At 42.8% G+C, this 65,886-nt stretch overlaps 2 protein-coding genes across 5 annotated transcripts in view; one reads left to right on the forward strand and one right to left on the reverse strand.

Annotated features, from left to right (window-relative positions):
- Positions 1 to 2,622, forward strand: part of LOC115784824 (retinoic acid-induced protein 3) — a 3,805-nt gene extending 1,183 nt beyond the window's left edge. Inside the window, exons 2-4 of the mRNA XM_030736175.1 lie at positions 1 to 1,002; positions 1,620 to 1,675; positions 1,819 to 2,622. The exon at positions 1 to 1,002 is cut by the window's left edge and continues 175 nt beyond it. Coding sequence (XP_030592035.1) covers positions 1 to 1,002; positions 1,620 to 1,675; positions 1,819 to 1,908 — 1,148 coding nt within the window. The 3' untranslated portion in view covers positions 1,909 to 2,622. The remainder of the gene's footprint in view (positions 1,003 to 1,619; positions 1,676 to 1,818) is intronic.
- A 5,667-nt stretch (positions 2,623 to 8,289) lies between these two features.
- LOC115784507 (RNA binding protein fox-1 homolog 2-like) lies at positions 8,290 to 57,896 on the reverse strand. Of its 4 annotated transcripts, none has more exons than XM_030735750.1 (13): positions 56,888 to 57,894; positions 45,819 to 45,869; positions 32,366 to 32,569; positions 30,128 to 30,301; positions 29,641 to 29,694; positions 29,326 to 29,418; positions 17,526 to 17,613; positions 16,848 to 16,904; positions 16,377 to 16,524; positions 14,682 to 14,724; positions 10,618 to 10,721; positions 9,626 to 9,701; positions 8,290 to 8,600 (listed from the first exon to the last, which is right to left on the reverse strand). In XM_030735750.1, exons 1-13 carry the CDS (start codon positions 57,143 to 57,145, stop codon positions 8,556 to 8,558), a joined length of 1,395 nt encoding a protein of 464 aa, XP_030591610.1. In that variant the 5' UTR covers positions 57,146 to 57,894; the 3' UTR covers positions 8,290 to 8,555. The 4 variants fall into 4 exon arrangements, with proteins under 4 accessions (XP_030591610.1, XP_030591609.1, XP_030591611.1 ...); XM_030735749.1 differs by lacking the exon at positions 14,682 to 14,724 and adding an exon at positions 15,194 to 15,236; XM_030735751.1 differs by lacking the exons at positions 14,682 to 14,724; positions 45,819 to 45,869; positions 56,888 to 57,894 and adding exons at positions 15,194 to 15,236; positions 42,082 to 42,436.
- Between the last annotated feature and the right edge of the window lie 7,990 nt (positions 57,897 to 65,886).

Consider the following 65,886-nt stretch of genomic DNA (forward strand, 5'->3'; position numbering starts at 1 on the left):
CCAGTTCCTCAAATGATACATCCTTGAGTGGAGTGCCAGGCTGCGGCAACGGGCTGAATCCAGTGTACCGCTATCTATGTGACCGCCGGGCAGCATGGGGGATTGTGCTGGAGACCCTGGCCTCTGCGGGCTTCCTGTTAACTATAGTTCTCCTCTTAGCCCTGCTGCTCTGGTCCCTGTGTATCTGCATCTCATCTCGGCACCATCGCAACACCAACATTGGCAGCATAGTGACCTCCATGTCCCTGTTCTTATTGGCCACAGCTGGGATCTTTGCCATCACCTTCTCCTTCATCATCCGTCTCACCCCTCAGACATGCCCCACCAGGCTGTTCCTCTTTGGCGTGCTCTTCTCGCTGGCCTTCTCCTGCCTGCTGGCTCGCTGCCTCGCCCTGTTGGGCGTCGCAGCAGCCCGAGGCTGGGGGGAGCCCGCTGTGGCTTTGGGGCTGTTCACCGTGCAAGTCATCATCGCCACAGAGTGGCTGATCATTGTGTTGGTCCGGGATACGAATCCCTGCGAGTACAGCCAGGAGGAATTTGTCATGTTGCTGATCTACGTCCTGTGCCTACTGGCTATCACCTTGATCCTTTCCCTGCACCTCCTGTGTCGCAACTGCTGCACATCCAGCTATAGCTATACAGGACCCATCAACCAGCAAGGGAGGGTACACGCCGGGCTGCTCTTCCTCACGGTGCTGCTCTCTGCCTGCATCTGGGTGGTGTGGATCACCATGCTGACCAGGGGGAACCCCAGGCTGGGTCGTCGGCCAAATTGGGATGACCCAGTGATTAGCATTGCCTTGGTGGTAAATGGCTGGGTATTACTGATGGGGCATGGGTTGTCCCAGGTCGCCTTCTATTGCAGTGTGAAGGCAAAGTCCAAGAATGCCCCTTTAGACTTTGCGGGATGGACCCACCCGAGTGCTGATATCCCAGGACTGGCCAGCCAGAAGGAGGGGAGAGAGAACGGAAGCTTTGAGAATGACTTGGAGAACAAGAGAGGTGAGATGCTTTTTCTTACTTATGATTAGGAGCAACGAGGCACATTAAGGTTTTTTTTACTATTTAAGACTTTATACTAAAGAATGTGTACGGAACAATTCAGGATGTACCTGATAGTTTAAGACAAGCTCGTGAGCACTTCTCTGACCACTCCTGACCCAGGACTTTATAGCATTAAATTATTTAATAAGGAACCACCTGGGAGCTCCTCTAATCAGTGATTACTTAATATTTACCTGCAAATCAATTTTCATGAGCCCCTGTTCATGAGGCTGCCTCTGATCCAAACACTAAGGGCCACAAAGGAGGAGCTACTTATTCAATATTGATTACACCAGTTAGCCACATATTACTTAGTAGTTACTCAGTATTTCCTCATTACCTAAGCATTACTTTAACCTTGCTCTCATTTTAAAGTGGTAAAATCCATAAATCCTATCGGACTCCGCCAGCAAAACAGAAAAGGCTAACCATGATCAACAATGACATCATGCTGAAATATTAACCCAACCTTACAAAAATGACTTGTGCTATTAGTCAGCTCCGCTCTCACTGTGGGCCTTTATGATGAAGCGCGTATAATGACCCTATAATTAGCTGACTGTGTCTCCCTTCAGGCCGGAGAACTGAGCAATCGCTGCGCTCACCCTACGAGTCGGGCTTCTCCATGACGGTGAGTATTAAAGGATAAAACATCTGTACGACCTTTTACAACAGGACTAAACTGTGGCTGTGCTGTAGTGTAGGATTAATTGGAGTTTATTGGGGGGTATTAATTGCAATGAATGAGCAATTATGTTTCATCATGTGTTACAGGAAATCGACCCCAACAAAGATTACACCATCCCTCGCCCTCAGACCACAAACTACAATGAACCCTATGATGAATATTATGGACGTGAATAAAATCATATCTGACTAATGCCTTACGCACATGCGCGCACCAAAGTCAGAAGCTGAAGGCAGCTCAGCTCATGCCCTAATCTGCACTTAAATGTGCAAATGTAAATATTATTTTTTTTTAGTATTATAAGAAATGGTTTTTCAAATGTGCCAAATGGATCCCCAAAACCAAAAACAAGAAAAGCAGGCTCAGCAGCATGACTCATCTGCTTGAGTCTCATCACCAGAGGCTTGACGGGTTCAGATAGTCCAGCTTTCTTCTGGCAAACCCACTGGACAAACACTCCGCGGGGCGGCGTCTGGGTGTGCTACCCGGAGATGGCTTATAACAGCCCTGAGGTGATGGGAGGAGTGAAACTGTCGCTCTGAAGGTGCCAAACTGCCGAGCAGAGCAGGGACGTCCATGAATGAAAGAGAGGACCACCGAGAGGAATGAGAAGAGAGAAGAGGTGAGATAGGAAAAGGAAGGGGCATCAGACGGAATGAGACAAGACAGGAGGAGATTGGACAGGAGACCTGTCAGCACCGTGGGAGGGCTCGTGCCATCACTGATTACCATCTTCATATTCAGTTACTTCACAGTTACACTTCTGCAAAACAAGGGGAGCGAGCTAGAAAGATGTGAGGAATACAGCATGTGCCTCTTTCCTACAACCTAATTTTTTGTGCAATTTACAAATGCTTGTATGATGTGTTATCAATAAAAATGAAAAGCTCTTTGTGCTACCAGAGCTCAGTTTTTTGCACACATACGCTAAAACCAGTTTAATGCCACCATGCACCTGCAGCAAACACACACACGGGTGCAGGGAGCCGTAAGTGCAAGGTTTAGCCACCAGGGGGCAATGTCGTAACAAGCTATAGTAAGGTAGACGTCAGAAAAGGGGGTGGTGGGGTGGTGGGGTTCAAGTTAGGACTGACCTCTAAACCTTTTAAGAAATATACTTCTCTGGCAAGAAAAACAAACCCTTTTTAGTAGCAGCATGCTATCATATATTATTTATTTGCTGTTTCATTTACAAGATGGAGAATGTGCAATAATAAATTCAATTTACTGTAATGCATTTCAGGGAAGATGATTCAGACTGCCATTTGTTTTCTTGCCCCCCTCCTCCTCCCTCTGATGGCCTGTAGTGATTTGCCATCCACAAAAGGTCAGCTCCTCACTTCAAAAGATGCAGTCTCTCACACATCCCCTCCTCTATCAGACAGCCTTCTGCCTATTCTTCCAATTAGCCCAACTTCAATTACTCAGCGAGAGCATGCCATCAAATTGGCAATTGGCCTCTTGTGCATTAGAGCAATTAGCAGGGATATGAGGTTTCCTGCCACATCCAACCCATTTACGGCCATTAACTCCAGATGCAATTAAAGATTGTTCCAGTTTGTTTCCCCCTTGGCAGTGATGAGCAAGTTTGGAGGTGGTGGAAGAGCTTATCACGCAGCAAATCTGGTCTGGAGGAGCAAAAAGTCAACAGTTAACTACAATGCAGCACAGCCGAGCTGCTGCGCTGGATCGTGGGCAAACGCTGCCTCCATCAATCATCTGGCTCACGCACCAGAGAGGAGGACAAGTTTCTGGACGGTCTGAGGAGTGATTCTCGTAAGCTTGTTATCTGAATATTGCAGCAATCAGTTTACTCCCCAGCTTCTCATGCCTAATGAGAAACTCCCTTATCTCTGCTTGGTATAGGGTTTTGTTCTATTTAAAGCAAACTCACTCCTGATTGGTTAACTTCACTTTAGACAAACACTGCAAAGAAAATGATAAGACTGACACAATCATGGGAAGGAAATAACATAATGGCTGCCAGCTCCAAAAATCAAGAACCATATCTGAGAATGTGCTCTATCACTGCCTGATAGCTGTGAGGTGTAAGGGTCACTCTATGAAAAATCAGTGCTCCTCAAATATGACCCCCTTAGAATCAGCTTGTGTATATACAGTACTGTATAAATGTCTTTACCAGCCCTCATTTCTTTAGATTTTCCATCCGGGGAGCCAGACTTTCTTATAATGTAGTTCTCCAGCTTTCTGAAACTCTTTCAAAGCTTCTCTTTGGACATTGGCTGCTTTTTCACTCATTTTCAGTTCACTCCTTGTAGCTGACCATTTTCAGAATAATGTTTATTTTTTTGGTTAAACCTATTTCAAGCATATTGACATTAGTGCTGGGTCTCCACATAACAGACAACATAGCAAAGAACCACTTTATTACTAGCAGCCGGACATAAAAACATTACTCGCTTTCATTTCTTTAGCTGAATCTATGAAAAATGCCAAAGATAACAGTTTGCAGATGTAGAATATTATTTTTGCACTCATCTTGTTGGCACATATCTCAGCGTGGTGTGCAGCATGTCCTTAAAAAAAAACAAAAAAAACTGAAGACACTGAAAAAGTGGAGGACAAGGAAGTCTGAAAGTCACGGCCTTAATAGGAAAAAATCCAGCAATGAGCTGACACGGCCTGAGAGATGCATCCATCTACTGTTTACCGAACAAGGGAGAAAAGGCTGAGGTTTGCCAAACTACACAAGAACTGGTATGAAAATCAGTGGCAACAGGTCTGCTGGAGTGATGAATCCAAATTTGATGTTTTTGGTACAAACTGTAGTCAAAATATACAGAGGTGGTCAGGAGAGAGGCACAACAGTGAGTGTCTGCAATCATCTGTAAAACACAGTGGAGACTCAGTCACTGTTTGGAGCTGCAGTTCAGTCAGTGGTGTTGAGATCTTATCAAAAATCAGTGGAATTATGAATGCAGAAAAGTACCATCAGAGTTTGATCCACCATCTGATTGGCAATGATCATGATGGATCATTCTATCCAGGTGTGCGTTTACTGCCAAACACACAAGTGAAAACTATCAGTCATGGATTGTCCTCCCCAGAGCCTGAAGCAGTGGGATCATGTTGACAGAGAACGGAACAAAAGGCAGAAACATCCAAAGAGCAGCTTTGAATGTCCTTCAGGAATCCTGGAGAACTATTCCTGAAGACCGCTTAAAGAAATGACAAGAGGAGCTTTGAGAAACTGCAACTCAGAAAATTCACTTTTGCACGGCTCCAATACATTCACCGCTCTTACAGGTCGCGTGGGAACTTTTTTTCCCCCCAGAACTGGTGGATCTCATATGGAATGAGGCACGTATGAGTGCGAGTGTCTGTACTGTTAAACGTCAGAAAAGGTAATAATCAAAGACCAGTATAAAAACCAAACAGTTTATTATTATATACATTCAATAATAATGAAGAGAATAAACAGAAGGCAGACACAAAGATGGCAAAATAAAACATTGTCAGAAAATACATGTCACTTAGTTTTTTTTAAAATTACTTGGATAAATGAGCTTTTGAGAGCATGTGACAGGGAGGAAAAAAAAATATTCACATGCAATTTAAACCCATTTATTAAACTGCTGTACAAAAACTCCCACTGGGTTGACTTCTTGAGTACAGTGCAGGGAGTCAGGGGTCGGCGGCTAACAGCTAAGGATAACTTTTTTGCTCCCGTGTCCCTCGAGTGCACCTGTGTGGTTACTTTGCAGCTTTTCAAAATAAGATTAACTCCCAATTAATGGAGGCAACAAAAAAAAAAAAAAAAAAAAAAAAAAAAAAATAGAAAGAAAGAGCAAAAGCAACGCGCAGCAGCTGCGCCGCAGTCGCCGCTCAATAACGGCACCGTGACTGCAGCTTTCTGCCAGCTGGATGAGCGAGGCGGAGAGGTTTCTAAATGAGCATCTCTGTGGGCAGGTTCATAATAGCACTTAGGCTACTGCTGCCAGATCAGAGGACTCATCTCTGTGCTCAAACTTTTCACCAGGAACTATCATTGGGGTGGGCTAAAGCTGTTATTCTTATCAGTTGGGGTTTTATTTTCATCTTAAAAAGCAAACCACAGGGGTCCAGACATACCAAATTAAACTTTATGCATCTGATATGACCAGTGAATTACCATGATGACCACAGAGCGCAGATAACCCAAATTTACTGGAGTGCACTGAATCGACTGAGGGCCACTTGCTCCCAACCCCCCGCCTCTTCCCACCATCCCCTTCCAGACACTTTGCACTGGACCTTATCCGAGATTAGCCGTCACTCCTGTCACCCCGCATCACATAACATCCGAGGTTCTTTCCTCTTCCCGCTGTGTAAACACGCCACGCTCTACCTCGTCTTCCTCCTCCAGCACTACGATTTGAGTTCATGCACAAAAGAAGAGAAAGACTGATACCCTTCCTCTCTTGCAAAAGCATGCATAGCAACACTTCTGGTAATACTTGTAATAAGACAAAAAAAAAAAAAGAAAAAAAAGAGGTAATGCTCATCAAAAATACTCATTGGACCCACAGCACACAGATTCACAATCATACAAAAACATCACCCCTGTCGTTGCACTGTCCGCTCCCCCCTGAGTGCACTGTACCCCCCCCCCCCCCCCAAAAAAGGAGAAAAAAAACAAGTGTGAGAGGGAGAGACAGCAGGGGATGCTGTTATTCTGTCAGCTGATGATTAATGGCTCAGCTTCTCACCTTCACCATCACTGCCACAAAGTCCCTCAACTAACCACCCACACACTTGTTTCATTGTTCAGAAAAGGTGGACACTGCTGGGCCTCTGGGCCCTTTTGACATCGTGCGGCCCCCTCCCCTCCTAATTTACTTCTTCTGTAATTTGGCCCTGTAGGGAAATGCTGTTGGAAATATCCTCTTGGTCTCCCTGTCCTTCTGTGTATCCCTCATGACTCCATCTGCTCTGATTTCCCTTGTCTGCAGAAAACACCTCTGCATCTGCACTGTATTCATGTGTTAGCAAAAAAAAAATAAAAAAGGATCATAAATTACACTTAAGACCAAATTAAACCCAACAGCATCATTATGTTTGCAGTTCAGATTAAAGGTGTATTCCCTGTCTCTTGCAGACACTGCTTCTATGACATTTCCCAGGGGTGCTGCTACAACCCACACATTTGAGAAAAAAATACAGCTAAAAGCCAAAGTAAAGGCAGCAAAACAAAAAAAATTAAAACAAAATACATAAAAAAAAATGTGCTTTCTTCTGAAAATCTTTGGAACCAAAAAAGGCAAATAATAGCAATAACAACCAAGTGAGAGTAAATGCAGATGCAACACATACAGGTTCAGCTGTGCCTTCAGATGCATCAGGAAAGCTTTTAAACTATTCAGAGTGAAGCATCCCAGAGACCATGATGAGGGACTTAGAATTACATAATGATGTGGAAACCTAGTGAAAACACTGCATATAAATAGAAACAAAACTGATAATGAATCCACTCGGTTTCTCTGTGCTTCCCTGTCCTCTGCTCTGCTGAGCTGAGCTCAGACACCATTTCCCGTACGTGCACGCACATCTCAGTTGGCCGGGAGGGATCCGAGCTTGGCCGACTGACAGGTTATCAGTTTCCCCATGCGGGCGCGTGGGTGCTGAATCTAGTCCCACTTGTGTCCTGTGGGTCTTTTCGATCTGATCAGCAGGAATGTCTGAGGGTTCAGGAGGTGTTTTTTTTTTTTTTGGAAGAAGTACTCGGATCAGACATGAAGACGAGGCCTTAAAACAGAAAGGTGCGCTGAAATCTCCAAAACCCGCTTGTGATGTTCCATCTTAGTGTTGCGCTTGTATGTGCAGGCGAGCATTAAGGACAAATAAATTGAAATGATGAAGCCACATTTCTTTCATGATGACATGTCTGTGGAGCTTCTTCTCAATGGCAGCAAAAACCAAGCAGAAGAAAAAAAAAAAAAAAATGAGGTAATGCAGAAAAAAAAAAAGATTTTTTTTTTACTTGTCTTTTTTTTTTTTTTCTTCTTTTAAACATTGTTTCTTTGTGTTTCCTTTTACATTTGGCGGGACGTTGTGAAACATTAGAAAATGACAAAAAAAAGAAAAAGGGAGACATGCCACAGAGTTTGCAGTTAAGAGAACAAAAGTGGTTTCTGTCAGAAATTCCCTCCGGCTGAAAGTTCGATATTCCAGCGTGGCAAAACAAGAATAACTCCTACATCTTCTGGATTTGATTTTTTTTTTCTCGGTATTACATGATGTTAAATCAGAAGGATGGAGGGGGAGCAGCACTATGTCAATGTAGTGTTTAAAAAGAAAAGTACCTTGTGGTATCATTTAGTGCAGTCTGACACTAAAGGAAAGTGTAGAGGAATCTATACTAAGTGTGTGTGTGTGTGTGTGTTAGGTCTAACAGGGCAGGGGTAGGGGGCTGGTTTTGTAGTGTGCAGGATCTCACAGGAACAACAACAGTCTCTCTCCTTCCAGGTCCCGTAGTGTTTTTTTTTTTTTTTTTTTTAAAAACCATCCCAAACTGTGCCCCGTTGTTCCGGCTTATTTACCCGGGACACACTCCTGCCTTTTTTTTTTTTTTTGTTGTGTGTGTGTGTCTCATTACTTCCATGTCAGTTACAGACAGAAGAGTCCAGAAACTGAGTTTGAGTTGATGATGTGGCAGTGACTTCTCTTGCCACGAGAGGAAGAAAAACAAAAAGGGTTGTCGCTATAATCTGCCTGCAGGAAAAAAAAAAAAAAAAAAAAAAATGGAAGGGAGGCTCCTGCCAAGCAAAGAGCTTGGAAAAGGGTTTTGGAGCAAAGTGAAATTCCTTGGGTGTGATTTGTGGTTTTAGTACGGAGCAAACCTACTGTATCCCGCCCGGTATAAACTGGCCTGAAAGACACAGAAGGGACAACAGAGTCATGAAAGTAGATCAATACACAAAAAAGGCCTGAATGCATCTATAAAAGCTGTCTTTACACTGTTTACACGCAAATCCACCAACTGAACTACAGTTCAGCCAAGACTCCAAATGCCACCATTTATTTATTCTTTATAAAAATGATTCAGTGGCATAAATATGGCCCAATGCCTTTAAAAAAAGTCCAGTGGTAGACCCAAAGAAAACCTGATCATGGGCCAAACCATTGAATCCACAATAAACAAAGTGCTGTGTAGCACATGGAGGCCATGATGTCGGATTTTCACATCATGATAATTATGGATGACAAAAATAATCCACTGTAACAATATTATCATGATATTGACAAAGGATTTGGGGGGGAGGCCACGATGGTAAATTATATCAATATTTAATTTGAGTGTTGTCAACACTTTGTTATTGTGATGCTCTCTATCGAATCAAATCTCCTCACATACAAGGTCTTAAATAATCAGCCCCCACCTTATGTTAAAGACCTCATAATACCGTATCACCCCAATACAGCACTTTGCTCTCAGACTGCTGGCTTACTTGTGGTTCCTAGGATACTTAAGAGTAGAATGGGAGGCAGAGGCTTTTTGGCTGTATCAGGTGACCCTGAACCACTGAGCTCTTTTCAGTCCTGATGTATTTATATGCCACTACTGCATGTCATTAATTTCTGTCTACTGTCTCCCAAAGTTTATGCTTTGTCCTTGTCTCTCTGTGCTCTCCTTCATGCGCCCCTCCACTTCCTGTAAACAGGAAGTTCTTCCTTCCCACAGTCACATCATCACCAGTTTGCTGGGGTTTCCTCTCTAATGTTGTGGGGTCTTTACCTTATAATAAAAGCACCCTGATTTGACTGTTGTAAATTAGAGCTGCATAAATAAAACTGAACTGAACTAAAAACTGAACATAATGCAGCAATGAGTTAATCCATTACTCCCTCCCCACTATTCTACTGGCTTTGCAGAGCTTGTGTCAGTTTACTCACCATGGCCCCCACTCCGTAAGCAGCAGCCGCTGGAGCTAAAGCGTGGTACGGATCTGTAGTGTACACCCGGCCATAACTAGAAACACAAACACAACACACGAGAGATTACTTAACAAGGACAAAATTAGCTGGGCAAGTGTGGACTTTGTTGTTGTCCTCTTTTGGAGATATTCTTGCTCCTTTAAGCACAACTTTAAAAATGCAAAGAGAGCGAGATGAATTGTGGCTGCTTCAAAACTAAGTAACAACAGCAGATAGATACCTTTTTTTATGTGCAAAAATTAAAAATCGTTGATGGGCGCTGTACAAGAGCCCGTTTTTAGTAGCCGAGTTTATGAAAATTATTTTCTCATTGTGGTAATTGCAGCATTAATCCACCCAGCACTCTAAATGTATTTAATTTCTGTCCAGCTAAAAGCTTCGCACAGACCAACAGCATGTCAGCTAATACAAATTAACGTCTTGTCATGCAATACCTGCGCGCTGCCTGACATTAACCAGCCAGCAGAATTTGATTAACTCTAATAACATTAAATGAATGAAAAACAGATCAAGGAAAAGTCCTTGTAGAACCACATTATAGCTGCCAAATGCGCTCTCGATATTTAAACTTCCTTCTCACGTCAACATTTTACTCTCTACTCTTTCATCTTTTCTGCTCCCCTGTGCACAGAACGAGCCACACATTGTGCAAACATTGTCTTTAAAGTGCAAACGTTCCCCGTGTCCCAATGACAAAAAGCCTCAGATGCAAGATTACACACAAGCCTTGCTGGCTCTTTCTGTTATCTTATCAAATTGCGTTACCCAACATAAGTGAGCATAAATCCTCAAACTCTATTAAAAGTTTTCTCTCTTATCAAAAAACAAAACAAAACAAAAAAGCACAACGCATCAGAGGCCCTTAGAAAAATCAACACTGCACCTCGAGAGCGCTGCTGTACAGTGTGGTGAGTCTACATGCGTATTTGTATGTTCTGGGTTGACCTCACCTGTCACTGTAGGCAGCAGCGGTCGCTCCGGTCACAGCCGCAGCCGCGGGCTGGGCGTAGCGATAGGCGGCGGCGGCGGCGGCAGCAGCAGCCGGGTAGCCTCCCTGAGAGAGACACATAGAGCAGAACTGACTCGCGCGCCTCTGAGGAGGAAGATACCTGAGCTACGGCGTGTCAAGAGGGCGGGGGAGATGCAACAAACTGACATTTCTTTCAAAAGTTACAAATACTTTTCTGTGTATTCAGAAGACAATTACCTTCTTAATATTTACAATAGATAAACATACAGTGTGCGTCAGTATATTACATATGTGTACGGGGAAAGAGGGTGGTGGTGGGGTGTGATGGAGGAATGTTTTATCTGTGAGACAGGGAGAGGAAATTGGACTGTCGAAGTCGAGTTAGATTGTATTATTACCACTATGGGAGAGGGGGAGGTAAAAACAGTGGAAGACAAAATGTTCACACAGTTGAGGCCATATAGAAACCTCGGTGTCTTGTCAGGAGTGAAGATTAAAGTAATGAAGAGATACATCAAGAGGACTCCTACAGTTTGAGGACACTAACAGATGCTAGAGCGCTGAAGTTCCAGTGGTGATGGACAACATTTACTTATGACAAAAACAATATTTGTTATTAAAAGTGTTTCTTTTGCATGGATTTAGAACAAAGACAACAGAGAGAAAGATTGAAAAGGAAAAAAGTCACACACACTGACACACCCACACAAGCCTAGACTGACACTAAAATCATCTCCTTGCACTGAGACTGCATGCATGACCCAAAATTACAATCCAGACCTCCTTAAAAAGAAAAAGAAAAAAAATAATCCCACTGCATTTGGACCTGATCAGAACAGAGAATATCAAAGCACAACAGAAACATCCCAGCATTCTCTGTGGTGGCTACAGGACACGGAGCAGAGGGAGGCAGGTGGGGTAAAAAAAACGATTATTAGTGGGAGCGAGCAAGGCTTTCTGGGTGAGTGGAGGGAAAGAAGGAGCAGTAAAACAGTACGCCTGCATGCAGCAGCTGATCAGCACATGCTTCAAAAATCATCCTGGGAGGGGCAGTTAATTCAGGAAGAGACCATGTTCTCCATTTCAGCTTGAGCCCCTCTGGGTAGAAGACTCATAACACTGACTAACATTCACAGGACGCTGCTATAAAATCACAGCCTCCTATTTAAAAAACAAAGGCGCTACCTCTAGTTTATGATAATCTAATATGGGTGCATCCAATTTGAACGATAGTTTGTATTTTAGTTTTTGTGAAATGCAGTACAGTCAAAGGTTTAGATATACTTGCAAAATACATCTACGGTATATTAAAGCAGTACTGGGACAATTATTTCTGCAGCCAAGTTTGTAATCTCAAAAATAAGCTTTCATAAAAATGTATAAATTTGATGTATTTATTGAAAAAAACATTCCTGAACAGGGTAGGAATACAGTATCAGTATCTACCTTATGAAAAAGCTGGAAAAAGCAGTGATTTGCAAATCATTTAAGGCCTATTTTAAACGCACACACACCAGGTAGAATTCAATCATCCAATTAGAGAATACTAATTGTCACATACTTTACAGGTGTGCATGCTAATAATCAAAATAGAGGCTTTTTTTTTTTTTTTTTTTTAAAGAGGCCTTATGGCTGTTTTATCATTAACTGATCATTTTATTTGTTTCCTTATTTTGATTATTAGCATATGCACATTGGGACAGGAACATATTTCCCACTGTACTGCATCACTGCAGAGTTTCAGAGCTCTAATGTGCAGCCGTCAGAAATGAACAGAAGCACTGAGAGCACACTCGGCATTAAAATAATTAACTGGAATTAAAATGTTTATTTCGCTGCTCTGTGTGCCAAATCACCAGATTATCGATTTTCTGCACCATTAAGCTCGCGTCTTATTCAACAGTGTTGCATTTTACTGTTATATTTTTTTAAGTTCCCTACAGACGTTTATGACGGGCAGCGCGGCAGCCTGGCTTTTGGCCTTCTCACTTTCTTACAAAGATTTCTTCAGATTCTCTGAATCATTATCACCGCCAAGGGGGTTGTGTTTGGTAACGTTTGTGTTTATGTGCGTGTTTGTCGGTCTCGTGTCTGTATATGGACACACAGTTTTGCATGAATTCTGCTAAAGCTTTGTAGGGGTGTAAAGTGGGGCCATGCTAACAATCCATTAAAATTTAGTTTACATCCATCAGAGTCTTCAAGGTCAACTTAATGATTTATTGGTCCAAAACTGACAAAAATCCTTGTAACTTAGAAACTATGATTCTTACAAATGTGGTTTGTATTGTCAACATAGAGAAAGTTGTATAAAGATTTAAAATATAATGTCACACTTGACCTCTGACCTCTCCTTCAAGGTCAACAGATTGAGCTGCACCTCAGCCTTACTTCTTTCAGGACTTGCTGGGATGCTCTTTTTAAATCCAAACATCTTACTAGTCTACCTCATTAGCTGTTAACACAATGTCACAATCTTCTCAGGAGTGGATGCCCCAAGAAAGTCAGCCCAAGGTCAGATCTTAGATTTGCATCTGAACAAACCATGAGACTTCTGGACTAATGTCTTTTGGACAGACGAGACCAAAGTGGACATGTTTGGCCAGAACACAGAGCACCATGTTTGGAGAAAACTAAGCACAACATATTGGCACAAACACCTCATACCAAGTGTCAAACACGGTGGTGGAGCGGTGATGATTTAGGCTTGTTTTGCAGCCACCTGCAGCCTGGGCGCCTTGCAGTCACTGAGGTGACCACAGGGGCAGATTCTTTTGTATACCAAAGTATTCTAGAGTCAAATGTTGAGGCCCTCCGCCTGACAGCTAAAGCTTGGCCCAAATGGGTCATGCAACAGGACAATTATCCCAGGCACAGCAACAAATCTACATTGCAAAAAACAAGTGCGTGCAAAAATTCCTCCACAACGATGTGAGAGACTGCTCTGAGCAAACAGCCGGGGCCGCAGAGAAAACAATTACTTCAAGTTATTGCTAAAGTTGGTTCTACATCATGGGGAGCACTTAGTTTCTCACAGGAGTGCACCGAGCGGAAACATTTTCTTTTTCACTCCGAGGTCACAGAGATCTGCTGACCAGCTACTCGTCCCGTGTCCCAAAAACTAGACTTAACAGGGAGAGTCGAGCTTTCTCAGCCATAGCCCCATAACTGTGGAATGAGCTGCCCCCTTATGTTAGGCTGCCCCCACCACCTTGCATGTTTTTAAAGTACGCCTTAAAGATGTTGTACTATCTCTTGTATTTTTGTGATTTCTTGGATATATTTATTGATGTGTGTGTGTGTGTGTGTGTGTGTGTGTGTGTGTGTGTGTGGTATATTCGAGTCATCGAGCACTTTGGTCATCTTTGTTCTTTTAAGCATGCTTTATAAATACATATGGATTGGACTGTAGGGCTCGGATACCTACTATAAATACAGTCGTGCTTTTGTAGTTTATTTTTGACCCATCTGAGTTTTCATTATATCTACAGAGGGATCTTAAGAATATTTTTAAAACGCCTAACTTGTTTTTCATGTGACAAAGAAAGTACATTTCCTGTCGTCTCAAATAAAGAGCAGCTGTAGAAATAATTGAAACCCCCAAACTGCTGTGATACAAGTGTGTCTGACAAGAGAACACAAACATTTGACCACATCGGTACAACTATATGTGTATTGTCATTTTTGCCAACAAAAGAACAAAATAAGAGCAAGTGTCATTTTTCACCACAACTACCCAACCAGACAAAAGAGACCAGGTTCTCTTTTTAACAGACTTAAAGAAAAAAAAAATGCACTCAAAAAAATTTAGTACTTTTAGTTTAAAAGAAAGCTCTTTCCCACAACTGGAGAAAAAAAAAAATCAGCAAGTTAGTAGAAGAAAAAAAACAAGAAAAAAAAAAGCAAAATTCAAAGCAGCTGTAATTTTTAAAACAACTAAAAGACAACATGTTCCAGATCAGATCAGAAGATGATTCATAAGATCAGAGGAGGTAGTACAGTAAAACAATGCACACTCAGGGTTTGGTGTTGAGTTGACCCTACCTGAGGCAATCTGGGACTAAGGACTGAGTCCTGAAACACTAGTCTATAGAGAGAACAGAAACAACCGTTGTCAACCTGGATACACACACACACACACACACACTCATTCACTGACGCACGCTGCCACATCCGCCTACAGAGCAGCCTTTGTAGTGGTGTTCAAGACCCCTTGATCCCATCATACGATTTCATTTATTCAGTTAATTTCATTTCTAAATGAACACAGCCCATTTAGTCTCAGCTGGTGCTCAGTCCCTCAATAACCAGTATTTTTGTCAAGACAAATAATGCACAGACACAAAGGGCAAAGGATCTTGTGCAGGTATGTGGCATGTTGTGCTTCTAAAGAGTTCTTTGTCGTGGATCCACCATTATGGAGGCAGCTCTGTGCAGCGCATGACCAGACACACATGCAGAATCACCCCAAGAGGGAGGAAAAAAACAAAAGAGCAGGAGAAAGCTGTGAGGGGAGGGATAGAGATGGTGTGTTGGTTGGAGGTGAATTTACTTACATATAAGTCTGCGGCTCCGTAAAACCCATCCTGATACACCACGCTGAGAGGAGGAGAAGAACATGGGGGAGAGAGAGAGTGGAAGAAGAGCAGGAAGGTACAGAGTGGAGGGTGCAGTGCAAACAGAGTGGTGCACAGTCCCAGAAACCCACAGTGGATGAAGGTCACAACACAGCAAAATGGAAAAAGAGGGACCGGGATGAATGAGGGAGGGAGGGGGGGGGAGGGAGAGAGAGAGAGAGAGAGAGAGAGAGAGAGAAGTAGTTATTTCACACCCATGCAGCATGCAGAGGAAATACAACTTCCATTTAAGCTCCACCACTAAACTAAAAACATTAAACAATACACTCGTGGGGCTAATACATAACGTTTATTGAACTGAAATGAAACCATAATCGACTATTGCTCCCCAGCCACTAGAAAACCAGGCCAATAAAGGCCACTTTGGATGGATTGTTTTATGAGGAAATGATGTCTGGGAGGTGTAGTTTTCAGTGGAGCACATATGGAGAATGTATTTCCAGCATCCCCCACAAAATTTCATCTTGTTTCGCTTTATTTAAATGTCATGTGCTAAGAAGCCACCAGTCAAATTTGGCTTTGATCTGAATACGATAGCGGTCACAACCCTCGTTAGCCAATCATCGCAGCACAGCAACAACATGCAGAGTGCACACACGCACAGAACAAAGAAAACACATCATGGTTAACGTGACTAATCTGAAGCAAATCTGTGCACAAGGTGACTGCTGCTGTATAATGTCCACATGTGGTTTGTGTGTGTTTATGCAAATCTGCTGACGGTAGGATCTGTGTGTTTATTCAAATGATGCTTCAATGGTGCAATCCCATCAGTGTGTCACACTCCACTGAATAGCTTGTAAACGGACTGACAATGTGCCAGTTGGACTGCTGAAGAGAGCGAAGTGTGAATAATGTTTGAGCATGAGGAGTGAATGAGCACAGCTGCGTTAAGCAGAGACCTGGTCAAACAGAATTTGGAAAATGACTCATGAGGTGTTGCTCGGTAGATTGACTGAAGCACTAAACAAAACAGATCCTGACTTTTTTTTTTTTTTTTTTTTAAGTATATAACCAGAATGTTTTCTGGAAAAAAAAAGACACATTTGGGAGCGCTTCAACACCAACAGCTCTTGTTTATGAAGAGGCAGGTTTTCCTCACCCAGGATAGGCAGGGATGGCGGGCTGAGGCACAGCAGCCCGCACAGCACTGTAGACGGGCCGACCTCGGCCCCTGAGGTGGGCACCGCGAAACGCCGCCGCTGCTGTTGTGGCTGCTGCTGCCGCCGTAGGGTATGGAAACCCAGGAACTGGAGGCGAGGGAGAAGATAAGGAGGTGAGACAGTAGAGGATTAAAAGGAAGAAAGATAACAATGCAGGTAGGAAATGGGATGACAGCATATAAAATAAGGTGACAGTATGAATTAAACAGAAAAAAAAGAGGAGAGGAATTATCCAACTATAGCTCTGAGGGCTTCATATCAATAAAAGTGTCAGTGAGGAAAAATGCTAGGCGAGCGGTGCATTAATACAGATTAACGATCACAATGTGACTAGAATGTAGAGTAGGGCCGTCAATCTGTACAGAAAGATAATTTTGAGTGGGGCTGGAAGAGACAGAGATGGGTCTTACCTGCGTAGATCTCTGGTCCATACATGGCTCCCACCACAGGACTCAACTTCCACCCCGCTGGCAGTCACACAGAAAAGGGAAAAGGCAAATAATGAATAGGGGCAGTTTTGAAAGTGTTCATGCATTTGACATCTGTACCGTGGATATCTTCTGATATTTACTCACTGTAAAGATCAGTAAAAAAAAAAAACAAAACAAAGAGAAGAGATGAAAGAAGAAATACGCCACAGAGTATTCTGCTTTTTTATATGGCTCGACCCCACCCGGCTGCTATAAGCTTCTCTGGGTTTGGGTTGCAGTCTAAGCAGACATACCCAGGCCTCCCTCAAACTTTATGGTTTGTTAACAAAAAAAAAAACAAAAAACTATTAACTAGAGTAAATTAATTCACTCTACTGTGTATTAGTGCGTTATTAGGTTTCAGAGAGTGGATAAACTGAGCACCAGGACCAAGTACAAGATTCAGTATCAGAGTACAAAAATAAGAATGCAGAGCTGCAAATGAACACAATGCATCCACTTTAAAACGGACTGTAATGACTTTTTCTTTTTAATTCAACTGATGCGCTGCAGCACGGAAGATGAATTCTCTACTCGGCCTCTCTGTGTGTCCCTATGATGTTTGGATTATTAGACGGGCTGGGGTTCACTGTTAGTGCAAATCACTGTGTTTGTTACCATAGGGTAGTGTGCTGAGAGCCTCTCCATTAGGATAAGGGCTGACCATCTTCTTGTTAGTCATCACCCTGGCAGTGGCGTTATTCACCTGGGAGATGGAGGAGCCGACAGTCAGAGGCACAGACACAACAGCTCAGCAGAGGAAAGTAAAGCAGCACATAGTCTCACATGTAAATCACAAGGCCAAGGCTGACATACGTGGTATTTTATACAGTAGATTTAAAAAAGCCTGCTGCTTTGATGAAGTATTATAATTGTCTCCATTCTCTGCTCATGTGGCTGACTTTGTTATTAAAAAGGGAATACTGGTGCCGTTTGGGGTTATGGTTTAGCAATTTAGCTGTGCCTGCATCAAAGTTTATGTTTTTCCCCCAGTCAGCCTGTCCTAATCTGTCACACTGCTTTATTACTATTATAATCAAAATGCACCCATGAAGGTCATACAATAGTTTAGTTTTCTTCTGTTAGCATCACGTTAAATATTGTGCACACTCATAGAGAAATCTACCTCTGCAGAATAATAAAACACAACATCACTGGCTGGAAAATAAAAGTCAGTGATGCTGTATTTCACCAGCCACACGGCTGCTAACTCTTGTTTATGTAGCATGTGGATGTTTGTGTGTATAACTGGATGGAGATTGTTAAGGGACTTTTTAGTCATCATGCAATAAAAAAGCAAGTTGCCCAGTAGAGATTTAGTGATTCACCATGGACAGATACAAGGAGTGCCATGAGTGACACTGCTGATGTGCACATAAACAAGGGCAGGGATACAGCAAAGGAAACTGAGCTGTACTTATTTTTTGGCAAGTACTGTGGCTTTTTAGGTGTGTGTGTGCGTGCATGTTCTCTGCACGCTCGCTGACATTTCAGGCTAATGCTCCGGCCTTTCAATCCAAGACGGCTGATAATCTCCTCTCTGAGCTTCAAAGGCTTCTACTCCGGTCCCTTGATCTATCCTCATCTTCCTTTGATGGGCTTTAAGAGAGGGAGATTGTAGCTCTCTGTAATAACCCATACTGTCCAAGTGTGCTGTTCAAGTTGCACATTTGACTGTGTGGCAAGCTAAAGATTAATGACCTTTTGCCTAGCAAAGAGTCTCTGCTTATATGTGTGTGTGTGTGTGTGTGTGTGTGTGTGTGTGTGTGTGTGTGTGTGTGTGTGTGTGTGTGTGTGAGAGAGAGAGAGAGAGAAAGAGCGAGCTTGAGGAATGAGAGTGCTTGTGTGCACATGCACACTTCACTCCAATTTATAAGACCATTAAGGCTGCCTTTCGCGTCGCCCCTCTCAGTGAGTCATGTTCTTTATCTGCAGAGCTTCATTCAAATGGAAATGAGGTTTACCTCATTTTTCCCTCATTGCAAATGACAAGGTCAGTGGCAAATGATTCAATTAGCCAGGCATGGCTACCTATCTCACACAACTGTCTGCTGGTGTCTGAGTAGAAACATTCTGAAATGTAAGTTTAGTCAATGAATCAAATTCATGTCAACACTTTTGTTACAAGGGGGAAATTTTCCCAGATCTTTTAAGCTGGACTGTAACAGTTAACTGTTAATGTAACAATCGAGAATTTAGCATACGCTGATAATGGATTTGATTATTGAGGTTTTGCAGACATGTGACCACTAACCACGTGATGCTAACCTGTCCGCCATTTTGGATGTGTGACAACCACTGGCCTAGAGACCGACCCAGGATCATCTGATAACCACAAATCATGAGGGAAAAATGAGCATTCCCCGACCGATGTTTGCCAGCCGGTTGGGGGAAGACCAAAGCTGCACCTTTTGAAACATGGTGGCTGCAAGATGGTGGTGAATCCATCTCCATTTCTGGTTTGAATTGCACTTTTTCAAGTTTAACGACTGCTTGGCTTGTAGCAAGTATTCGCAGACAAACATGAAAAACTACAGGCAACCGTGGCAATCTGCTAGCAATCAAAACAATCACCAGGAGGTTTTTGGTGCATCTGATTTCACACAGCGAGCCCCGGCAACCTCCAGGAGCCATTGCCAACCAGTCGGGGAATACATGTTTCCCTAGCAACCAGCGGTTATATCACATCCAATATGGCGGACAAACCTTGAGCAATGTGTGCATGACGTTGCATGAGAAACCTCAATATACCGTTTTGTGTGTGTGAGTGTGAGTCTGTGTGCGTCATGCTCAATTAATGAAACTGGGTAAACGGTTGACAGAAACACATGCAAATCAACAGAGACCAATATGGAAGGCAGATCTTAAAAGTGTTAATGATTAATAAAACATTCATCCTTTCTCAGCCCACTTTTGCCCTCCCAGTCGGACCCGGACAGTAAAACCAGACAAAACAAAGTCACATTTCCATATGAAACCAAACTTGTGGGGTTTACGTACCTAAAAAGAAAATATTTAAATAAAATCCAAAAGAGAGGGAGAGAAAGAGGGGGTGCAAAAACATTTGTTTGACAAAATTAATAATCATATAACACAGAAATTACACACAGCCAAATATGGGCGCATCACATGACCAAGAGTGAGAAACAAACTAAAGGAAAAAAAAAGAAAAAAAAAAGGAATAATTCAGCCAATCAGCAAGCGTCGGATGCAGCATAGAGACCAATCAAAACAATCGCAGCACTCCCACATCAAACACATACGAGACAAGGATGGGACAGGTAGGTTAAGAGGAAGGGATGCAAGTGAGAAGTAAAGAGACAGAGCCAGTCCATATACAAAAAAAAAGGAGAACATAAAGATGGAGTGAAGAAAAAGAGAACAAGGGAGAAATTTTATATGAGCAACCAAAAAAAAACAACAAAACAAAACAAAAAAAAACTAATAACAATTACTGTTTAAAATAAAACATATATACCAAGGTGCATCATTCAAATAAAGCAATCAGTTTTGGTGACCATTCTCCTGAAAATCTCACTGTATGTGGTGGGTTGAGAAACAGAGCACCAAAGGATGGAGGGAGGAGAGAGAGAGGGAGAGAGAGCAAGAGAGAGAGAGAGAGGGAGAGAGAGGGAGAGTGAGAGTGAGAGAGCAATCCTCATTCCCAAAAAAGGAGAGAAATAAAATAAACACGAGACACTATGCCAGGCATTAAAACTGTGTGTCACAAACTAAGACCAGTACACTACGACTACTACTACAACTACTAATACACAGACAATCCACTACAAGAAAACCAAATCAAAGGAGAAAAAAAATAAAGAAATAAATAAAATGGCAGCATAAATAGAGACCCAAAAAACAGCAAGGTAAACCCCATATCGGTTTAGAGATGCATATGGTTACATAAAACTCGCCGATTCTCTAAGTGATCAGAAACCGGTTGCACCAGCTTTTCATTCACTCCAACTCAATCTGAAGGTAGAGTCACTTTAAAATGAGTTGCACCGAAGAAACAACTTCTTATGGTGAGTTTTATTATTGCTAAATATTCACACCCAGACAGCTGTTGTATTTCTAACAGAACTAACCAGGCCCCAACACTTGAGCGAGTTTATGGCTGCAATCACTAGTATACAGATACAGCCACTTCGAATTGATGCTCCCAGCCAGCCAGAGTCCCTGGGGTGTATCTACTTTCCACTATAAACACGCCCCTTTCACTCAACTGCAGTCACCAACAGATGGTGCTTTCTTCACAAAAACTTTGATGTATAATTTCAAACGGTTTTGATAGCTTTCATGCTTAAAAATTTCCACCTGCCGAAAGATAAAAACACAGTCAAAGTTAAGTTTTGAAAATGTAAAATGGATAAATAAAACTCTACCGTCGGTTAGCCCATTCGGATATTTTGCACCGCAAATCGCCAAAACTATTCCCAGCAAACATTTCTTTTTTTTCATCCATTTCAATCTAATCTAATAAACAGATACAATTTAAAAGAAAATTAAATAAAGAAAAACAATCATTGCACACAATTCCTCACAGATCCAAAAGCAGATGTGGAGAACCTGATTCTTCTTTTATTGTTTGCTGGGTTGTTACATGATTTCTGTTTGATTTATGAGTATCATATTTATCATATTTCGCCTTTTGTTTTGTTTGGTCAGTATATATATATATATATATATATATATATATATATATATATATAGTATTTTACAGGCAGGCTCAGAACCTCTGAGGAAATTTAAAATGCATGAATATACAGTGTAGCAAACTGTAAATGAATGAGCTTCCATTATCACTGCTCACCCTGGTGGATACACAAGACATTACCACCAGTTTTCCTAAATGCTGCTTAGGGGCGTTGCTATTTGTGGTCGCATTGCCCACGTCACAGGTGGGGGATCTCGTTACGGTCAAGGACCAGCAAAGGATCGGCCAAGGATCAACCAAGGATCCTCCATCCTCCAGTCAAGGACCAGCTGGCCATTTTAAGAGGCTGTATCTGTAAAGGAATACCAAATATAACGTGAAGTTCACTTATGATAAATCACGGTCCTATTTGAACTATAGTTCATTAGGTACACCTCAACTGTTTGTTAATACGAATATCTAATCACCCAATCTACCTGGCAGCACTTATTGCATTTTGGTGTGTAGACATGGTGAAGATGACCAGTTGATTTCAAACCGAGAATCAAAATAGGGATTAAAGATGATTTAAGTGACTTTAAACGTGGCATAATTGTTTGTGCCAGATGGGCTGGCCTGAGTATTTCAGAAACTGCCGATCTGCGATTTCACCACACAACCATCTCTACAGTTTACAGAGAACGGCCACAAAAAGAGAAAAGTTCTTCAGTCAGGTCCAGATCTTGTTTTTTACATCTGGTTTTAAAATGCCAAACTCAAGGCTTTAAAACGGAAGTCCACAAACCAGTGGGTGATGTCACAGTGGCTATTATCATCCGTTAGATATAGTTTACGTACCCTACTGCCAAAACAACTGCCAGCTTTCTGGGAAAGCCAAATAAATATATAAGAACATATAAAACACACATCATACTGCAAACTTTAAAAGGTATGCCACAAACATCTGTATAATTGACTGCATAGCTTTGTAACAACTTTTAATGGTGCAACCCATTTAGTCAATTGCTAGACTGAAAATAAGAAGCTTTCCAGCCAAACATGGTAATGGATGCATGAAAACTGGTGCAACTGTGTCTGGATCTATAGCAGCATGGCTCCTAAGTATGGTTTTACTTTTACATGAATTAACCAAAGATCCCAAATATATATAGAGAGAGTTCCAATTTGTCTCTTAATGTCAAGGCAAAGCAGTGCGCTAGCCTAAGTATGTACATTTGTAAAATCTTTGCCTCAGTAGTAAACACAGGGAGGGCTCTCCTGGCATGCCTCAACTGTCTGCAATATGATTTGCAAAGATCCTGGCTATCCACATGTTCAACATTAGCCCCACAGCCTGTGTGAACGTCACTAAAATCATTTCTCAAAACACTGAATGTAATTAGCAGATATTTGATGAATGTGCTCTCTCCAAAAAGCAGACAGGTCAGTGAAATTAAAAAAATAAAATAAAATAAAATTGAAAACCAGGGTAGCCTTAATTGCCCTGCAAGTTCTGCATTCACTCAAAGCAATCGTAGGCAGCAACAGGGAGCAAAGCTTTGTTTCATTTCTGCTGATTTTTATTAATCAAGAAAATGGATGCTATATGCACTGAGTCCAATGGAGAATTAATAAGATGGATTGTAGAGAGCCGTGTCATTGCATAAAGAGGAGGGTGATTACATTCGGTCATTCCCAGTGAGGTGTTAATGACGTAGTGGGGGACGGCCATGTGGAGGAGATATTACTGCTAAAAGATCAGGTCTGTTGAAAGATGCTGTGTCAATCTGTCTGTGTGCGCTTGTGATACTGTGGGTGTGCACCGGAAAATTACACAATACCAATAGCCTTTCAGGGCATCACACTGCATGGGCCTATCGCATTAAAAGCATTGGTGTAGAGAAATGTAAAGATTAATATTGTTAAGGTCACAGTAGATAAATGCCCATTTGAAGGGTGGGTGGGAAAGGGGATCAATTTTAGTGATAGATGTTTGTACACAACTTACCGTTGCCGTAGAAACAGCGAGTGGTTACCGTGGAGACTGACAACAACACACAGAAGTCGTCAGGGAAACAGAAAAAATATAATAAATAAAGGAACAAATAATCCCAGGAACAAAAGAAACCTCTAAATGCCCCCCCACCACCACCTTCTTTGCCCCAAACCTGATAGTAGCATAGGTACAGCTCAGAGCAGAGTATGAGAGAGAGAGAGAGAGGAAGGAAAAGGAGAGAGGATGCTAGCTCTCAAAGCTCTCACCATTATAACAACAACAAACACGTGGCAGAAAAGTGTTCGGTGCTCTAGAGAACATGATCAAGAAGAATGGAGGTATGGGGCAACCTTAGCCATAAAATAACAAAGCAGCAAACTGGAACACCTCCAAGGAAAAGCAGGAAGAGGAGACACCAAATCACACCACCCTCCATCATTACAACAGAATAGCGAAGGTTGGTTTATCGCTGCCTGGGTCTATTCCAGTCAAAAGGGCAAGCGGGGACACTTTGGATAGATGTTGCAAAAAAGAAAAAAAAAAGAGGGGGGCTGATGCTTGTGTGGCAAAGTTACACCACAAAAGATCAAATGTGTGTTTGGACACTGAGTGACTATAATTTCCAGTTTTATCCAGTCACCGCAAAAGAATATACTGAAGGACAGTCAAACAAGAAAAACTAGACGGATGATAAAAAAAATAAGGCTGGGGGGGGGGGGGGGGGGGGGGGGGGGTTAAATTTGAAAAACATCTTTTCCACTGATCCCAAATTAAATTCGCAATGACAGAAAGACAAACGTGACTGGCGAGAAGAGAATGAAGGGACATGGAAGAGAAAGAACAGAGCAGACACACAGCGACAGGTCAAGGGTTGAAAAGGGCAAAGTGCAAACTCTCTTTCCCCGCTTCTTTCAACCATTTTCTTCATTTCGCTCACATATGAAGTAAACACACATGGACACGCTCACATTTCATTCATTAATCTTTTCTGTGGTGAATCATGCAGTAACAGAAAACTCAAATAAATAGAACACTGTTTTGTTTTGTTTGTTTGTTTTTTTTTTTGGGGGGGGGGGGGGGGGGGCACGTGGTCTTCTATGACAGGTGAGCCTTCGACTCAGACCATGGCTAATCCTGTAACTCACGTTCAAGTTCATTCAATCAAATTAAATTCTCACCAGTGGAATAAAATCCCCTGAAATGCTCAGAATGTCCGGGGAGATGACTGACTGAAGGCCCAACTGTGTCCCGTGTTAAGGAGTGTGTGGCAGCAGCACCGTTTGGTGAGATTATGCATGGTCAGGCATGCAGAACCACAGGCACAACTTCTTCTCGTCCCCTTTTTAACCACACACATCCATGCAGTGATGACGACACTCTTAACTCACTTGAACCCCCGACTCACGTCCCCACTTTGCATGCAAAGCCACACCGCTTGAGACACGCATCTCAGCTACTCTGTGCCCTTGTGCTATATCTGACTAAAACTCTGCGCCGAGGAGCTTTCACTTCCCATAACACTCCAGCAACACAGATCGACCACAACCACACAATTCCAGAGCAGGGGTTAGTGAATGGGGAGTCTGCAGGGTCCAACATGGCCTCTGTCTCAGTACCTTCTCTTCTATGGATGTGTGAGGAATGCTAAGACCTATACAAACACTTCCGTCTTTATTAAAAAAAAAAAATTTCTCCACATTTTTATTTTCTCCAAATTTGTAACAAGTTACCTGGACAGTCACAATAAAACTTGCAACAAAATAAACAAACTTAATTCTGACAGGTACAATTTTATCATGATTAATTAATACAGTAAATACAAGGAAATATTAAAACTTAGCTCCATGGAAAAAAGAATATTGTTCCGTGTGACCACCAGCTGATTAGAGATGCTGTTCACACAGACCAGAATCTAATCATCAGCCAGAAGCACAGTTAGGACAGCTGCATTGTTTCAAACTGTGAGAGGCACATACCAGATGTGTACACCAGCCTAAAATTAAAGTGGACCTATTATGTTCATTTCCCCTTCAATATGTTTTATTCTGAAGCTCTACCAGAGTAGCTCTGCATGATTTACATTAAAAATAATCCTTATTTATATTATTCTGGGTTACGGTGCAGACCGTCTGCTCGACTGCTTCCTTTAAGCCAACTTTCTTTTGATTGGCTGCCCCTCCCAAACCAGAAGATTTAAACAGCAGGTGAGTGGAGCTTCTGAGCTCCCAGCCAGAGCTGCCAGCTTGCGATGACCATATAAGGACATCAGCTCCTGTCTGTCATCATACAAATCAAAAGTAGGGCTGCAACAATTCCTCGAGTAATTCGATTATAAAAAAAAAATCCTCAACACAAATTTGTTGCTTCAATGCTTCGTTTAAACTCTGCAGCGCTCAGGTGTCTCCAGGTAAGCGGAGCATTTCACCTGCATTAGCAGCATTAAAGTTCTCCGTCGCTGCGTCGTTTTTTTCCAGGCATTTAGAAAAACGACCCTTTAACACAGAGTGGATCATCGCTGACACGTTTTTCCATGCCTCTCTACACCTGTGTGTGTGTGTGTTTGTGTGTTGTGCTCGCTGTGCTGAGAATATCAGGTACCAGAATGGATTGCTATCACCACAGTTTGCTAGTGGGCGCTGCCATTAGCACTAGCGCCTGAATGGCTCCGCCAAAATATTTTTATGATGCTTTAATCCCTGATTAACGACTAATAATAGAAACGGATTTAGAAGGGCAGGTGTGAATACAAAGCATTACAACATTAAGCTCATGCAGCCCCCAGTTTTTCAACAAAAACACTGATAACACAACAGCAGCAGTTCTTTCACGTGCAGTCTGTCTGCAAACGTGGCAAGCACAAAGAGAGCTGTTATCGAGACGGTGAGCTCAGGTGGAAGTTAAAATATGCAGATGAACTTGTTAATAAGACAAAAATATTTCTTAATTAATCGATGGAATAATTGATCGAGTATTCTATTACTAAAATAATCGATAGTTGCAGCCCTAATCAAAAGATAAAGAAACCATATGTGAATAGTCAGAATTTAAAGGAGGCTGACCTCTACTTGACCTTATTATTTGAAACTTTAGCCATGTTTAACATGAGCATCTACCCTCATAAGAGTAAATATGAAACAGAAAATGCATAATAGGTCCCCTTTAATGATTCTGTAACTGGAACTGAGACAATGTATGGACCCTAATGAACTCCATTTACAGCCAGTAACAGCAATTAGAGTCAATCTGTGATAGCACATACAATATGTGACTAAAATGTAGGAGAAATCATACGTTAATGACAGCCAAGATGTTGCCACCCATGGGAGACAGATGTTGGGAATGTGGATTGTTTTATTTCAGGGCATACACATAATCAGAAAGACAGCCATGGATAGGTGGAAGATGCATGGAAGAGTATATGTTTGCAAGTGTGTACAAGATACACACTGTCACAACTATATATAGGCCTATAGCACTCTATGGTCTATATACAGAGTAAATGGTAATGAGATGGAAAGAAGCGGGTATAGACAAAGTGAACTGTAGTTGGGCCACTTACATGGATACATTGGAAGCATACAGGAAACTGACTTCTTCAAAGCGCAGAGTTTTATTCCAGACAAAGAGAAGTACAGTATAACTTTAAGTACAACAGTTCTCTTTCTACTCACTTTCATTTACTCTACATACATGCACACTATGGGGCGCTAGTAGGAAAATAAAAGAAAATACTAACCAACTTCCACTGGCATGCACCAAGAATAAAAAAAGGTCAGCACTCGAGTACAATACAGCATTCTTTTATCAATCATTCAGTCAAAAATCAGTCTAAAAATTCAGCTATTAGGCCTTTTTCAGTAAGTGGAACAAGCTATAAGCACTCAGGTGTAACTGAATTCATGCCAACCGAACGAGTAAATTAACAGCCCATCACCAAAACTAATTCAACAAAATAGCCATACAGAATAAACATGCAAGAAAAAACATCCAGCTGTCAGCAGCACTGCCTCAGGTAGGCTCCAAATTTAAAGATTAAACTATTAATCATGCACAACTACTCTACATCAACTAAACCCAGGCCACTGGATAGCAGTAAACTCCAGTCACACACGTAATAGTAAAGTAGGCAGAACAATTGTACGGGCTTATATTTCAGAGTTTCTGAATGATAACAGAAACATGTGATTTCACTGTTGCTCTTTTGCTATCTTCATCTCTGAAAAACAAACTTCAATAAACTCTGAAATCATACGACCAATTAAAGCAAGAGTTACTGCAGCAACATCTGCAAGGAAGGAGAACTGCCAGAGAGCATTGCCTGAAATAGAAATGTCCGGCCTTTTCTCCTTGGTTGGAAGAATGTATAAACAAAAATCCACTGTTTGTCCTGCGCCAGCCTTTTGTCTCTTCAAGCCCATGCACCATAAACAGACAGAAAGAGAGACGCTCTACAGACTCCCGCTGCTGGCCCACCATGCAGCTGATACGTGACTCGCTACAAGGCCATCACCACTACTGGAGTTCAACAAAACACATGCAAAGTGACAACTGAAAACAAAGATGCCTCGCTGTTTGATAAAAGTGTTTTACATCATGCAAAATCTGGGAGGAATCACAGAATCAGGTTAAAGCAATGCTGGGAACAACACAGGCTGTTGATATACAAAGTAAAAACTGATGCATGGTAAACTGGCTCCATCAGTATCCATTCAGCTTGCTGATTGACTGAAGGTGGAGGTGGCGGAGGGAGTATATGTTGTACCAGTGGATGCAGGTGGCTGTTTCTCATTCTCCACCACACTGCAGCAGAACTGAAAGTACATAACTAAAAAGGTTCCAGCCTCATCCATCATGCAGGAACTGCCTTGCACACACCCACACACACACACACTCGCCACAAGGAAATCACCACAGTAAGCCCATGCACAAATCCTGGCTTACAATGGCACAAGTCAAGTGATCCAATATGGATAACTGGCTGATTGAAACCCCAATTAAAATAAAGAGGAAAAACTCATTTCAAAAGCTCAGCACATGCTTCAGGTTAAACATGGGAAAGAAGATGTAGTTACATAAAAACACAAAACCTTAAACCACAAAAACAAAAGGATAACTCAAGTGTACATTTCATCAGAAAGAATCTAGACTTCCATAAAGTGAGCATGCGTCAGTGTTGCTGTGAATCCCAGCATGCTGCTGTTGCATCAGGAGCCAAAAGCTGTCACAACCACTTAGCCACAGCACCGGGAGAGGGGAACACAGAAGGATCCTATGCTAGGGGAGAAAATAAGAGCATCTGACAGCAATCTGCCATGCATCATCCTTTCACTGCGTTCCTCTCGTGCCCTCCGGTGCCAACTACACAAATATCATTCCAATTGTTGCATGAAAAGTTGTAATGTTAGTGTGGTTGCAAGTTGTGCATCAGTAGGGAGAAAAAAAAAACTGGTGAAAAGATAACAGGTTAATATGTGGAGGAAGAAAAAAAAACAACATTGCAGAGGAAAAGTACCCAGCATGCCTTGTATAGTGTTCTTGCACCCCCAATCATTCCCACCACAAAAACAAAAAACATCAAAATAATAAATCAAGTCTTTTGGGTTTTAAAAACAAGAAACATACTACAGAAGACCAGGGAGTGGGATACCACTGGGCTGCATCAGAGCATATCACTAAAGGGAGGATGGGAACTAGCTAGCAGTCAGTGATCAAGCAGAATTACGATGGGAGTAGAGTGAGGAGACAGAAGAAAAGAAAGAAGAAAAAGGAAAGAGGAAAATTACCTCAATCTTACGACCTTCCACCAGCGTGCCGTGGAGCTTTTCCCTGGCTTTCTCTGCGTCTGCGCTGTTCTCAAATGTCACAAAGCCAAAACCCTGTGGTACGCAGCAGAGGTTAGAGAGGTTGATGGTGAGTGAGGGGCATGTCATTAGGGATTGCTGAGTGTTAGAGGAGAATCTGTGAGACGCATTTTGACTTTAGTTTTGGAATGTCTTCTCATGTGGATTGCTAATACCATATGACAAAGAGACAGATTTACACAGGAAATCGCTCATCAGTATGCCAGTCAGAGAATCAAAGGCTTTATATGCGCTTACCTTTGAACCCCTCTCATTGAAAATAATCTCAACATCCAGGATCTTCCCGAATTGCTGTAAAGAAATTTGAGGAAAGAACTTAGTAAAAATATTAGCCAACACATTTACATCTTTGAGGGATTTCAGGATTCTGTGCTTAGTTAAGTCCTTTAGAGCAGCTTGTGTAAAGCCATCTGAATTAGAGCTACTTGACACTAGGGGTCGCTGTTACACAAAAGACAACATTCTGCATTTTAATGTGTATTTCTTTGCCTTGAACTCTGCCCCATTTTTTCTCACACTTTGCCACTCATACAAACATACTGACACAGATAGCCATTTGAACCCTCAAGCACCAAGAGAACACCCATTGGTGTCTTTTCTTTATGATGGTTTGACTCTTTTGTCCGTCTCTCCGAGGCTACCCCTTATATGGAGGACCCAAAGTGTCTAGACTGATTTATTGATTCCCTTAAATGGGGCACCAACAACATTCCAAGATTCTTACCCCGAACATCTGCCTGAGGTCTGGGTCCCGGAAGCGGAAGGGGATGTTTGAGACGTGTAGGCGTTTGGGGGTCCCTTTGGCCTCTGTCGAGTCTCCTGCGGAGCCTCCTGCTCCTGTCCCTCCTGTACCACACTGTACCCCTGCCTCACCCTGAGATGTCTCCTCTGTCTTTACCTGTTTATATTGTTTGTGTTTTTTGAGGGAGGGGAGGAAAGCGAGAGGGGGAGTTAGAGTAAACAAGTCTTTAAACATAATTCTTCTCAACTTATAGCTCTCTTACAGTGGACAAAGGATATTTAAGATGGAGCTGCCAGGGAGGAGGAAGAGTGGAAGACCACAGAGGATTCATGGATGTAGTAAAGGAGGACATACAGAGGGTTGAAGTGACAGAAAAGGACACTAGTAACAGGGTGAGATGGAGTCAGAAGATCCACTGTGATGACCCATAATAGCCAGAAGAGGAAGAGGAAAAAAAAAAGGATAAAAGGAGAAGACAACAGAGGAGAAGGAGAGGAGCACTTTAAAATGAGAACTGCATCTTTTTCTTTTTTTTTTATTTTAAATGTCTGTTGCCTCAACTCCTCTCTCCTTGTGTCACTTCCTGGACTCCTCTGGCAGGTCAAACAACTCAAAAGCTTGACCAGAAATGACACCACCTATCCAGTTAAACTGTGACAACCAAAAGAATTAACTCCCACCCAGGTGTTAGCTGCACGGTGCGTTGGGGTGCTTTGCATACAAGTGGAGCTGTGCATGTTGTCGCCCAGGGTGGTGGCAAGCAACAGGACTGTCTACATTTGACTTGACTGCTCTTTTTCCCCTTCTTTTTGTAAAATAACATTCAATAAAATTATGGCATATAAAAAATAAAAAAAACACACACATGAATTTGAATCATGTAATAAAGCTTTACCTTAAGAGACTCAATACCTTCATAAATTTAGGGGAAAAAAATCGAGTGAAATTGGGGTAACTTTGATTATGCTTTTGTGTTCATTAGTCCAATAACGGCATGTCCGATCATTGCCCTGCGCACATTATTTGATCATCAGATCAATAGGTGTACTTAAAATTACATATTTAAAGTTAAATTTAACTAAGAGGTCAAAATGTCAGAAACTGTCATAAGAAAATGTGTTCCTCAAAGAGACAGTGGCTATATTCAGAAGTATTGATGACGTTAGTGTGAAAAGCTACTTCTGTGTCTAAAACAAGTTTCTCAAAGTAATAATGCTTTGTCATTGGCAGGACAAAGTAAATTCCAGTAAAAATAACTGAAAGCCCTTCACATTTTCTGTTTTGATGTCTGTTTTCTGATATGATAAATGGAAAACACTTCAAAGTAAAAGCCCCAGTGGGCTGCAGGCTGAGTCCAGCTGGATTGGTGGTGTCTTGTTTTGATCAAGCTTTCGGCTTTTTTTTTTTTTTTTTTTTTGCCCTCAGCTAGTAACCCAGATGGGAGGGACTAAGACTGGAATCAACACTGAAACACAGAAATGAGAAGAGGTGCGTCCCCACAGTTTTTAGTGGCAGCCTTGGTCCCATGCCTGTCTACACATGATGTGTTTCGCTATTGCACCATATTGTAGATACTGAAATTTTTGCACATATCCTGCAGATTAAAAATTCCGACTAAGAATAAAATGTGAGCCAGTATTTTTGCATCTGCATGTACAGCAGGAAAGATTAAAACAGAAGTGTCTCAGTTTAATCAGATGGGGATGATATTGCACCATATTGAGACGACGCAAATACAGTGAACCATTTATATTTTATTAGTTTTGGCTGTTACCATTCAAATGTTTGCTAAGCTGCACTAAACACAAGATGGGAATGTAGGTCTTAGGTCGTGAAGCTAAAAACACTAAACTGTAAATATTAACCTGATGATGGTGTTACAAGGAAAGTGAAGGGATCCCCAAAAGCTGAAGGAATATTGATTTAGAATAACAGCATAATTAACAGCAAAAGTAGCCGACTGGGTTTATGTTACTTAAACGTGTCTCTTCTACTGGTGCTACAGAAAAATCTGCTTTATAAAATTAGCACAAATAATATGAAATCTTAAGAGTCAAGATATCAAGTATGAAAAAAACAGAAGGGAAATTATTTACTTTACATTATTACAAAAATAATCTGTGTAACAAAAATGCCAAATACATCAACTATAAACATGACTGAAGAGCCCCATCGCATCTGTGTGATGAGCAAAGGCTCTCATGAACATGTGGTGCTTACATTGCTGCTGTTGTTGTTGGTGGCGGTGGGGGCTCCATTTGCACCGGCCCCTACCTCTGGTGTACCTTGGCCTCCAGCACCAAACATGGCCCCAGGGCCAAACTCTGTTCCTGGCAGCCCGTTTTGAGGAGGGGGTGGAGGGGGGAATGCTGCAACGGGTGGGGCCACTAAACCCTCCTGTCCTCCTGTTGAATCCTGAGAGCCCTGTGGGAGCGGGGAAGGGAATGGAGGCGAGTTAACATATATTCTCAGTGAGCTTTTTACAGCGACTGCAATGCTCAGACAGAGCAAGAATGAAGGGGTTAAAATCCCGCCTATCAAATTTCACCCCCCACCCCCCACCACCACCACTCAGTCACTCCCTCATTCCCTGCCTTGCTTTACCTCCATTTCTCTGACAGGCATGTGTTTTCAGTCAGCCGACCATGAAATATTTACAGCAAACACATCTATTATTAAAAGTCACAAAATTTGATACATGGTTTGAGATCCAAAGATGCTTCTAGGATGGATGGACATGTAGAGAGACAGTGCACTGTACTAAAAGTGACATGTTAACTGTGACATATTTACATACACTGCTGCCCTGTGTGAATGCTTGGGAGGACATCTATATTTCAGATCAGATGCATGTTAGCAGGGGCTTCACTGCCTCCGGCTCTGTATCAGCAGCAGGCTCACCTACAGATTCTTTATAGCTGTTGCTGCTGCTGCTGCTACAGCACGCACACACTTTATCTTGTGTGTATTTGGGGTGTGTGTGGTGACTCTGCACTACTGCTTGCTTCAATCATTTCACACACTCAAGGGCATTTACAGCAAAGACAGAGTAAAAGACAGGGAGAAGATGGACAGGGAGAAGCAGAATGAGTATGTAAGCTGAAAGAAAAGATGGGTGAAGAAGAAGAAGAAGAAGAAAAAAAAAAAAGCCAGAGAGTTTAGGGTTAGGCCTGCTTCTTCTCTACCAAGCTAGGCAGGATGACACACAGCATCCAACACCATTAACCACTGGTCTGGTCTCTGCCATGGGCTCTATCTGGGCTGGGTGACGCCTAGAGACACTCTGTCTCCAGACAGCCTTTTTAATTAGACAGAGTAACTAAGATGCCGCAAAGCAAACAGGCTCTTTCCCTTTCTCTAATCCTATAGCCTGACTGCTTACTGTTGTTCTGCAGTGACAGCCACGGTGGCTCTAAACAGTCAGCCGAGGCTAAAAGGCCCATCTGCAACGCAGGCAGCTTCCTGAAGTCTGAGCTCAGCTGATAGTAGAGGAATCAGAGGAAACTGCGTAATCCAAAAACGGGCTGGAAAAAATCTGGGGAACTCGTCCGCTTCCATTCTGACTGCAGGAAATGCGCTTTAGGGGGGAAAAAATGTGTGAAAAGCTGACCGCGTTTTGCATCCGACTGCAGTCTTTGTCACCTAGTGATAAAAGACAGACCATCAAAGACCTGCTCAGATAGAGATAATACACCATTAAAATTCATTAGCTGGGCCTTAGCCTGGCTATGTTATATCAAGGCCCAAGTGTGCTTGTTAGGGCATGTGAGCTTATAAACATGCAGTAGCCTGTATTAAGCCACAAAAGGGTGTGACCTACAGGAATATCCCAGCCCACGGCTGAGTCACAAATACACACTCGAAGTGCTGGGCAGAAAGGAGGAAGAGAGAGTGAAGAAAGGAAAGAGTGACAACAGGGAAAGGAAGAAAGAGGAATTAGACGAGGCCTGACACAACTGGACTACATGCTTTTACACAATCCTACCAACCAGGGCTGCCAAAGACAGTCACACCTACCAGAACCAGTCAGGATCACATCTACTCTGCAACCAATCAACTGGTTTTGAGATTTTATTTATTTTATTTTATTTTATTTTTTTTGAGGGGGGGGGGGGGTCTCTAGATTGATCTTTTGATTAGTCCACATTATTAGAAATATTCATAAAAACTAGTTACTGTAGAAGATTAATAAGAAATGTTATTAAAATAAAACAAGGGGAAAATAACTCCAGACCCTGAAGCATTTTTTTCCATGTCTTTGAGAGAGGAGGCTTCACATCTAGTTTGGTTTGTATGGAGGGGGTGCTAATGTCAGACGGACTCAGTGAAGCTGTGGCTAGATGTGAGTGTCCAAACACATTCAAATAAACCAGTTGTGAGAGGTTTACACTGAAAGCCCTGAGCAGCACATCCCAACACTGACAGGTGAGCTGAGTACTTCCACATGACATGTTTCGTTGTTTGCTGAGCTGCAAAGTTTACACTTGACTTTTTTTGGTCATCTGTCTTCAGAAAATACAGCAACGCTGGCAATTTCCTTTGACATGGCGTCAATTAGTTTGCAGATAGTTTCGAGTAAAAGGTTAGTAGATGTAAAAATGAATTAAGGTAACGGTCACTGTTAGGCTGAGCCGAGCTTGAGAGCTGCAAAAGCGTCGGGAAGCCTGTCCCAGTGCTAAAGACGACGAATCAGTCCTGAAAGGCCGTTGATGTGGTGACTTTTTCCCCGTGAAACTAACACAGACCAATATGAATCTGGTCAGATGAGAGTATATCAACCAAACAATGGACCAGCTGACCTCTTATAGTGCCTCTGCCTATTTCTAACATGATTAGTCATACAAAAAAACCCCATCTTGACATATTGCACTATTTAACATCCTGCTGCTAAGGCTTAAAAAAACAAGCACGCAGTGCTTGCGACCGTGTATGTAGATATAGATACCAAATAAAAGATGGAGGGAAAAAAATAATTATTGAATAAATAAACAGACTGGTCTAATAAAAAGTGACGGATGAAAGATTAAGATCAGAATGGATAGGAATACAGTCTTAGGGCGACACAGGCATTCCCGACCCGCTGAGTAAGCAGCAGCGCTGCCCTACATGGCAGCGTCCTGTATTCAAAAAGGAAAGTGGAGGAAAGGAAAAAGAAACAGTGGAAAAAATGATAGAGGGACTTAGCAGGGGGAGAGAGGAATTATAGGAAATAATGAGACACCACATTAAGAGTTACGTCTGGTCTCAAGACAAACTTCACAAAGAAAATAATTCTTACGCCCTAAGATAAGATTAAACAGGACACAATTATACTAGAAAAACAATCTGAGCAAAGGTGAAAACGGAGCAGCTCAAGTATCAACTGAAAAAGTTTGGAAAGCTTTTTAAAATTAAACAAATAAAAACGAACCATGACCTATTCATCTCAAACGCACAGCAGGTGAGTTACCCGAGACACCGGAGAGAGTGTTTTTACACACCGAGGATGAAGGAGAAAGGGGAGGTCACCTTCTAACCACCCGCATTACAAGCCACAGAGCGAACACCCAAATGGTGATGATACTGAAACTCAAGAGTCACATAAATTCATGATAAGTTGTATACTGCAGCTATCTACTGCTCACAAAGTTGCCTGGATGAAAGCAGAAATACTACTCACAGATTCTTCTCCCACTGCAATCCATCTATTTTATTTTCCTTCAGTTGAAGTCGGTGTGCCTGTGTCTATCTCCCCGTCCACCCACCCTCGCCTCTCTTCCCTCCATCCATTCCCGCCTGCCACGCTTGATGAAAGCAAGAGAGCCATATTTTTTTTTTTTTCCCCTTCTTTCAAAACCGCTGGCTCTCGCCTCTCCAGTCACTCATAACCCCTACTGCACCGATATGCCCATCAAAGCACAGGCCACAGCCCCATCTCCTTATACAGCCGCCCCTATGTAGAAGCTGCCTCTCCCTCTTGAATGTGGGCCAATTGTCATTTAGAGGTACATCTATAGAGCCATGGCTCACACCCAGAGGACACACGGATGGCAGCAAAAAGTGACGTCACACAGAACCTTAAGTCGAAGTTCCAATTCCATATGGCGCAGCTATAACTGCAATCAGTGATGAAAACACAGAAGCTCATAGATTAGACATAACCACTAACTCCTGCTATAGCTGTCTGGAGCTTCCGTAGTAATCAACAGCGAATATTTAATGCTTTGGCTGGAGTGGAAGAGTGGTGGGTGGGGTGCTGCTGCTGCTGCTGCTGCTGCTGATGAAGGCAGGACATGTAACTTAAATTTAATTAAAGGCATTCATTCTTAACAACTCTGATTTTATAACCACGACGACGTCTGACAAAAATCACCACACAACTATGCTACTTTTTTTTTTTTTTTTGGTACAGCCTCCATTTTGGTAACGAACCACCAGAACAACACTGCACATGTGCAAACAGCTCATTCTCGAGTCCTCCTTCTTGCTTTGCTCTGCTGCACAGAGATGACAAGCAGGGAGGTGCGCTGTGGCCGGAGAGAGTGACCTCATGCTCGATCGCCAGATTTGCTGCTCAGAAGGAAAAGAAAAAAGCCTCAAAGAGGTTCCTCAAAATTAATCAAATCTAGCACTGAATCTAGTTGTCGAGTTGGAAAAGCATAAGGTGAACTGAAGGATGACGTTCACTGATGGGGATCAGAGAGATATCCAAGTTGAGATGATATATTTCAATTTATTTAAAAAAAAAAAAAAAAAAGAACATCCAAATTCTGAAAACTGAAGCCGAATACCTGACCAGCTGTAGAAACTACAGACTAACCCGATGCGGTCTGTCGGTGTCAGCGGCTCTGCTGAGATCCGTGACATGCAGCCTGGCGGTTTTTGACAGCTCTGATCAACATCACCATCACTATCATTATCATAATCACACAGACGTCTCTCAAACACTCACCTTGGGCGACGTGGCCTAAAAATATTAAACCTCTGCAGAGAATAGTTTTTCCTTTACAAAAACGACACTGCATCAAACACGCAAACAGGAGGTAAATCACTTAAAACAAATGTCAGCTTGTGGATCCTGCAGCAACTTGGCCTGCATATACAATAATGCGTCACATGCGAGGGTGTCAGTGTTTTTACTGACAGCTGTTAAAGAGCAACAGGGCAGAGAGAAGGGCAGGACCACCGTCGCCGTGCTGAAATTAAAAGAAAAAATAAAAGATCACCATCTGAATAATTAAGTCAATTAGACGTTGGGCAGAAAATTAATGATCTTTAATATCTTTTGGCACACATTATTAGGTTTCATTAGGATGACTGAATTTGATGCTTTTCATTGTCACAAAAGATAGTGAGCTGAGTATTTAGGAGTTTGGATTATTATTGATCAGGATAAAAATATATGCATGAAAAACAACTTTTGGGTGAGAGGACATTATAATAGGGATTTTTATTATTTTCCAAAATGTTTTTAAGACAGAAAGAATTCATCAAGTTAATAAAGTGCAGATTAATTAATAATGAAAATTATGTTACAGCCCCACAGTAGCTGCAGCTGATTACAAGTGATTGAGGCTGAAATCTGACTTTGATTTACTAATATTTTTTAAATGTCCTCCCCCCCCCCCCCTAAATTTTAGAACAATTTCAGTGAAACCAGCCACAGTGGCCACAAGCCAGCGGCTGGTCCTGCATAACGCATCGAGCATAAAATCTGTGCCAGATTAAAAAAAGTGCATTATGAAGAATGACATTTCCGTATGCGATCAGCTGAACCACCGTCACCAGAGCTGCGCATCAGCTGGGTGCTGGTGGAAAATATGCTGTTGTTGGGCAAAGACAGGGTGAGATGGAGGCAGATGATTTTCTGTGTGGACTCCTTAAGGAAGCAGCCCAAAGAAGAACACCACCACAGAGAGGCTGAGTCAAAGATTAGAGGAACTTGGAAACTCCTTTCAGGTTAATATTTCCAAATTTGTTGCACAATCTTTACTAAAACACCGTCTGCAATGCTTCTGCTGCATGATAACTCAGTCCATTTCTCAGCCCGACTTATTCCTGAGATGTGACACGTGTTATGCATTTGAGCATTTTCCAAATCATAATTAATATTTCTAGGAAGCATCTTGACTTTTATGTGATTATGGCTCTCAGCTCATCACTAACACTTAAACAATTAAAACTTCCCTAATCTTTCATTCTAACTGATTTACAGAGCATTCAGCAATCAGATTATCTTCCAAATATCAACCACTAAGACCAATAAGACAAGTGCAGAATTTAAATATCTTAATCTACTCCTGGACAAATCTTAGATTGCTAACACTGAGTAGACGCTGCAAGGTGGACTATTTGTTCCCTGCTGCCATACATTTTGCAGGAGAGGTTCAAATGTAAAAAGCCCAGCGGCACTTACTGCTGCAGTGTAAGCTAGGGTACGGCGTGTGCACAGATACAGTGCTACACTGCTGTTTATCATGCAGGAGAAGGTATCCTAGGAGATACAGTACTGCATACATTTAGGCTTCTTCTGCACAACAACACTTGCAGTGTTCTGTGTGCACGCAATTGCTGTGAGGTAACGCGCGGAGTGCTTTCACACCTCAACCCGCATCATACAGGCCTCGAGCAATGGCATTTAGAGCAGCATTAGTGTCGGACAGCATCAGGGTGGCTTTGCAGGCAGCGGGAGAACAGTTAACCCTCAGGTGGAGCAGTTTCACACGGTGCATTAGGCCGCCAGTACGGAGGACTGTGGCTTAGTGTTTAATCTGTGGTAACAAGAATGATGTTTGTCCTTCTGTAAAATGGGAAATAAGTATTATGTAGAATTTTCTAATTTGAGGTCTGCAAAACACAAAGACATTCCCATAATCCAAAGGGATAACCATAATGAATAAAGCTAAGCATGCAGTTACCTGGATAAACTGTTTGTTGTTGTACCGTGACACTCTCAGCACAAACACACAGGCAGCTGTCTCCCACAGACTAAACACGCACACAGAACCCCGAGGATTAAAGACTTGGGTGTGAATCCTTTACAATTTCCCAGAAGGCCCGTTACTGCATGGTGCTAACCAAGTACTCTCTGTCAAACAGAAGACATTTTAGAACTGGCACATAAGCAGCTCAGTTATGGGACCAAGTGCAACTGTAACAGTCTGCATTGTCACATGATCCTGTGCAATGTGGAGCATAATTTAGCAACACAAAAGGGGGTTGCCAATTAAATGTCTGACTAATCTGGCTATTATTAAGCATGGCTGGGCAATACAGCCACAAACAAAGCATCAAATTTTAGCTTTGACTTAAGTTTGAGCCTTTTTTTTTTTTCTCTTCATGCTCTATGATGCTAAGACATAAACATAATTTTAGGCCTACATGAGCAAAACAGCTGGAGAGCTTGGAAGGCTTTCATCATTTTGCATATTTTTCAAAAGCAGCCTCACAACTATAGGCCGTCTAGTTTCAACACAGTAAGAACAAAGTCTGTTGCCTAATTCATCTACTCCTGCTGTTTGTGTTTGTTGACATCAGCCTCATATCGGCAGATACCTGCTGGCTAGCTAGCGTTAGCTGCCCAGCGGGTAGGTAAGGAAGAGACCGAAGAAAGTCTAATCCACACACTGATCAGCTGACTCTCGTGGCTCGACCCACCATCACCAGATAAAGTGCCCCGCTGGTGAAGAGAATCTGAGCACTGAAGTGTGTTTTCCACCAAATGCACCGGCAGCTCGTCAGATCCAGCTAGTGACAAGTTCTAATTAAAGTTGCAGTACAGCTACAGCACCAGTGCTTCACAAATATTAAAACAAAAAAACTCTTGCTATGGCAAACCCTTAGTATTTAGCCAGCTGTACCATCAGCACAGTGGTGGTGTCGCCTAATGCTATGAAAAGAGACTTATAGTCTCCAACTAAAGTTTATCCACAGCATGCTATAGAAATACGTCACCCAAAATAGAGAGCAGTTTAAATTTTACAGAAGCCAGAGTGACTGGTGATGTGTCACCTTCAAAGTGCATTCCCACATGGGTCTAAGGCGCCGCCCCCTGCTCTCACACCCTCCTGGTTATAACCTCAATCCTCCATTTGGCGCTACTCGCTTTGAAAGACGAATAATGTGTTTAGCTTACAGCTACGTAAGCTTGCAAAGGAGGGGTTGGGGGAACAGGAGCAACACACGAGGGAGAAAGACACAGCTCATGTGGGAAAATAAGAGCTGATTATGAAATTTTAGAGGTCTGGAGGAAGGAGAAACTTCACCAGTCTTTGTGAATATTATATGCATTACTGGATCATCATATGTCCACAATAATGCAGTAGAGGTCTGTATTTACATTCAGTCTGAGTGAGCATACAAGCTTGGCTCTCCACACACTGCTTTGGTGTGAATAGCAGTAGGGTTAGTATAAAAATATAATTCTAAAGAAATGAGCGCACCGGTAGCTTCTTAACGGTAATTTTTTTTTTTTTTTTTTTAAAGTTCAAGAGCTTTTGAAGAAAATTAATAGGTTACCGTGACTTTCCAGACACCGAACAAAGACAAAATATTCTACAATGTCAGTACTGAATTTTACAGGAGCACAAATGACATATTACATTAAGAAAAGGTGAAAAAAGCAGGATTTTGTATTTTAAAATTTGACAATCAAATTGAAATGTCAAAAATGAATTTGACATTTTAAGATTGAAAAAAAAATTAATTCCAGGAGGAAGAGTTTGGGTTTTTTTGCATTCTGAGAAAAAAAGAAGAAATGTCAAAAATAAAGTTGACATTTTCAGACTAAAGTCACCTCAGATGAGTTGACCTCATTCTTAACATTTCCACTTCTTTCTCAAAATGCAAAACAATTTCCTCTGTGATTGAAAAAAAAAATAATAATCATCTAAAGAATTTTTAGTATTAACTCTGGAGCAACTACTATAAGAATATACAGATGAGGCTGTGGACCTATGAATGCCCCAAATACAAACATGTTTAATTTTGCCATGCCGTAGTGGCAGGAGGGGGTGCCAGTAAAGTACTCCAGGAACTGCAGTATGTGAGTGTGTGTTTGTGTGTGTGTAGAGGAACAACTGCGCTTTGGCACCTGTCTCCCTCAATCCACAGATGAAGTTTAAACTGCATGGACAGCTTGGAGAAAATCTCAGCCTCCACCCCTTTGCAAATGACACGACACATATACACACATACACATCCATATGGAATATGATCTGACATTGTGTGCAGTCAGCATGGAGAAGGCGTGCACTGCCTGATGTACATACATGTCAACACAGGCAGTCCAAGCAGCAGTTGCTACCTCATGTCTGCATCTCGCTGCCATCTCCCCCAATCCCAACACCCGCCCCGAGGCCCAAAGGAACCCAAGACCAGAGAGCAGGACATGCTAGAACAGAGCCAGAGAACAGCTCTCATCCTCAGGCTGTCTTTCAGCTAAAGTAGCACAGACACGCCCACCATATGTTAAAAGCAGCCTTGCACAGAACATCAACTGCATAAACATTATAATCTGTGGTGTTAAGTAACTATTAATGTAACAATGTTGAGCCTTGTGCAAGCACACGGTTTGCTCCAGTGTATCATCGGCACTGCAGCAACACCAGGACAAAATGTGTGTTTAAAAAAAGAAGAAAAAATAAAGTGATATGTCTCAATCAAAACAATCACAGATGGGTGCAAAGAGTTAAAAAAGTGAAATGAGCAGAGCTGCAGGGACAAGCCCTGCTGTCAGCCTGATGCTCTGCCAACTATCTGAAAAAGGCCTCACCTGGGCCAAGACGCAGCTAACCAGAACAGGCCACACCATGAACAGCAAAGCAATTACCACTTCATCAAGACAAACTAATGGGGGAAAAAAAAAATCATTGCTAATCTGTCTTGTTTTTCTAGTTTGGCCTCGCAATACTAAAGGCACTTTAGTGAAAGAAGCTCTGCTTGAGATGCAAACTTACCGGTAGCATAGCTGGGTAGTACAGCCCCATCATGGTCTGATCTAAAGGAACAACTGCTGACCAGCTTTCCACTTTCCCGTTCCCTCTCCTCTCCTTTTCCGTCCGTGTCTCTCGTTCTCCTCCTATTCCTCCTCTCCCGTGTCTGTGCTCCAGGACCATGAGCTGACGATGGCTTCAGTCCACGTCTGTCTCACACATTCAAATTCTCCCTCGTTCACTCCCTCTTCCTCCTCCTGCCGGTGTCCCTTCTTCTACTTCTCCAGCACGCAAGCCTTGTCTGCCTGTCACTCTCTGCCTCTCTTTTGCTCGTCTCCCCAGCCCTGCTGCTCTGATCCCCCTCGGGCCTTTCCGTCTTTCTCCTCCTGCCAGCCTGAGTCTCTTCTCTCCTCCTCTCTTTGCTCTGTGTCTGTCATTCACACACTCGCGTTACACGTCCTCCTGCTCCCCCTGCTCCCTCTTGTTCCCGCCCCTCTTTTAAAACTTTCCCTCCCTTTCAGTCTCAATCCCTCCTATCCATCAAAGCATCCATCCTTCCATATAGCCATCTAACACTGTGTCTGAATGGAGTCAGAAAGCTGTTGTTGCCGTCTCCTAAAACCCCCGGAGAGAGACAAGAACCGGGGAAGGAAGAAGATGCTGCCTTCTATCCACGCACTGGCTGCCTGAGAGTACAGAACACGAATGCGACCCCCACTGCATTGCAGCTTTTTTTGATGATTTATTTATTGCGTGGCAGCCTGTCAGCTCCAAAAAGCAGTGGTAGGTAGGCCAGCCGGTAGACAGCTAGGTAGCTAGCTGCGTGGGTAGGCTCCTAGATCACCATCTCTCTCCTGCAGCAGTCTTCCTCACACAGATGGAAGTCTCACAAAACTGAGCGAGTGCCAGCCCTGATTCCACTACCTAAACCTCAACCTGAACATTACGCTGCATTGCACCTTTTTCTTCTGGCTCAGTTCCGTCACTTTCCAACACTGTATTGTTAGGAGGCGTTTAATTTGCAGGGATGAGAGTGCAGTTCCTTGCGCTGCATTTTCGTATGGGAGGGACTGAACTCTGCGGGGAAAAAAGCCCTGATGCCAAGCATTCAGACATCTGCTGAGTCTGGCTAGAACTGGGTCCAGAGGGATGGAGGGATGTTGGGAAGGAAAGATAAGTGAATGGAGGTGGAGATGGGGGGGGAAGGGGGAAAACGAAAGGAGCTGGGATGGAGTAGAAGGGGACAGAAGGGGCAATGGATGTGAGCGAGAGATAACGGGATTGGGAGATAAACGGATAAAAGGCTGGGTGGAAAAAAAAAAGAGCGAGGGATGACAGGATTAGGGCTGTAAGTGACGAGGATGAGAGGATGAATAGGGGATGATCCCGGGATTAAGTACACAGGCTGAAACACTGCGATAAACACATGCAGTCACACACAAACACATGCAAAGAATGCACACACAGATGTGCTCTGATCATATCCACGCTGCTGCACCTTGGCTGGAAAACAGACACACATGGATTCAAACAAAGGGCTATATCCATCCAACACTCACCAGCCAGTCCAAACAAAGGCCTATTCTCGAAACATAGTATCTACAGATGATCAGCGACACTGCATAACTATTCTAGGGGACATTTTCAGAAGAACTGCACCTCCTGTGTTTAGGATACTGCTTGTACTTAGGCTTCTTCTACTGCTAAATGACAAAAAAAAAGCTTAGCTGTGCAGCCCCTGCGTCTTGTTTGTGCATGTGTTGTTAATCCTGATCATTTTTGTGACCTGAACATCAGGGGACTTGACATCTATGCCCCCAAAGGTCAGAATGACCATGGACAAACCCACCCACCCATTACCCCCGTACACTTTGAAGCACCAGAAACGTACAGCAGCAATGTCACCATTTAAACAGGCTCGTGTTGACACAGGCAGTTCAAACGTGCATAAATAATATAAGACAGGAGCATTACCAAGACAAATGTACTGCAGCAATGAGCAAGCCAATCTTGCTAAGCTAGGCTTGGCTAACTCCATTTGCATGATAACCAGCAGTGTGCCAGAGACTCCTAATATGTGTGCTCAAGGGCAGAATACATTAACAGGGATGACTTTTAAATCATTTATAAAACAATTGCAGAGGTGTGCCGTGGCTCTGAATTTAACACTGAACAAGAGGAGTTCAGAGACACTGCAGATCAGAAGTGATCTCTGCCCAGGTGTTTGTCTTACAAGCAGATGGATTCGGGCAGATGAGAGCCAATACTGCAATACAAGCTCGCTTTAACTAAGAAACCGACTATTGTATGATTCTGTGCCCTGCAGGCAACCTATCTGAAATTACTTGCTTCCATTTCTGTTTTAGCTCTGTGACACTTCTCTGCCTAATTTCTCTTCTTCCTCCCTTGCCTTTAATAAATTGCACAACGTTTGTTTTTAGTTGTCAGGTTGACAGCCAACCAGAAATTGCAATAAAGTTAACTTTAAGCCTGAAAGCCAAATTATTTTGGTATCTCCCCTTGCTTTCTGAGAGCTGTACTCCCAAGAGAGATGATGATCCCAAGGGGTAGAGCAGGAGTGGAGCACCGGGAGTAGAGGAGGAAGAGTAGACTAAATGAGAAGATGAGGTCTCTGAGAATCTCCATATTGTGATGCGAGGAGGGAGGCTGGGGGGCGAGAAAGCTCACAGGCCAACACTTCCCTCCTGTGGCACTGCCAGAGAGCTGCACATCCCAAACACAGCCCTTAGATGCACAACCATGCACACAAAGACAAAACGTGCACACGCGCAAGTTCACACAGAGAGGTCTTTCTCATAAACAGACTTAAATAGCAACACACACACACGCACGCACACAGGGGTACTGAGCTGGATTGAGCCACTCAATGTGCTCTGCTGCTTGGAGGTAGATAAGAAAAGAGTCAGCTGCTGCACACATAAGGCACTCATTACTGAGAGCAATATGCATGGTGAGACACTCAGAATGAGACCGAAACAGAGAAACTGAGAGAGACATAAAGAGAGCAAAAAGTGCGAAGGGATGTGAACGGTGTTGTGAGAAAAGCCCTGCACGCTCTGCATGCAGGGCTCAGGCTGAAGAAGGTGATAGAAAGTAGAGAGAAATTATGCTAAGAATCAAGTCTTTGAAAGAGAAGCTCAGTCGTCAACAGTTTCTCTTCCACCGATTCCTCCAAGAGATGTCATTTATGAGCTACCAAAGGTGAGAGAAGACTTTCATTACTGTCTAGATAATAATGTGGTAGTACAACAGACCAAATCCTGACCAACACTGGCAGTTTTTACTGGGCAAAAAAAATGGCATGGAAGCAATCACTGTGTCACTATTACGGCCAAAGTTTCAAGGTCAGTGAATGTACAATTTATCTCTGTAATGCAAACGTGCATTGGGTGCAGCCAATCAGAAGAAAACTGGCTTATAATATAGATCAGCTAAGATGAGCAGGGATTAATTTAAACTGTAAATCATGCAAAACTATTCTAACAGCATCCCAAGAACAGAGAGGCAGACATAAGCATAACAGGTCCCAATTAAAGTACCATAATGTTTTATTCATTTCAAGTTTGTTCCACAATATTCCATGAACAAACGGCATTGGATCAAACGGACTTCACAAACTCTTTTCCAGCTTTTACAGTCAGATGACTGAAAGCAGACACACTTTGAGTGAGTCAAGGATTTTGTGTTTCATTATTTTTTTAATTTATTGTAACACAGATTTGCAGTCACTCGTGTCTTACCTGACTGTGAGGTTGGTATCCATGGAAACCGGGATTTAAAGGCTCATTGTTCTGCAAGAGACAACAGGAGGGATGAGAGCAGTGTAAGTGGCGGTGCTTTTGAGAAATGAGTGGATGCAGCATGATGCTCCAAAAACTTGTACATTTCAGATGAGATACACTCTTTGCACAAAAAAATCTCAATCCAGCAGAAAGCAGGAGCACCTTATCATAAACGGTTTTCTGCAATCTAAAGGCAGAAGTCAAAGTATTTCAGAGATTTTTGAGGCCTTAAATGATAACTGAACACTAGTGGGGAATTGCAGTGCTTGTGGTTGCAGACGTTAATGGAACAAAGTTCATACAAGCAAAGTGGAACCTGAGGAGCGAATGAAGTTAACAGTCTTGTGGATGCCGTGACTGATGAACCATCATTGCAGCTTACCAAACTTTCCTATCCAGCCACACCAACCAATCAAAATCCCCCTGGCAAAGGGCGAGCCCATTCCTCATCACTCCTGCTCGGAGACCAGTGTTGTGGTTAATTGCCCTCTAATTAGTTTTAATTAGATTATTTTTGTCTCTTTTGCTCTATTTTCTCTGTGACAATTATCCCCCCCCCCCCCCCCCCCCCCCTTGTCATTTTGCCCCGGCAAAAGGAGCCATTGTTTGTAACAGAGTTTTGTGAGGAGGAGGAGGCAAAAATGAAAAGACAAAGAGGGGGAAAGGGGGAGGCAGGAGGAGGACGGGAACAATGGGGGAAGTTAACTAAATGATGATATTTTGACAGCAGTGAGAGAGATAACTCTGGTACAGTCTAGCCTGCTGGCATGCCTCGAAGAGAAAACATGACCGCCTAGCGAGACCCATGCCTCTGCTCTCGATAAGGAGCCGAGGCATGAGTCTCACTAGAGGGAAAAAGCGGGAAGGGGGGGAAGATAAGGGGGAAAGGTCTTAGAGAGAAAAGAAAGAAAGATGTGTGTGTGTGCACATAAGTACATGTTGGAGGGTGGGGGTGAGTTTGCAGTCTTTTTAGAACTGCTGATGTTTTCATTACATTTATTTAGCAAACTATTCCACACACACACACCCCCCCTCCTCTGAGTGTGGGCCGCGTAATGCCACAGCAATGAGAAGGGGCAGATTTGGCTCCTGAAGAGTGTCAACAGAGTTAACCTCCTGGCCGTGACCCCGAGCTACCTGCTGTGGGAATCGCTTCATCACTTCAAACGTTCATCCAGCCAATCAAGAGCAAGCGTGCATGAGACAGACAAACGGCTTTTAATCTGGAGAGAGGTCAGCTTATTCGGCAGATTGCATGTTTTTGGGGGAGACTGGGAGTTGGAGATATGAAGGCTAAGACCAAACACAGATGTGGTGATGATGATACATGGGCGAATGAAGAAATGGAAAGAAACAGCGTCTAGACAGAGGGGGCTAGAGGGAAGCAAAAGGGGGAAAAGTGAATGTTTTTTTCTTTTTCTCTCTCCCCCTTTTTTTTAATATGGTCCAGATGTAAAGAAAGGAGAAACCATTTTTTTTCTTTTGATGCATGAGCTGTAAACTCTGATTCTGGGCGTGTGTATCCAGACTTGGGGCCCGTCCCCCCCGCCTGAAACAGCCCTTTCTTTGTCTCCTCTCTCCACTTCCTGTTTCATCTGGAACCAATTTCCCCCTCGTGCCTCGTCCCCAGGGGGATCACTCTCCTTGGTGCGTCGCGCTTACGGGGGAATGGACAGGCTTACATTGAGCGACATACTGACTGCGTAGAAAGCTGCTGGTGCTCAACACAGCACAGATGGAAATGCAGTAAAGGAGGGCTGTTCAGAGCAGGATCTAAAGTCTACAAAGCCCTGGGCAATGTCGACGGGAATGAGAAAAATCTTTCCTTTTTTAAATAAAAAGATGTTGGGAGTTACCCACACTGCAGCGCATTTCAAAACAGGCCTGAAGTGACACTGTGGCTTAGAAAACTGGAGCTGCATCAGGGCTTTATTCTTTCAGTGGTGGTAATCCAGTCATACTAGAAAAAAATATATGCATACAACTACTGTTGATTAATGGTGTAAATTTGCATTCTCATCACACTCACAGTCAAAGTAAGGGTGTAGGTACTGCACTAACAAGGAGGACAACTGGAATGCCAGTGAAATCCAAACCAAAATTACCCATGACCATCAAATTGTAGAGTCACTGCTGGTTCTACTTGGGAAAAAAAGAGAGAGAGAGAGAGAGAGGGAGGAGTTCATGAAGAAGAACAGAAGGAGGGGAGGGGGGGTAGCAACATCTGGAATCAATCTGTCTGCAAGAGAAGAGGGAGGAGGGAACTGGAGAGAAGGATGGGGGGAAAGAAAGAAGAAGAAAAAAAGAACCAGATGAAATAAGGACAGACACACAGGAGAAAGAGGAATGTGGGTAATAAGAGAGCCAAAGCCAAGAAAGGGGAGAGAAATATAAAGCAGTCAAACACTCGCAAAATGGAGACAATGAGTCATAAGTGAAGAATGCCATGTGACTTATATTTTCTTAAAGAGGTGGGGGAAGGGGCTGAGGGGCTGAATTTGAAGTTTTTACATATACCTACACACACACACACACACACACACACACACACTTTACCATATGGCTTCATACTACATGGCTGAATGTCTTGAAAGATATGCACAACTTTATGCCTGACATACTCTTTTTTTTTTTTTAAACAAATAAAAATGAACTGTTAAACTAGCTGTGTTGCTGTGCTTGGCCTGTGCCCGTGCAGGTTTAAAGCTGGGCTTTCATGCTGCACTTTTGCAAGTTTCCATTAAGTTAATTCCATATAGTTTGCGAGCGAGGAGGAGTCTTTGAAGGCACCGGCCGGCTCACTCTGAGGGCTTCAGACTGCACTGGCAGGGATCAGCAAAAGCACAGAAAAACCAGTCACACACTCATAAACACCCCCCCACCCCCTCCCAAAAAAAACCCCACCCTGACTCCACAGAGGGTAGAAAACTTAAGGGCGTCTCTCTTGTTTATTTTCTCTTTCTCCAACTTGCTATTTTAAGAGGAGAAGGAAAGAAGTTGGGAAGTTGCTGGAGCAAACGGGTAGGAGCAAGGGAGGAAGAAAAAGGAGCAGCAGTGGTGAAGGAACACAAAATGACATGAGGTCAACAGATGGTGAGAGGGGAGGCAGAGCGAAGGAGGAGGGGTGAGGGGGTAATTAGGCAGGCCGCTGCAAGCATCCACTGGTCCCAAACAGAACAGCTTGAGGAGGTGGACTGAGCCAGCGTCTGGATTTGTGGTCTCATATCACCAAATGTAAGAGAAAAAAAACCCCCCCAAAAAAAACACCTGCTCCCACCAAGCACGCCATCATGCAAAAGATTTAAATATTTAAACTTTCTGACATATCTGCTGCTGCATACCTAACGCCTGACCCAGTCCTACGTGGTAGGTGTGGCAACAAATCTAGGAGGGATGATTTCAGATTGGTCAAATGTCCTTAAACAGCTTCGCTAACATTTGATCAACTCCATTCACATGAACGATGGCAGCTGGTGGCTCGATATCACCTGCAACCTCACAACTCTATCAAGCCAACAAATCACAAGTGAGGAGGAGGATCACCTGGAGATAAATGAGACACTCACAGAGAGCATCAGAGACACCAGAAACTGAAAGAGAAGGAATACACTGAAAAAGACATGGAGGAGAGGGGCGAAGAACCACGAAGTGATGAATACGTTGGACTCAAATGGGTATATTAAAGCCAAGGGATGAAACTCAAAATGATAAATGCATCAGAGGTAGTCAATATGTGTGGACATAAGGACAAAGACTGAGAGGAAGTGTAGAAAGACAAGATGAAACACAAGTTTTCCCAGGAACTGAAGGCTCATTTATCATAACAGCATCTTTTTTTCACTTTACAGACCAAAATGTGCCCACACAATGGCACCGCTACAGCTACCCAAGTTTCTCTCTTTTTAGCTATGTATTTTCTAAAAGAGTAGGAGTCTTCGACACCTCTGCTATGAACTGGACACATCTATTTTTTTAATTTTTTTTTTTTTTTAACAATCCAACAGTAATGAAATATGAAGCTCTAGGGCACTTTACCGGGTGGATTTATTGATGACTCTTTCCTCTGTACTGACTGTGTGGACTGCTAATAAAAACAGATGACCTGGAGTTAGGAATTATGCAGGTGCCTGTACATATCCGCATACCAGTTCCTGCAAAAGAAAACATTCACCTATGCTTGGGCTGCATTGTTATTTCACCGCTTTACATTTTCTGCTTGTCCATCTGTCGATAAGTTCGTCCTGATCTTGTGAACTTGATATTTCTTAAACACCGGCACAACGGCTCGATTAAAGGCATATTTTTGAGCCCCCCCCCCAAAAAAAAGATATTTCTGTGGAGTCAGAAAATATATTTGAGCCTTAAAATGAATACTTTACCACCTGTGACAACTCTGCGGTTAGCTATAAAATATTACCATGTTTTCGTTGCATTTATAAAATTATATAACCAAAAACCATAAAATGGAACATTTAAAAGTTGGAGGAAGAAAACTTCTATTAGCACAGTTAGGCTTACTTTTAAACAGAGTAGCTATAAAGCCCTGCAGGCCACTTTAAATCAGCTTTTCTGTGAATGGTCTAAAACCAGCTTGAGAAGGTATGTTACATTATTCTGCTTTTATGCAAACTCATTTTTAAAAAGTAGCCTATTATGATACTAAATAAAACATTTAGAAGCTGAATAATAGCAAAAGTTTAAAAACAAGGCCAGTTTCAGTTTAATTTTGGCTAAAGATCAGCCGCAGATCAAGTACACCAGCGAGCCAGGAGCGTTGGCGGTGAAAACAAACAAATCTGTGCACACACTGTTAATTTCTGTTTTCCTCCTCAACTTTTCTTTTTTTGGATTTGGAATCCATAACTAGGGGGACTTTGAATTTATGCGTATACACTAATGCTAGCCACAGCTACTGAGATTAGCCAAATTAAAGGATGACGCACCAGGTGAGCGATGCAGGCTACAACACAGATTTCAGTTAACGAAACCACCTTTAAATTTGTTTTATCGGTTACATATTTTTATGACTGGGAAATGGAAAGAATCACTTAAAGCAATGATACAAATTAAAATGTTAGTGGCAATGGCTTCAGTATGCAGTACCAGATGGTTTCATCAGATCAAAATCTACATTCATAGTTCCATTCTGACAAGATCTCCAGCACCACCGGCTGAAATGCAGCACCAAACCATCACAGAGCCTCCACCGTGTCTCACAGATGGCTGCACACACTCACTGCTGTACCTCTCTGGGTCCTTGAAAGTCATATATAAAGAAATGAGGCATAGCTCAAGACTTTTGCACAGTACTGTATATCAAGGATACCTGGAGTGAATTTCATTACATATGGAAGAAGCTTCACCCTTGGACTCAAGGACAAACTGATTTAATTTTAATGCTCAGTGGTAAAAGATTACTGCACCTCACGAGAATATTTGTGGCAGCAACTCATTCCCAACTGTGATGATAATTCAAACATACACTAGGATAAAATGATGGCATTTAAAATGTATTCAAAACGTCAAGTTTGGACAGACGAGGATTTCAACTCCAACTCGACAGGCAGACAGCTAATACAAATGCAAGGCAGTTTTTGTAGCTATCGAAATATTACAAGTGCCAAAAGTGATTGCTGGACAAATGCCCGGTTAGTGATTTAACAGACATTTACTCTTCGCTGACTTCATCACACATTACATTTGAGAATTTGAAAATATTTCATGAATATTCTAAATACACAATGCTACGCCACAGCACAAACATATCCATTTGTTGTGGCAGAACCTCGAGTGTTAAAACTGTTCCTGGACAAAGTCACCAAGTGCATACAAACAGAAAGACACAAATCAAATTCCTCATACATGAATTCAACTTCTTTTACTGTACTTTTTTTTTTAATTTTGGTCATATGGAATGTAGAAAATATCAGAAACGTCCAGAAGAAAATATGAAATATTAGTTCATCTGCGAACCAATCGAGCTCTTTTATAGGAGCATCTGTATTTGATGATTTGAGATAACAACATAAACTCTTAATCATTTAATTCTTAATAAGCATCTTTTATTGTACATGAAAATAACAATACAAATAATTTATCTGATGTATTGAAAAGCTGTAGTTTATTTTTCACCACATAAATCCCACCAATAAGCTGCACAGATTGCTCCACTGTTCTCTGTCAGATCTAATTATTATTTTAGTCTGTCGAGGCAGAGCCTTTAGTGCGCCGTGGACATGCTTTATGCTGTAATGCCTCATTAATAAAAGCTTAAAATCAAAGAAACACAAAACTGTTTTTTTTTTTTTTTTTTTAAATATTATAATCCAACAAATTTTCAGCAGTTCAGTATCATTCATAGACAGCTGTGTGGCTATTGTGGCAGCACATCACAGATGACCCCCATGTAAGGGAAACACTCAATTGACATTTCGCTGTGTGTGTGTGTGTGGGAGGAGATGGGAGCACATGTGACAGTTTGGGGGCAGCCTTGGGGAGGAGTCATGCAAGGGTGGGGGAGCAGTGGCATGATGACTATAAAGGGAGAGCTAGCATGCAAGTGGCACGTAAAGGAGCTGAAATCAGGAAATCCAAGCGAGAGAGAAGGCGATATCAACCCTATCTCGATCTTTTTATGAATGGCCGCCTCCTTCCTCTTTTGTCTCCTGCCTAATTATTGCTTGGATAATACTGCTGTCGCATGCTGAGTGGAGCTGAACGGGGAGGGAGGAAAATACGAGTTGAGCAACTTCGTATGAAGAATTTTAGCTTATCGTTGCTGGTTCAAAAGTCAAGGGTGAGTCCACTGTGCGGTGGCTCAAAGTTCAACAGCAATCATTAACAGCTGCAGAGCACCTAATGTGAGACCTGGCTGCGACTGTGTGTGACCCTCTGTAACACATGTTAACACATTAGTACGAGCTGAACACACAACTGGTCCCACACCTCTCCGTACTCTTAACACTTTCCACTTGTGGGGTATTTCTTCTTTGCATAATGGCAGCTGCTGACTCCTGGCTGCTTGTGACTAATGATTGTTTTCATTATCTGCACATTATACTCTCAAATCATCTTTTAATGCTCCAAAAGTCTTGAAATTGAAAAATGCACATCAGAATTTAAAAGAAATACTCAGTCCCTTTCAGTTTATAATAATCTATAGCAGAGAAAAGCATCAAATCAGGGGGAAGGTAGAGAGAGCACTGTAATGATTAACCAAACAATTGCAGATTCATTTTCCATTTGTTAATCACTTGCAAACTAATCATTTTGTTTCTTCAATACAGGGTTTCCTGTAGTTTCCCTGTCTTAGCATTTTCTTGTCTTTCATCACTTTTACTAACCACTAATAATTCTAACTCTGCCTTTGAAATGAAGTCAGTGTTAAATCCTTTGTTCCTGTGGTGTAGGTTTATGCCTGGGATTGCAATTGCTTGCCAACACGGGTTGGGGTGGGGGTGAGTAGTTGCTCTTATTGTCCAATTTCCTAGTCTACTTGGAGTCCACTTTGAGGATGCGTACACAGTGGGTGTCCTTGTTGTCGGCAGTGTGTATACAACAAATCTGAGGGCACACAGACATGTGTGCACATGGAGCACATGTAACTCAATGACAGAAAATACCACCAGCAGCCAAATACAGCACATTCACACGGCACTAAAATTAAACATCCATCCACTCTCTTCCGCTTATCCACTGCAGGGTCTATCCCAGCTGCCACAGGGCGAGCGGCAGGGTGCACCCTGGACAGGGTGCGGTCTGTCACAGGTCTAACACAGAGAGAAGTACAACTGCAAATATGGCAAATTCACAATCAACCTAACCCCACTAACTGCACTGTGGGACTGTGGGAGAAAGCCAGAGTACCTGGAGAGAACTCATGCAGACACAGGGAGAACACGCAAACCCCGGACAGATAGTGGGTTCGAACCCAGGACCTTCTTGCTGTGAGGCAACAGTGCTAACTACTGCACCACCATGCTGCCCTAAAATGAAACAAGGTCACATAAATCAGATAAATAAAGAATCTGTAACTGTTTTATATTTACTTCTTTTGATATATTTATACATTTTTATTTTTTTCTCCTGGGGCTTTGTGGGGGTGAGGAAAAAGGAGGTATGATAATGGTGGGGTATATGTGAAATTGCTGTGCTGCCATCTTTATATCCAAGGTAATGAGATTTTTAAAACTTTTTGTTGTCATTTACTTGCACACCCCGGCCTGCAGGGTATTCTTTAATGTCCGTTTTCTCAGACAACTATCATCTTCCACATTTGCAACATAATAAGTTTGGCTAAATTTATTCCCAAGCTCCTCAGCAGACTAAAGTTTAACTGCAGTTGTTCCACAGAAAATAATGACGCTCGGTATAATGGATACCGCTTGTGGTGAACATTATGAAACAAAAAACGTTCACTATTGGTAATAATCTTTTTCAGTGATCTGTTCATACATAACGCCCCCACCCACCCCACCCTGGCCCATTAAAGCGATCGGTCTGGTTAATGCCCTCTCCTAAATGAGCTTTGATCTCGTTAGCGCGACACAAAGCCTCTTTACTGCCAACGATAGGACAAATCGGCTCTCTGAAAAACACAGAGAGGGAGAGTTGGATACTGTACTCCCACTACCTCCGAGTAGACCACAGCACTGCCTCAAGGGGAAGCATCAATAAGACCAACAGAGTGTAGCAAAAATACAAAGAGAGAGTATAGGAGGAGATGAAGGGTAAAAAGGGAAAAAAACATGAGAGGAGAAAAAAAGAGACAACACACATGGAGCTGGGAAAAAACGAAATGGATATTACACAGATTTGAGTGATGGGAGATGTGCTGAGAAATGAAGACATTATCAAAGATGGCAGTGGGGGAGGTAGATGGGGCAGCATAGAGGAAAAGTGAATGGGGGGGGAGGGTGGTTTGCCTCACTGGCACGCTGAAAGCCTGCAAACCAGGAGTCAATTAGCAATCTGGAAATATGCCTGGGGGAGGCAGGAGGGGGACAAATCAAAGGACAGATAAGGGGGGGGGGGTGTCCTGCATTTTGTATGAGGTGGGGCGGGGGAGGAGAGCAGGAACAACAAAACAGAGGAGGCTGCACTCTCATTTATTATTACAGTCCTGATTTACAGTCAGCCGGGAAGGTCAGCAGTCTACCAGCTCGAGCTCGCTGTGGGAACCCTATAGTAACTGCTGGGTGCATTTAGTTCAAGGAGCATCCATTGAACTCATCATCTCCATCCTGAGCAGCCATGCAGCGACAGAGTGCTACTCAATATATCCCTTCAATGTCACTTTTCAATTTATTTATCCTTTGCATAAAAGTGTTAGTGAGCTGATTATCATCATTCAGACCCTGTCCTCATGCTTATCTCTCCCTTAACTGATGGTGTCATGCCTGCCATCCATCACTTTCCTCGCATACTTTATCATGACGTGTGATGGTTGCAAACTAGAGGCTTAGATTTTCACTCTGCCCTCTGTCTCCTTTATCGCCCCCCACCCCCATATCTATCAGTCCCCAGTCACACCTCTTTTCCTCTCCTCTAATCCGCTCACACATTGTGCCCAATTAAACCACAATCTTTCCTTTCCCTTCCTTATCCTGAACCTTCATGTGCCCCCTTCAGTGCACTCTCTTTTTCTGTATATATTCATAAGCCTCATCACCCCTTTCATTCCATTTACACGACCCCACCCCAACCCTAACCTCAGAGCCCAGCAATCAATACAACCGATAGACAGCAAGAACCCTCCCCATGCCGCCCTGCTCATTGTCACATCATCTTTGCCAGCGGGCTATAACCTTTCCCCATCATCAACATCCATCCTCTGTGAGGCTCACTGAGCATCGCAGCATTACGCTGGACCTATCGGTCTTTGCAGCAGGTCAGCCACACAGCCCATTGAAGCATTTTACCAGTTCCCCGAGATTCAATTACCTGCAGACGACCTCAAGTTGCGTCCGCCTGCCCTTCGACTACCGGTAGAGCCGTTTCCCTGAACTAAAACACCAGACGTCAGCTGAAAATTTTCCCTTGTACTATTGCATTAAAGGGGCACTTCAAAGCATATGTGTGTAGGTGTAGGAATGATGCGTGGTGTGTGTGTTTGCAAGAGAGAAATAAATAGCAATAGATCCAGGCAGAACAAGCGAAAGGTGCACCCTGCGCCTCGGCAGTCTTCTAGTGGACTGTAACATACACTGATTGGTCCGGAGACGCAGGAATGGTCACTGATGCTTTGCTGTCTCAGCAGTCAAGTCATGAAAGCAAGGGAAGACCCGTGTTAAGGAGGGCCCCCCTGAGACCCCTTGCTCCTTCAGGCTCCAGAAAAAAAAAAAAAGGCTCTGTTCTTTGTCTTCCCCTGTGGTGACCCCTCCCCCAATCCTTGTCTGCCTCTGTCTTTTAACACCTAGCAAATGTAGGGGGGGGGCAAGGAGCCTTTAATGGCACATGCCATGTGTTAGTCAGGAATTCTGGAGACCCACTGAAAAATTATCAACACAGTTCTGAGTAATTTCATCCATGTAAATATAAAAATACACTATCATTTGCAACATGTGACAAAGCACTGGTTACCCTCTGCGAGGCAGGCTTGATGAATGGCTCTGATCTTTGCTGTGGTGTCTGGGACTGTCATAGCAATGGAGCCTGGATCATATTACCTTTGTCTGGTTTGGTCAGAGCAGCACCAAGAGCACAGCAAGCCACAATAATCACAGCAAGCAACGTTTTTACTACTGGGACACTTTTTCTGCTTTTCATTTGTTTTAATTAAAGGATTTGGTGTTTGTTGCAATGATGCATGATTGTCTAGAGAGAAAAAGAGGCCTGTCAAAAACATTATCATCCTTCCTAGATGATGTTTAGAATCAAACAACACACACACAAAAAAACAAATTAGCGAAGAAGGAAAAGGAGGACGGATGGTACTCTGAGCTCAATGTGAGCAGCACTGTAACAGATGGAAACAAAACGAGACAGATGTGAGAAACAAATCCTTTGTGTTTACACGGCATTCATACCTGTCCAATGTCACCAACAACAACACTCCCGGTCCCGTCTATCCTTGGTCTTTTGCACTCCGCCCCGGACAAGTCAGTAAGGGCAGCGGCAGTCTGAGCGTCGGGCTCCGGATCTCCTCGCTTCATCCCCCGGACTACGGCTGGACCCCCGGCCGCGTTTGCATGGGGTCCGGCTGCTGTATCAATGTCCCTTTCCCGGTCCATTATTCCCCGACTAACGGGTAGCATAATAGATGCAACGTCGGTCGACATTAACATTGGACGGGAGACAGTCACCAATCAAAAGTCTCTCTCTCTCTCTTTTTTTTTTTTTTACCTTTGCCTTTTCCTTTTTATGGTTCGTCCACGGCTCGATATTCACAATGGATTTGGCTGTTCCCAAGACTTGCAGACGGATACTGAACGGATTTTCATCAATATATATATATATATATATATATATATATACAGAAGCTTGCACTGTTTATTGTCTAACTTAGCGTTAGCTACGCGAGGCAGACCTTTCCCACCATGGCAGAATTCCACACAATGCACATTAAGTACAGTTTTCCCTTTTCCCAAAAAGAAAAACGACGGCAGTGACCTATTTTAATAAAGATCACACGTCCGATTCTCGGATGTCTGACGAGCTAATTAGCTAGCTAACATCAGCTAGCCTGCTAGCATTACATTCCGCTAGCTCTCTGTATAAATGTGGCTCGGAGAGCACACTCTCGCTGCCAAGAATATAAAATGTTGGAAATTAGCTTCGCGTAATACTACTCCTTCTACGGGGCCAGCCAGTCCCCGCTCCTCTCGCCCCTAAACCTGTGGGGTTTTTTGTTTTGCAGTAAACCCCTCTGTGGTTCCTATGAGCTTTCTCCTTGATTTCACTCCCTTCTTGCCCGTTCCCTCGCCGCGGTCTGCCGCGGATGAGTCTTGGCGTGCGTACCTTGGCTACCGACGAACACGATTTCCTCTGGTCTGAGTCCCAGTTGGTGTAACTCGTAAGTGTGGAGGGAGCCCGAGTGCGCTGATCTGTGGTCAGATTTGCCCGTGAGTACCGGGCTCCCAGTAACGGGGCAGAGAGGTAAGGCGGGCTGGTCTGAGGTCTGCCTTTCCCCGGTCTCCTTCTCCTCCTTTTTTCTCCTGATCCCTCCACCACCACATCCACCTCCACCACCCCACAGCTCCTCCTCTACCCTCTGTTATTTTCATTTTTAGCCAAATTAATATGAAAATGGCCCTATTTTGCAGATCATGACGATGCCAAAAAACTTAATTATGCACGAAATTACCTAAAATAGAAGAAGAAAAAAATTAAATAATAATGAAATAAGTCAAAAAAAAAGAAAAAAAAAACACCCTCAAATCTAACTATATAAAATAACATTTTATAGTCATTTTATTTTGGACACTTTTGGATTTATAAATATATAATAGTAATAATTTTATTATTGTGAGGCAACTACACCCATTGCAACACAGTTTTGCAGCATAGTGTTTCTTTAATATTGGCAAAAGGAAGTTGCATAACCAAGTAAATGAAAACAAAGCCGCTAATATCCAAAGGCTTTACGCACTTAAATAATACAGAGAGAACAAAATACATCAAAAGAGCCGAAAACGGGCCGTTACACTTTCCATTTTTTAGGGAATGATGTACCGTATAATCATGTTTCTTAATGTTGTTGCGCCCCCTTGTGGGTCCGAAGGGAAACCTTTTCATCTTGACTCCCGTGATCTGATGGCACATAATTCACACGAAAAGCAACACTAATCAAATACATCTGCTGATGTGAAGAAATGTTTACAGTGGCCAACTGGGAGAAGTGGGACACATCATACTTGAGCCATAAAACCTGCGCTAACTCCTCACTCCTCACAGTCACTTTTTGGCCATCTGTGTGTAAGTATGTGTCATAGAGGAGGTATTGTGTGTGTCTGTGTGTGTAAGCAGTAGAAGGTGTATCATATTGCTTGTGTGCGTTTGTTTTTCCTTTTATCTCCATGACTCACTCTGACAACCTTGTCTCTACCTGTTTCTCTGCCACCCACTGAACCAGCAGTGATGGACGGCGGCGAGGTCACATCACTCCACCCTGCTGCCTGTTTCCTATCAGAGCCAGAGGGAGCCATTACTCAGCTATTACTACCACTGCAGACCTCACAGACATCGAAAAGACATTGGTTGTGGGAAAAATATACCACAATATCCGTTATGGGAAATGATACTTGACTGAAATCATCCTTCTGAGAGTTTGATCTTTGAATGTCCTCTGACCCAGGTGATTACTTTGTGTTTGATCAAGCTGGTTAAGAGGTTACATGGCATTTCACAGACAGGGATTTTCACACACAACCATTTCTGCGGTTTACAGAGAATGGTTTGTAAAACAGAAAATATCCAGTGAGCAGCAGTTCTCTGGGTGATAATGCCTCATTGATGTCAGAGGTCAGAGGAGAATGGCCAGACTGCTTTGAGCTGATAGGAAGAAAAACAGTGACTCAAATAACTACTCGTTACAACCAAAGTATGCAGAAGAGCATCTCTGGGTGACACTCCTCTCAGCTAAGACATTGAGGCTGCAATACATACGAGTTCACCAAAATTAGGCAATAAAAGAATTGAGAAAGTGTTTCCTGGAGTCTTCAATTTTTTTGGATGGGAGGGTCAGAATTTGATGTAAACAACATGAAAGCATGGATCCATCCTGCCTTGGATCAGTGGTTTTGGCTGCTGCTGGTGGTGTAATAGAGTAGGGGATATTTTCTTGACACATTTTGGGCCCCTTAGTACGAAGTGAGCATCATTGAAACACCACAGCCTGCCTGAGTATTGTTGCTTATTACATCCATCCCTTCATGACCACAGCGTACCCATCTTCTGATGGCTGCCTCCAGAAGGATAACACACCATGTCACAAAGCTCAAATCATCTCAAACTGTTTCTTGAACATGACAGTGAGTTCACTGCGCTCAAATATGTGCTAGATATGGACCAAAATCTCTCAGGAATGTTTCCAGCACCTTGTTGAATCAGAAGCATGAAGAATTAAGGCAGTTCTGAAGGTAAAAGGGGGGCCCAACCCAACAATATATATTTAAGAAAGTGGCAGATAAATGAATGTTTTCTATTTAAATCATAAGAGCATTATATGTTATCTAGGGTGCTCGACTGCTGTAATGCCATCAGGGACTGGACTGCAAGAAACAGTTTTACAAATCAGCGCTGATAGTTCAGAGGTTTTTATCGTTGCTCCAGAAAACACTAACTCCAATGATAAGCCATAATCTTGGGCAGTGAGTTCTGGCTCTCCTCCCAAATGGGCATGCCCAGATAACCTCAAAGGGGAGGCATCCTGATCCCCACCTTAGCTGGCTTAGACACCAAGGAGAAGCAACTCTGAGCTCCCCTTCTTTATTAAATTTGTTTGGATATACTACATGTAGGCCTTGTCTTTAAATGCAGCCTTTAAATGTGCTGTGAAGTTATTTTGAATAATAATTAAATAAATAAACCTTTTTAATTTTTAAACTTTAACCATTAATTTTTATTTTATTTTTTACATTTAAATATGAAGGATTAAAATAGTTCTAATAATAAAATAATCATTTTTAATCCTGAATTTCAGAGCACTGGTCCTTTTAAAATCATAACCACGGACGCCTGGGTGGTTTAGTGGTGAAGCCGGCGACCACATACACACGCCGTGTTGCGTGCGGGTGGCGTGCATTCGTCTCCCGGCCCGTCACCAATTTGCCCGCGTGTCTTCCCCTGTATCTTTCCCCCATTTCCTGTCTCTCTCCACTGTCACAAAAAGCTGCTGTGGCCAAAAATGCAAAAAAAAAAAAAAAAAATCATAACCACCTGTGTTTACACAACAGCCATCAGCAACACTGCAGAGCATCACAGAGGCACACATGCAGGGATATTGATTTTTTAATTTTTTTTATGATTTATTTATTGAGGAAAGATGGCGAAGGAGAGATAAGAGGGAGGATGGAGGTAGGGTGGAAAGGATGAGGATGGAGAAGATGAAGAAAAGGTGGAGAGAATGGGGAGGAAGAGGAAATTATTGCTCAGCCTGAGCTGAAACAGAAGTCTCCTCCTTTCTGCCACTGGCACATTTTTCCTTTTGGAGTCAGCTCCAGATGCTGCTCTTCTTCTTTGCTTTCTTCTCCTGCCCTTCTTTGCTTCTTTTTCTTCACTTTTTAGTTCTTTTTTTCCTTTTTTTTTTTTTAACGCTCTGCATCTGTCTGCTCAATGTCTGCCATCTCAGTCCTTGTTTCCTTCTCTTCCACTCTCTCCTCCTTCCACCAGCTCCTTCTTTGCAATTTCAATTTTGTTCTCTTCCCCCTGGATTTGCTTTTTCACCTCTTCCTTCTTTGCACTCAGCTTATCAGGCTCCTCCCTGTAGGCTGCTGCGACCTTCTTGAGTTTGTCTATTGTCGCCCTGTTCTCGAACAGGTTGGTGTACATGGCGGCTCTTTCAGCTAACAGATTTTTGATAGAGATAGTTGTGCAGTCTGGTTAGTTGTGTTTTGGTAGTTTGGAAAGTGCTGAAACCGAGAGCTTGTGTGACATCAGAGTTGTATTTCTTCTGAAGTTTGAATTAAACCCCACCTAAAAAAGGGCACAGCTGTCAGGTGCTGTAACCACCAAAAATGCTCCTGTCGCCTAGCAACAACAGCTGTTGTTGACCATGCCTCTGGATCTGGACTGGATCCAGCTGTTGGACCCCTGGATTTAACATCTCAGATGTGTTTCTGTAGTATTTCTGGTCTTTATTCAATGATAATTCATGTGCAACTTTGGTCTTTTGTTTTCAGCAGTAGGTCAAAAAGACCCATTACTGAAAGACCCACAATGAAGAACTACTTGTTGATAATATTACTGCGCTTTTTGTAAGTTCAGTGCCTTGAAAAAACATTCATACCCTTTGAACTTTTCCACATGTTGTCACATGATAACCACAAACAAGGAGAAAGCTCCGTCCAAACAAACTTAAATGCATTTTACTGTGATTTTATGTGATAGACCAACACTGAGTAGCATGTAATTGTGAAGTGGAAGGAAAATGATGCACTGTGTTCAAAAATATTTCAAATGAAAATCTGGTAAGTATGGTGTATATTCGTATTCAGCCCCCCCTGAGTCAATACTTTGTTGGACCACCTTTTGCTGCAATTACACAACTACAGACTACAATTTTTCCCCATTCTTCTGTAGAAAAATGGCTTCAGTTCAGTCAGATTGGGTGGAAAGCACCTGTGAACAGCAATTTTCCAAGTCTTCCCACAGATTCTCAATAAGATTTAGGCGTGGACTTCGAGTGGGCTATTTTAACGCGTGAATATGCTTTGATTTAAATCATTCCACAGTAGCTCTGGCTGTGTGTTTAAAGTAGTTGTCCTGCTGGAACCTGAACCTCAGCCCTAGTCTCAAGTTTTCTGTAGCCTCTGACTTGTTTTCTTGCTTTTTTTTTTCTTCCAGGATTTCCCTGTATTTAGCTCCATCCATCTTCCCTGTCCCTACTGAAGTAAAGCATCCTCACAGTATGAGCCCGTGGGGATGTTGCTGTTTCACGGTTAGGGTGGTGTGTTTAGCATGTAGGCCAGAAGGTTCAGTTTTGGTCTCATCTGACTAGAACACCTTCTTCCACATGTTTGCTGTGCCCCCTACATGGCTTGCAGCAAACTGCAAACAGGACTTCTTATGGCTTTATTCTTGCTACTCTTCTGTAAAAGCCAGACTTGTGAAGTGCACAACTAATACGTGTCCTGTGGACAGATTCTCCCATCTGAGCTGTGAATCCCTGCAGCTCCCCCAGAGTTACCATGAGGCTCTTGGCTACTTCTCTGATTAATGCTCTCCTTGCCTGACCTGTGAGTTTTGGTGAACGGTGCTCCGTGAGAAGCTTGGAATTTGTTTTTATTACCTAATTCTGCTTTAAAATTCTCCACAACTTTATCCCTGATCTGTTTGGTGTATTCCTTGGTCTTGTCACGAATTGGCTTCAAGTACTCAAACAAGGAGCTACAAGCACTGGGTTTTAATGACACACTTAATCTTTATTGACACTAGGATATGAAGCGCAGGAAACCAAGGAAGCTCAGAGGAGGAGAGGAGGTGAGTGGTTGGAGGGTGAGTGATCTGAATCCTGGCCAGGAGAGTGAAGGGTCCAGCTCTTGAGAGAAACTGAGGTGAATAAGGGGACAGAATTTACTTTTGCAGCTAATTGGAGAATAACAACTGCCAAGGAGTTAGATAATCTGGATGAGACCGGATGCTCGAGCTGGCCCATAAATACTGCAGGGATGAGGCTTGATAGAGGACAGTTGCTCGGCCGGGAAGTTGTAAAGCTCCCGAGGGGTGGAGAACCTGCTTGACTCCTCCTGGGCTCAGAGGCTAGGCACACATACACACACCAGAATCAGACTATGACAGGGCTTCATGATGCCATTTGGTCATCTGAGGCCTTCACAGAACAGCTTTATTTATACTGAGATTAAAACACACACAGGCGGACTCGATTTACTAGTTAGGCGACTTCTGAAGGCAATTTGATTTTTATTTGTATAAAATTGTAATCATTTTCCTTCCACTTCACAATTATGCCCTATTTTTTGTTGATCTATCACATAAAATCCCAATAAAATACATTTAAGTTTGTGGTTGTAACGTGACAGAATGTGGAAAAGTTCAAAGGGAATGAATACAGGCACTGTAGCCCTGCACTTTTTTCATATATCAATGGGATGGGAAAGAAGCACAGATAAAAAAAAAAAAAGTTAAACACAGATGGCGACAATGAGGTAACGACAACGAGGAGAAAGGACAGGAAGTAAAACCAGAACTACAGACGATGCATACTATACCTGGAAACAATACAAATACAGTGTTACCATCAAAATATGCATACTGGATATTTTGAAGGTAACTATGGTTCTGTGATTTTCTGGATGACTTCCAGTGGCAGTAAACAAAATGGATATGTCTGCTCGCGCTGTGCGCAGGTCGAGATCGTATGCAAACAAACTCACACGCATGATGTGTTGGCCTACATCCATCCATCCATCCATCCATCCATCCTGTTGCCCTCAGACTATCTGAGTGATCAGAGTGACTGGCGGTCATCCAGGAACTCACAGAACCATAGATGCCTTTGCAACTTCTGCTCTGTTTCATTCCCACTTGACTGCTGGTGTGAGTAAACAAAGTGGATGACTTACACCAGTGTTTTCACAAGGACCTGACACCAACCTACTGCCAAAGAACAGCCAATACTAGCGCGGACCCACAGGACACATTAAGATGACAGAGCCTTGCAAATGTGCAAGGTGTTGCCCAGGATTAACCACAGCCCTGATAAAGTGACAAATCTGAGGGTGCGGGCACACCCTGCTACTTCATACACAGCTTTATGGTGTCAACAATCCAGTGGGAAAGCTGCAGAGCTTTTCCCATTGTTCTTCCATCTGAAACACAAGGAGCTGCTCTGAGTGCCTGAAACTCTGCATTGCCTCAGTGTACAGTGGCAATGACTGGACTGGACACAACAAATTAGCTCTCTGTCCGCTTGAAAGGGAAGTCCTATGGCCTTATTTACAAGGCCTTGGACAAAAAAAGCAACTTTTGTACCACATCCGGCTTTCAGCACCACATAGAGACAGCATAGAGCTCATTCACCAGCTTGGTGTCAAAACTGCCAAATGAAAAGCAGCATTCTTTGACGTCTCTCTCAGGGACATTCCTGTCATGGTCTCAAAGAGAGGATTTGCCAAAAGTCTGCAAGACCAATGGGAGGCCACATGTTGCAGCACGCCTCACCCTGAGCCTAACAGAATCTGTGTCACCAAGAAATGTGCACTGACAGACTTGTCATCAGTATGGTTAGAGTATACAAATACAGCTGCCACATGAACCTTGAGCGTTGCCATTCAGCTAGGACAAGAAGTCCATTCTCCTCAGGGTCTCCGTTAAGCAGAATGAGGAAAGTGGAAAACCAGATCACTTGCTTGCCAGTAAGAGGACCTGTGATCTGACTGTCTCTCTCTGTGAAGCACAGGCATCATTAAGAGGTTTGGAGGGAATGTGCAAAGACGGTCATTCAGCCAGGTGTTGGTGAGAGCATCCACCCCCCAGCAGGCCATTGGTCTCTGGTTTAAAAAAAAAAAAAGCCACAGAGGGGAATGCATTGTCCATTCTGAAGTGAAAAAGTCTACCTGGGCATACTGATCCCAGAACATCTGTACAACTTGAGGGTGCAACCTCCACAGAGGTAGGTGCCACAGAATTTGCTCTTCCTGCGTGGCTCTCAGGGAGGTGAACCAAGGATAAGCCCATGTCCACAACCTCTGGGCTTCTCTAAAAGACCTGATTAACCAGGTGCTAAAGCCTAAAATGGTTTTCTAAATGTGCTAAAAACAGCACAGCACATATCAGATAGCATTGAAGTGGCTCAGAATAACAATGAAAGTGCAGTGAAATAAACTGCCAAAATGAGAGGGCAGATGATTCTCTGTTGGACACATGCATTATAAACAGGGGTGTTCCCAGGATTCTTTTAAAATGGGGTGACCAATAGAAAACTGTTCTTCGTCACAATTTTCAGGCTCATGCGTGACGTAAAAGTTCCAGTCCCACTCAAGTAGCCTAATAGTATAAAAGTACTACAATCAAAATCTGTTTAAAATACCTGAACAAACAAACCCATTGTGTACAGTGGCACTTTTATCATTGGAATATAATGATTGATTCAGCATTAGTGTTGACTGTGGATTGTACACAGTGTGTGGCATTAAATGACAAAATGAAGACTGCTCTCTGTGAGGCAGAAAGGGCAGAAATGCCACTTGTTGAGGGCATCGCACTGCCAGCTGTCCATGTACCCAATTATCTGGCAGAGCAAGTGTCCTGGTCGTTTTTAGATTATAACATATGTAACAGAGCATATGCCATGCTTTATTATTGTATAACTGAGATCTAACAATGAAGGGATATTAGCCTGTGTGCC

Source organism: Archocentrus centrarchus, chromosome 8 (assembly GCF_007364275.1).
Source record: "Archocentrus centrarchus isolate MPI-CPG fArcCen1 chromosome 8, fArcCen1, whole genome shotgun sequence".
NCBI classification, from domain to species: Eukaryota; Metazoa; Chordata; class Actinopteri; order Cichliformes; family Cichlidae; genus Archocentrus; species Archocentrus centrarchus.

Excerpts from the sequence above, each read along its gene's own strand:
- LOC115784507 (XM_030735750.1), bottom strand. The coding sequence starts at position 57,145 with ATGTTAATGTCGACCGACGTTGCATCTATTATGCTACCCGTTAGTCGG. Across the intron at positions 45,870-56,887 it reads TTGTTGGTGACATTGGACAG|AACAATGAGCCTTTAAATCC; the intron begins GTATGAATGCCG and ends TGTCTCTTGCAG. Across the intron at positions 30,302-32,365 it reads CCAACAACAACAGCAGCAAT|GTAAAGACAGAGGAGACATC; the intron begins GTAAGCACCACA and ends CAATATAAACAG.